We start from the raw sequence: 72,089 nt of genomic DNA on the forward strand, positions 1-72,089 counted from the left end.
AGTAGTAATTTGTTTGTTTCAGAACAACGTATTTGAGTCGGCTTCAGATCTCTGCTTTTGAGTCAGTTTGGTTGAAATGTGGTCCACATGCTGCTTTCAAGACATAGAGGAGGAAAGAACAAATTCGAGGCACGTAAATTGTTCAACCACGTGTATACATCATGAGTTTAGTTTAATGTCGAAAAAAGAAAGCACTGATTCATTTTTTTGGGCGCAATACAACAGTCTGCGTTTTGTTTTTAAATATACGCATGCACTTGGTTTCTGACAAGTAGTTCACTCATGGTACCATTGCAATCTCGAACAACAAGATCAAGGTAAACAATATACCGGTATCATCAGCAAATTTAGCAGTGGTGCTGATATTGCAATGTCGCTAGGATACAAGTTAAAAAGCAGAAGTCCTAATATACTGCCCTGTTGAACGCCAGAGGTTATAGACTTCAGTTCACACTGCACGTTGTCTATGCAAAGAGCCTGTTTTCTATACGTAAGGTACCATTTCAGTGGCAATTGCGCCTGTCCACACATACCATAACATTCTAAGTTTTGAAGAAGTACAGTGTGGTTGAGAGTAATTAACGCTTTAGCTAAATCTAGAAAGATACCGATTACAAAGGCTTTCTTTTCAAACAGTGGTAATATCTATTCTTTCGCTCTGGTAGTGCCAGTTCACCAGATTTATTTTTACAACACCCAAATCGATTTAGTGATAGTAGGCTAAGTTTAATTATAAAATTATATACCCAAGTATATAGCACATTCTGAAAAATGTTTTGAAATATTGGAAGTATAGACACTGGTTTAAAATTACTGAAATCATTACAATAATTTTCCTTATAGTGAACCGTTACTTTAGCAACTAGCACTTTTCTGGAAAGTATAGTGGCATCTAAAGATAAGCTAAAGATGTCTTCAAAAGTAGGTGCAAAGAAATCGGCAACAAGTTTGACAAGTTTCCTTAGAATGTCAACTAAGTCACAGCTATGACTGGTTTTAAAGTCGTCTAATACTTTATAATGAGGCGTTTTAGAGTGTCACTCTTTTATAAAACAGGAGATCGGTCCCGACACGTCAAGTGGTAATGGCAGAACTATCCTGAGTGCCCAGCCAACCAAACGTCGTTTTCTTCACCGACTGAGTCATACCCCCTGCCCTTCTGAGTAGCATTCATCTTCTTTCCTACATTTTCCTCCCCTCCGGAAAAGAGCCATCCTGGTGACTCATGGGCAGGAGACAATAGAGGGATCGTAATACGGTTTTAGGCGGTCTTTGTGGACGGTCTCACGTCCACGGCGTCGTTGATCATGGGGCTGCTCAAGCGGCTCCACGATGTAATTGACGGGTGAAGTTTGTTTAACCACACGGTAAGGTCCGTCATACTTGTACATCAGTTTCGTTGAGAGACCAGGGCTGGTTGAAGGGATGCGAAGCCAGACAAGGTCATCCGATGCATAAGAAGCCGGAGGCGTCGGACTATCGCGGTGGTGTTTCTGACGTTGCTGTTCAGCACTTGTGAAGGAGCGGGCAAGCTGACGACACTCTTCCGCGTATTTAGCAGCTTGTGACATCGTCGTCGACTCAGCAACATCCGGGTGGTAAGGAAGGATGGTGTCTAGCGTGCAAGAGGGCTCGCGACCATAAAGGAGGAAATATGGCGAGAAACCAGTGATTGTCTGGACAGCAGTATTATGCGCGTAGGTTACAAAAGGGAGAATACTGTCCCAATTGGTGTGATCTGTTGCGACGTACATCGACAGCATATATCCTAATGTACGGTTGAATCTTTCTGTAATGCCATTTGTTTGAGGATGATACGCGGTGGTGGTGCGATGAATGACTTGGCATTCCTTGAGAAGCGATTCGACAGCGTCCGACAAAAACACACGCCCTCGGTCACTCAGGAGTTCACGTGGTGCACCATGACGTAAAATGATCTGATGCAGTATGAAACGACCGACGTCGCTGGCTGACGCAGAAGAGAGTGGTGAAGTTTCTGCGTAGCGTGTAAGGTGATCGATAGCGACAATTACCCAGCGATTTCCAGCCGGTGTAATCGGAAGAGGTCCATACAGATCAATACCAACACGGTCAAACGGTCGGGCAGGACACGGTAAGGGTTGTAGTGGAGCTGGAGAACTTGGAGTGGGATTTTTCCGGCGTTGACAAGCGAGACACGAACGTGCGTAGCGACGGACGAAGCGATACATTCCACGCCAGTACTAGCGATGGGACAGGCGGGTGTAGGTTTTTAACACTCCAGCATAGGCGCATTGTGGGTCGGCGTGAAAGGAGGCGCATATGTCTGAGCGGAGACGTCTTGGAATGACTAGAAGCCATTGGCGTCCTTCGGAGAGATAATTACGTCTGTATAGCAGACCATCTCTGATAACGAAGTGCTGTATTTGACGGCGCATACCTCTAGGGATATTTTGAGAGGGAGTTCTATTCAACAAGTTGATAAGTGAAGCGATCCAAGGATCTTTTCGTTGCTCCTGTCGCATGTCACTGACACTAAGTGCAGATACGTCGAGGGCAGGCGAAGACGGCGGCTTGTCACTACATCGTAGAGGTGATCGGGACAAAGCGTCTGCGTCGGAATGTTTTCGGCCAGATCGGTAAACGACGTGGATGTCGTACTCTTGTAGCCGAAGCGCCCAACGGGCAAGCCGGCTGGTGGGATCTTTTAACGAGGAGAGCCAACATAATGCATGATGATCTGTAACCACGCTGAATGGGCGCCCGTAAAGATATGGTCGAAACTTGCCTATGGCCCATATGATGGCTAGACACTCTTTTTCGGTGACTGAATAGTTGGCTTCTGCTTTCGTGAGTGCACGGCTGGCGTAAGAGACGACGTACTCATCAAATCCAGGTTTACGCTGGGCGAGCACAGCACCGAGGCCAACTCCGCTAGCATCCGTGTGTATTTCCGTCGGCGCAAGAAGATCAAATTGTCGCAGTATAGGGGGTGACGTAAGAAGGTGGCGGAGTGTGGCAAATGCATCATCACAAGCTGACGACCAACTAGAAAGGTCGTTGTTGCCGGCAAGAAGGTCAGTCAAGGGCGATATGATGGAGGCGAAGTTGCGAATAAAACGACGAAAATATGAACATAAACCGAGGAAGCTGCGAAGTTCTTTTAAGGTCTTCGGAGTGGGAAATTTGGCAACGGCACGGAGTTTCGTCGGATCCGGAAGAATGCCATCTTTAGATACAAGATGGCCCAAAATTAGGAGTTGTCGAGCGCCGAAGCAGCACTTCTTCAAGTTGAGCTGTAGACCGGCGGCAGTGAGGCAAGTAAGCACTGTCTCGAGCCGCTGGAGATGCGTTGAAAAGTCGCTTGAAAATATTACGACATCGTCTAAATAGCACAGACATGTCTGCCATTTCAGGCCACGGAGGATGTTGTCGATCATGCGCTCGAAAGTGGCAGGCGCATTGAGAGCCCAAATGGCATGACGTTAAATTCATGTAAGCCATCAGGGGTAACAAAAGCCGTCTTGGGACGATCAGCCTCAGCCATGGGAACCTGCCAATAACCTGAACGCAGATCTAGTGACGAGAAGAACTCCGCGCCTTGTAAGCAGTCAAGGGCATCATCTATGTTAGGTAGCGGGTAAACATCTTTGCGCGTGATCTTATTCAACCGGCGGTAGTCGACGCAGAATCTTATTGACCATCCCTTTTCTTGACTAGAACAACTGGGGAGGCCCACGGGCTGTTAGAGGGCTCAATAACACCTCGCTTCAACATCTCGTCAACTTGTTCCGCGATTATGCGACGCTCAGATGCCGATACCCGATACGGACGCTGACGTAAAGGAGCGTGAAGGCCGGTTTCGATTTCGTGAGATACTGCGAAAGCACGGCCCAAAGTCAGTTGCTGGTGGTCGAAGCTGGCGCGGAAGCGCTCGAGGAGGGCGATGATGTCGGTGCGCTGCTGGGCCGTAAGGTTGGTGTCGATGCAGCGCGAAATTGCGTCGGTGAATGATGGGGAAGAGGATGACGCGCAGCAATCAACAGCATCAATAGGTAGCGTAGTCGAGTGGTCAGGAACTACACGTGCACTCGAGGGATCAATGCCATCGGCAAAGCCCAGGCACTCTCCGCACAGTAACTTGGAAGGCGAGGGAAACGAATTTGATACATAAATTGCACTTGATCCATCGTGAATATTCAGCACGGCGAAAGGAATCGGGAAGCACTTGCGGCGAACAGCGGTTTCAGAAGGCGTAAAAAGAACAGTTGAGCCACTATAGACGTCACAGGAAAGCGGAACTAGGGCGGACGAGAACGGGGGTATCGAAGTGTCGGCGGCAACGAAAACTTTTGCAGGTGAAAGGGAGGAGTCGAGTGAAGCAGCGTCCCATAACGGCGCGAACTCCACTTCCGCGCGAGCACAGTCGATGACGGCATGATGAGTGCAGAGAAAGTCCCAGCCTAATATAATGTCATGGGAACACTGCGGGAGCACTACAAACTCGACGACATAAATATTGTCAGCAATAACGACACGTGCTGTGCATGCAGCAAAATGGCGAATTCGTTGCTCGCTCGCAGTGCTTAAGACGAAATCGTGTAGACACATTGTGACTTTTTTTAGTCAACGGCAAAGTTTTTCAGTCATTACAGACACTGCGGCGCCAGTATCGACCAATGCAAAAACAGGTATACCTTCAACGGAGACAGCAACGACGTTGGACGGCGAAAAACAAGGTCTTGTGGAGTTCGAAAGATCCGCAGTTCTTGCCCCCGGAACTGCGGCTCCTAGTTTTCCTCAGGGACAAGGCGAGGTCGAAGTAGCATAGGGGAAAGGGAACGGCGTTGAGGTGAAGGCGACCGGTGTCTGTTGAAGTTCCGGCGAGGTGAAATTGTGTTCATGGTGGTAGTCTCGCCATATACAGCCGGCTCCGGTCGTGAAAGTAAATCATATTTGTTGGGCCTGACGTCGTCACGCAGAAAAAACTCACGCCGTCGACAAAATCGTGCCACGTGACCCTCAATTCCACAGGCGAAGCATATGGGGCGGTTGTCTTGAGTGCGCCAAGGGCTCTGAAAGTGTGGAGGTGGTGGTCGGGAGAACGGACGGGCAGCCTGGTACATAGGCTCAGTCTGTACGACAAAGGGACGCGTGGACGTAGGCGTTCACGACAAAGAAACGTGGCCGTTCGCGACAGGTGGACGTCGGGTTCCGTTCAGAGCTTCGGCATAGGTCAATGGAGCAGCCACAGGTGGTGCGTGAGCTGTTGGTAGCGCCTCAGACACTTGCTCCTGGACTACTCGCTGTATTGATGGCGCTAATGTAGATGGGGCACATTCGGAGGTATAAGGCACGAGGGACAACTGGCGTGCGACCTCCTCTCGTACAAACTGCTTGATCTCGAGAAGCAAAGTGGTGTGATCTATAGAGCCAGCCGACGTTAAAGCGGAGGTTGTAGCACATGGCGCGGTGGCACGACGAGTGGTGTCACGCTGTTTCCAGAGCTCATCATAGCTCTGACACAGTTGGATCACTTCCGCTACCGTTTGCGGGCTTTTGGCGACAAGCATCTGAAATGCGTCGTCAGTCACGCCTTTCAAGATGTGTTTGATCTTCTCGGCTTCTGTCGTGGCCGAGTTGACGCGCCGGCAAAGGTCGACCACATCTTCGATATAACTGGTGTAATTCTCACCATTCTGCTGAGCCCTGGTACGCAAGCGCTGTTCGGCCCGTAGTTTGCGAAGCGCTGGACGGCCAAACAAGTCCGCAAACGCCGTTCGGAAGGCCGACCAGGTGGGGAGGTCTCTCTCGTGATTACGGTACCACAGACTGGCGACGTCGGTCAAATAAAATTGGACGACAGTAAGCTTGTGCGCATCGTCCCACTTGTTGTGCTTGCTCACCCGGTCGTATTCGTCGAGCCAGTCTTCCACGTCTTTGTCATCGGTTCCACTGAATGTAGGTTGATCGCGTTGCCGAAAGGAGCCAAGACAGACAGGAGCTGCAGTAGTTGGAGCCGAGGCGGCCGCCTGCTGATCTTCGTCCGTGGACATCGTAGCAACTGGAGGCAACGTACGGTTTCGCAGTTCCAAGATTAGGCGTTACCCAGCACTCTCCACCAATTATAATGAGGCGTTTTAGAGTGGCACTCTTTTATAAAACAGGAGATCGGTCACGACACGTCAAGTGGTAATGGCGGAACTAGCCTGAGTCCCCAGCCAACCAAACATCGTCTTCTTCACCGACTGAGTCATACCCCCTGCCCTTCTGAGTAGCATTCATCTTGTTCACTACAACTTCTATAACTCTGTTATAACAACGCACAGTAATATTGTGTCACAATTAGAAAATTTTCGTATTTATTAGAATCATCGGACGGACTGTTATAGGCAATAGTTGTAAAAAAGCTATAAAAACTGCAGCTAGTTGAACTCCACTTGTATTGTTGCCAATTTGCATTAACATACGTGGGGAAGCCTGTGGTTGCTCACGTTTAAGTAAGAAATTTATTCTTGACCATTGCAAATCATAACGACTGTTTTCAACTTCAAGTGAAGTAGAGTAGTATTCCACTTGCGCCTGACGCAATTTTTTTGTAAGCCTACTCCTTTATTCCTCAAATAACCTGAGGTCATAAGCTAAACACGTATTTAGGAATATTTTGAACAGCTTACCTTTCGTTTTAATTTATTCGCGTTATTCAATGGTGACTCAATGTTAGCGTGTCTTCTGTTTTAATGCGCGCGCTTTTAGTGGAAAGCTTGAACAATAAATCTCCTTGGATGCACAGAGAAACTTTTCGTGGGCCTCATTTGCATCATTTGCATTGCTGGTACCATTCCACTGAACTCAGCGTTGGGCTGATATGCAACTTTTTGTTGCCAGTACTTCATCGTTTGATTTGTATTTATACCTGAGAACACTTGAAGGGGGTTACTGATTGCGCATGTTATTACACCTCTTGCTGCTGTTCATATATGGATTCGTCCAATACAAATAACAAAAGAGTAAGGTAAACCCTCATATCTTGTATAGAAATAATTCATGAACATCTCAATCTAATATTGTAAATATTGTACCTTGCATCTCAAAATCATGATTATGCGCCAATCAGTGTTGTATCTAAGAATATGTGTGTTCTTACTTTTCACACCCGTCGGAATGCGGCTGCCATGGCCTGAACTGTAATTCAGCATCGTGGTAGGCAGCGCAACACAGACATTTTCACCCCATTCACGTTGCCTAGGACTGAGCGCGCGATTGTGCAGAAGGAAAAGTACACAATTATTGTTTTACCAGGAAGATTACGAATTCAGTTTTCGTCACTTATGTGCAGCTTGAGATGAGCAGAAAGCGAGCGCTAACAACAGAACAGCGTACGAAGCGAGCGCACCATTATGGAGGTGCTTGGCGGCATCAAAGAACCGTGCCGTGATGTCCCGCAGGCCTCCCACCAGGAGGCGCCACTTCAACTTTTGGGGGCTAGTATAAGTGAAACGCATCTGAAAGTTAGGCATGTTTTTACAAGAAGCGATGAGGGGTTTTATGGTTTACACTGCGAGCAATGTGACAATAAGCCTACCTGAAAGCTGCTCGGCTATAAGAAATTAAGAAGGATAATAACGAGGTATCTATTGCGTATAATAGTGTTAGCATGTGTTTCGCTGCGTCATGAATAAGTAGCAAGAGTACAGAAAGTATTGTAGTGTAATAGAGTACCTGTTTGGGACACAGGTAATTTCAACCACTTTTCTCAAAGACCAAATACGTGCCGTTCTTTGATATTGCATTTGTACTAGGCAATCTAATATGTGGAAAAGTAAATATCTGCCGCAGACAAATCGCAGTCTTTTTGTTTTAAACCATGTGTTGAGAAGCTTCGCATGCACTCATAGAAGCCTAGAATGTGGTATTTGCAGTTTCCGCTTGCACTGTAGAGAATATATGCGATAAAGTAACATGAAATGATGTATTAGAGTTAAAAAACATTATCCCGTTAGCTTATTCGACGGCTCGTAGTGGTATTCGAACATAGGCGGGCGTTAGTGCAGGCCATGAACTTTCCATTCTGTCACCCTGTTCATAGGCTACGTAGAAAGGGCCGCGCACAAAGAAGCACGTAGTTCATATCTGCTCCTCTAGCTCACTCAATAATCCAAGATGCTCGCAATACCTAAATGAAGTAAGTGAAGGATTTTCCATCATTATTCTGAGAGTGGATTGAACGAAATGTGCGTTTAGAACCATTCAAGACCTTGTGCAGAAAGTGTTACTCAAAATATGTTCATTTACCTTGGTAGGGAAAATGCAATATATTTTTCCCAATGGAAAGTAATTTTCGCGGGTTTGTTTTTTGATCAACTGATCGTTTACACTATGACAAAGCTGTTACTGTAAAATTTTCTTTAGGCCATCGCGCTGATAAACATACAGAGAATTCAGTCGATAAAGCGAAGTTGCTGACAGAAGAAATATCCAGCCTGTTTCTCAGCAGACGGATCCGTGTTAAACAACATAGACGGCATTTTGCTCGTCGGATAGTTTTTTGGGACCTGAAGCAATTGATTAATTACCACACGTTGCGATAGCACTCGGGAGAAGTTCTCTCGGGGCAAATCAGGGGCCTAAGTCTTAAGCTGACGGACATCTCTGAATGGTATCGTTACCTGCTGATGTAAAGGGCTCACGTCTTCATGTATCCATTAGGTACCGTGAGCATTGAGATAAAACTGCAAGTGTAGCTAAACCACGAGGCCGTCTTCTATATTTGTTGTTTGTTTCTAGAAGAATGCCACGTTTAGTCTATTTGAAAGTAAGATACATAAAAAGGCATGGCTTTACGTAACTGTGCGCTCGAAGTTAGACACTCTCCTAAAAACGAGGTGCAGTAATCAATTGAGTGACGAATGATCTAGTGGCTTTAATAACGCACCGATAAACAGAATTTCAGTTAAAGGTTTTGCTCTATCCAGACATACTGTAACTAGCGGATAGGTTTCGCCTACCGAAAACTCGTAGGAAAAGCCACAAAGCATACTCAGTACTGTTTATTCTACACCTATGGTCGTGGTTGCCACTGGTGGCTACTTTTCACCAAATAGGGAAACTCTGAAGGCACACGACGACTCAAAATTACGAATGGTGACATGGCGAATTTTCAACAATTTTCCGTAGGTCTCGTCTGAGTTGAGCGTTCAATACTGCATGTCTTCAATACGAATAGAGCAGTTGTAGACCTCTCTGGTAGAAGGTGCACGTTACGTGCAATTCAGTACGTATGTACTGCTTTTTGTGTGCGTCTCCTCAATTCACCTAGATTCTAGAGGCCATGGCTGCAGTGCCTCACTGGTACTACCCCCAGGTACCTCTCAGCAAACTCTACATCAGCGGACTGCTTCACGAGCCGCGAGGAGGTGATGTTACCCTAGACTTTTGAGGTGCTTTAGGCTTCTTTAAAGTTTACCATCTGAAATGGCTAGGTGATGGTTAAGCCGTGTGTTCCGACCACAGCCCCAGCTGTCCTCAATATCCTCTCGACTACTTATCTGCTGTAGTATTTCTTCATTTGTTGTAAAGTTAAAATTTGGTATTACCATACTTTCCCTGCCTCAGATTCTATAGTCAGCGTTGAGAAACTGAACTGAGGCGAATTTGTAGCGTAGGAATGACCGCACAAAAAGCGGGGTGCAGAGATTGCGATAGTTACGCAGTATTTTCGTAATTATTTTCGTGCTTTGTATTTACGGTCTTCAACTATTATTACCCATGTTTCTACTAAAATGATATTCTCTAAATTTGCAGGAAGGCTTCACAAGCAGTCTCTGTTCTGTTTTAGCTAGTGCTTTGCCCTTCATTTGCTACCACTACAACAATCATGAACTTTGGGGCACTGGCATTCAGATACCCTGCTAGCGCATGCATGTCCTTTCTCAGTGATTTCCTGCTGAAGCGGGTGATATCACTAAAGCCCACTGAGGCGTACGACAAAGAAACAGTGGATGCGACTGGCATTGAAAAACCTCAATATATAGTTAGGAGCTGTGGATAAGACTGTAGTTCGTGGGGCTGTAAATAATGAAAAATGTTCGTTATTAAGCGAGCCACACACAAACCGAGTGACGTCACTTTCGGTGAAAATTCATGAAAAATGGTGCCCTTTGGCGACTTTGCGCTCGTCGTCTGGCGAATGATTTACAAAATTCAGTGGGAACCTTGCCAATGGTAATAGATTATATATGTTGTTGATGACCTGGCTACCGAGTGTTCTTACAGCTACAACAGAACAATTGCTAAAACTGAAGTATTCTTTCCCTGACGCCCATTTTATACGTAAAACTTCTTGGTGTGCAACGCTGTCAGAAATCAAGGTTATTAACTTGCATTTCAGCAATATTTCAAGAATTAAGATCACAAAGCTCCGCTCCGTGGGTATAACACTCTTCGTGGCACACGCAAGCTGCCAGCGGCCGTGTTCACAGCGCGTTCGCACCGCGCCTCCGCGGCCGTGCCGTGCCTGGTGAACCTATAACGCCCGGCGCGTTTCACTCCGATTCTCAAGACGCCTACAATGAAAACGACCATGGCATGCACGAGCGTTACAGTGAACTCAAGCGATTTCCCAACGCTATCTGACGAAAACGAGACAATGAATGCAACGCAGTGTACGTTGCTATTAGAATCGTCTACTGGACCTCGTGTCTACGACACGGCAGCGGTCGCCGTGTCGTAGATACGAAGTTCGGTACCGTGTGGGACACGCTGCCGACACACTGCCGTGTCTACGACACGGCAGCGGGCTTTTTTACTGGCACCACAGAACTTCTCGACAACGGGTACAAAAGACTAACGCCGTGTACTATCGACGCCAATTGTCACTGAACAGACTGTATGCCTAACAGGTGAGTCGGCCCCGCTATACTGTTTTGATCGGGCCCCTAAACAAAGTGCATGTGACAGACATTCCGAAACAAGCCCTTACAGACGCCATAGAGCAAAGCGCTCCGTCAACCTTTAATGCAGAAATGTCAATTCTCCACTTTGAAATAACGAGTAACTGCGTACGGATCACACTTTGTGACGAAGGTCATTTTCGCAAACTATGTACACTCTCGCGCTTAGTGACAACAATCAATAGTAGCATGCGAGTAATTGCGAGTAATTGAGTAACGTGCGAGTAATTGCGTGGCTTGCGGAGCGTCCACACACATTTTATACAGCCCTCATTGTCCTGAATGAAATATATCTGAATCAGCCTTTCCTCGCAACACTAATGATTCATCATCTGCGACATCTGCCACACAGCCTACCCCTCCGACACCTCAAAGTGTAACCTGGGCTCAAACAGCCGCTTTTTCTGATCTGACTCAGCTTATCAACTGCCTTCGCCAAAAAGTACAGGAATCACGGCAGGAAAGTTAGAGACTTCGCGACATCATGCTTGACCAAAAGAAACGGTATCGGTCCCAACGTCAAGCCGCAGTCGGTCTCGAAAGAGAAGAAAGAGCCGTTCTACGACATGTCGTTCAAAACCGGTCACAGACCTAGACTCCACCTAATGTCACATTATTGGGCTCCTGCGACAAGAACGGGCTCAAGAATCTACCAAGCTGGAGCATGCGATTTGGTCCGAGATGGTTAACACTCTAACACAAGCCCTTGATACCATGCAAACTCGGTTTAAAAATACGTTTGATGAACTGCAGCGCAATGTCCTCGCTGATTACAATAATCACCGCAAACCAGGGCCTTCCCCATGAGCTATTTCGCTCAGGGAGTGTAGTGGAATTGTCGTACTTTTAAACAAACGTGCTCCACTATCCGTAATGATGTTCAAAGGCATCGACCCTTGTTCCTTCTTCTCCAGAAGGCGCGCGGCACGTGCTCGCTTCCTGGTTACCATGCGTTTTAGACACCAACCATAAAACAGCAGCAGCTTCCCAAAGACCAGGCAGTGCTTCTGGTGCGTAATGACTGCCCGGCCACTCAATTAGACATTCTTTATTTCAGTTCTAGTGCTCGCGAAATAGTAGCTGTTAAAATTTGTCCTCCTGGCCAAAAGTCGTTCGTGGCTATTTCTGCGCATTTTTCTTGGAAATATTTCTTTGAAAACACCGCCATTCAGCGGACATTCCAAGGACTAAACGAGAGGTGGCACACGCACGTTTTCTAACAGCTTGCGCTTCGGGTCTACTTCCTACCTTCAACCACCTTGAGTTCATGGTATATACTAGTTCACTGTATTCATGGCCCTGCGGCTCAACGCTCGCTAAACCTTTCTAAAACTAAGGAGGTTACACCCAGCGAGTATAAAGTAGCAACCCTTTCTTGTCCGATAGTGCTCAACGTACATGCCAATGGCTGCTAATGGGAATCGCTGCGTGCGCGTTGACTAAAAGCCGAATGCTCATGTCTCTCATTCCCCATTAGCAGCCATTGGAATGTACATTGAGCACTATTTTTTATTGTTAAACAACGCACAGAAGAAATCTCTCACCGGCACCACCTTGGAGGTCAAAATTTTATACTTGGCACCACCTTGCAGGTCAAAGCGTAAGACTGGTTGCATACCACGATGGGACGCGGGACGAACGGGTGCCGCTATAAGGAGCTTCGCCCTAAAAGACAACAGGCCAATAGAAAATATCTGGACGCCGGTGCATACGGGTGTGCCCGGGGGAAATACGGCAGCACACGCCGCTGCTGCTTCCGCAGGTGGGTCAACCAATCTTTCTCTGCCCCCACCCCTCAGGGTGAACCCGTATGAGATCTTAAGTCAAATGGCTCCCTCGGTAGCCACAAGGCACTACGTATGCACGTCCCTGCGTCATGCTAGTAAAAAACGCACTGCGCAGGTCAACGCAGCAGTCCTCTTTTCCAGCAATTGTATGATTTCACGCTCCCAAGAAGTCCTAATTAATAAGGTCTACGGAAAGCCTGCATACACGTTATACTCTATAGCGAAATGGTGACAACCGAACATGGCGACAGTGACGTGCAAGCACTGCGGGCTGCGCTGCCACGCACATCTTCACCACTTCCTGTGGCAGTGTTCCGCATTTGAAGAAAATTGAACGGCCATACAAGCTTTCCAAAACCAAAAATTATCATGAAGCGCTCCTTACAGACCTAGACACGTAATTATTATTTGCCCAATATGGTAGTCAGAGCAGCCTCATCGGAGTGGTTAATGGGGTCCGACAAACTATAGTACCGACCCTATACCACCTCAATACCAGTGATCGTGAATACAATAAGTGTAAAACCAGTGACATTGTGAACTAGCAGTGTAGTTAGAAAGTCCTGCTTATCCTTACAGAGGTCCATCGCTGCCCTTTTTTCAATTAAAGACGTTCTATTCATCATTTATAGCTAGTCTGAGCATAATGAAAAAGCAAATAAGCGCATCAGGTAATAGCAGCTATGTATTTTACAGAATTTATAAAAAAAGATGCAGCTTTGCCGTGAAAGTGAAGCAATGAACGCGATAGCAACAAATTGGAAGGTCACGCGCAGAATGGCAGGTAGATGAAAACGTGCCCCGGGTTAATCACGTGCAAATGACGAACGAAACGTACTCAAGGTAAAAATGAACGAGAATAAGCATCTCATTTGTTACTTCATTGTGTCTGAAAAGCGCGCCGTTTTCGCAAACGTAGGCTGTGCAAGGATTGCAGGGACCATTCTGTTCCCCGTAACTACAGGAGAATCAGACTAGCTCTCTGGATTTCGTGCCGACCGGTTGTGCCCCCGCGATCTCCGACGACAGCGCAGTAGCTGCCATCGGTGATCGTGTTCTGGCGGCACTGGCTCACTGATGCATGCACCAGCAACCTCCGAGTGAATTCTTCGTCAGCGGATAGCCTAGGGCGAGCCGACTGGGCTCGCCCTACGCCATTTCCTGACGACGACAAGAGCTCTCGCGTCAGACTCCTTGAACGTGTCCATCTTTCCTATCTCCTCCTTCCCCGCAGGAGCGCCTGCGCAAATAGGCGTTTGGTGTGTAGCGACACCACGGACCCGAGCTAACGAGGGAGTTTCTACTCCCTCCCACGCCTCGCCGTGCGTGGCTTTGCCGTGACCGGGAAAAAGGGGATCCTGGGGGTTGAGCCGACGCCAGGTGATTGGACCTTAAAGGCCCCCCGGCAGAGGCAACACACCCCTTTGACCCTGGCTTCACGTAGACGGCACCCCCGGATTCACCCGCCCGAGGGGAATCGGCAGTTGCCTTTTCCTGTCTCCACCTCACATCTTTCTCTTTCCTCTCACTTTAAATCTTTCCTGTCCTCTACTCACTTCTATTGACTTCCGTGTTTCCTGGCGGGAAGGGTTAACCCTGTGTGGCTATCCTACCTCGGATACACCATATTCGGTTATAGTAATGGCGTACAGCTGGCGTCTGCGGGGCCTGTACTTACAGACCCTGCAGCGTCCCCTTGTAGGACTCCATGTTGGGTGGCTGGCGCCGCTGCCGAAAATAAGCATTTACATATGGCTTGTTCCTTCCCCCCACTCCCTGATCGCCCTCAGAAAAGAGGGCGCACCGATGAAGTTTTCCAGTTTTTTGGTAACCAGAAAGTATTTTTTCCCCGATTCCATGTTATCCACGCTGATACACCTGGCAAATCAGTGCGAACACTTTCACCTTTTCTAGTATCAAGGTCCTTGACGGAAATCTTTGGCCCAGGATATAAAGCTTCGAGACTGGCAAGTGGTGACCTCCTGTTGGAGCTCCGCGACCAGAAACAATATGTAAAATTGCCTAACCTAGTGAAATTTGGAGATACCAAATTAATAGTAACCCCACACCGAACCATGAACACCACCCGTGGCGTTGTCTCAGATGATGACCTGTTAGGGCTGACGGAGGTTGAACTCCTGGAGGGTTTCAGCGAACAGAATGTCGTAAACGTAAAACGAATTAGCATGAGGCGTGATGGCAAAGAAGTCCAGACTAAACACCTGATACTTACCTTCAATTCAAGTGTACTGCCCGACTCTGTTGAAGCTGGGTATATAAAGCTTCGAGTGAGGTCATATATACCAAACCCCCTCCGATGTTTCAAATGCCAGCGGTTCGGCCACAGTTCACAGAACTGCCGAAGCCGCATAACTTGAGCCAAATGCAGTGCTGAAGAGCACACATCAGATGCCTGTGAAAACTCTCTTCACTGTGCGAACTGTAATGGGGAACATGCCGCATACTCGCGGTCATGCCCGTGCTGGAAAAAGGAAAAGGAAATTGTCACAATTAAGGTAAAACAAACCATTTCATTTAAGGAGGCACGAAGGCAGGTGTCCTGCCTACCAGAAACTAGCTTTGCCGAAGTGGCGCGTCAGGGGGCAGCGCCACGACGGCCCCTGGCGCCTGTCTGGCACAGGCGTAGTGAGCCAGCGGTGACGTCATTCGCCCCCTCGGCGGTTGCAGCCAGTGCTGCTCCGCCATCCAAGAAAGACCCACCAACCTCCGGGCTGAGGCCGCGAAGGTCTCGTCTGTTGAGGCGAGGCCCTTAAAACAAATGCAGCGCTCGCAAGAGCGCCTGTCCAGCGCCTCGCAAGAGGCAATGGACACAACACCGAGCGTGAGGGCGCAGCCAGCGCCTAAGGATCGGCGCGACTCCGTCGACCGATCCAAAAAAGAAAAATCTCGTGTCATGGCCCCTGGAAAGGGTCCGTGAGCTAACTTTCCATCCTTGAGCACACAGCACAAAACACATCTAAAATGAATACACAGATCTTACAGTGGAATGTGAGAGGACTTCTCCATAACCTCGATGATATTAGAGAACTTCTTAATAAACATACTCCAAAGGTGCTGTGTGTTCAGGAGACACATCTCAAGTCCACACAAACAAACTTTCTAAAGCATTAGGCCATCTTCCGCAAAGACCATGACGACGCTGCCGCTTCGTCGGGCGGTGTCGCTATAATAGTTGATAAAGGTGTTGCCTGTAAGCAATTAAACGTCCGAACTTCTCTTGAGGCAGTTGCTGTTTGAGCAGTGCTGTTCGGGAAGCTACTAACAATTACCTCTATTTACATTCCCCTGTGCTATCAACTTTCAAAGACACAATTTCAAAGCTTCATTGATGAACTACCTCCGCCATATATAGTCGTTGGTGATCTAAATGCACATAATCCCCTATGGGGCGACTCCCGTTTAGATGCGCGAGGACGCCTAATAGAACACTTTCTGTTTTCGTCAGGTGCATGCCTACTAAACAAAAAAGAACCAACGTATTATAGCACTACACATAACACATACTCTTCTATAGACCTGAGTATTGTCTGGAGTGCTATAATTCCATATCTGGAGTGGTTCGTTCTCAAGAACCCTTTTGGCAGTGACCACTTCCCGATGATGTTAAAGTTAACAAAAGAAGATACATGCTCGCCTGACTTTCCTCGCTGGAACACCAAGTCAGCCAACTGGGAATTATTTCGAGAAATTACATTTTTAGACGGAGATGAGATTGCTGATTTTAATATAGATGTAACGAGGGTAGTGGGCATGGAGCTCGAGGATAGAAAAAGAAGAAGGCTTGCTTTGATCGCAGGCTTGCGTTCAGTTAGCCCTTGCGCTAAATAAAGCTCTCCTTCGCCGAGTTCGCCTGCTTGTTCAACAACCCGTTTCATAGAAGATGCTGTAGCATACCTAACAGGTTTTATTATTGACGCTGCAGTGAAATGTATCAAGCAGACCAACGGAATGACCAATAAACGTCGCATCTCATGGTGGAACGACGATTGTCGGAAAGCGCGCAATAGACAAAATAAAGCTTGGAGACTACTCCGAAATTGCCGAACGGCTGAAAACCTCAACAATTTCAAACAGGTTAAGTCCCAAGCCAAAAGAACGCGTCGCCTTGCAAAGAAAGAAAGTTGGGATAGGTACATCTCCGGTATAAATTCTTACACTGACGAAACGAAGGTTTGGAATAGGCTAAACAAGTTAATGGGTCGGGAGTCACACCCCCTACCTTTGGTAAGTAGCCGAGGGGAGAGCCTGGAGGAGCAGGCGGACTGCCTAGGCGAACTCTTTGAATACGTCTCGAGTGCATTGCACTACACAGAAACGTTCTTAAGATTCAAAGAACGCGAAGAGCGGCAACCCCTTAAATCTAAACGTCCCTCCAGGGAGGCTTACAACTGCCCGTTTTCATTAGCTGAACTTAAGGCATCTCTTGCGTACTGCAACAACTCGGCGCCAGGTGGCGATCGTATAACGTACGAAACGATCAAGTATCTTCAGCCAGAAGCACTAAAAACGCTCCTAACCCTCTTCAATACCATGTGGGAAGCTGAATATATTCCATTGTCATGGAAAGAAGCGATAGTCATCCCGGTACTTAAAGAAGGCAAAGACCCGCCCTTGGCCGCCAGCTACAGGCCAATAGCGTTAACAAGCTGTTTGTGCAAACTATATGAGAAAATGTTAAACCGCCGCTTAACCCACTTCCTAGAAAGTAACAGTATACTAGACCCCCTTCAGTGTGGTTTCAGAGAGGAGAGGTCGACAATAGACCACCTTGTTCGCATAGAGACATACATCAGAGATGCATTTATTCATAGGCAGTTTGTACTTTCGGTATTCTTAGACCTGCACAAAGCGTACGATACCACATGGCGATTCGGGATTCTACGCGATCTTGCCGCCATGAGCATCCATGGGAACATGCTAAACACAATTAAAAATTATCTGTCTAACCGAACCTTTCGCGTAAAAGTGGGAAATGCTCTTTCTAGATCATTTACCCAAGAAACTGGTGTTCCGCAAGGGGGCGTGCTTAGTCGCACACTCTTTCTTGTAAAAATGAACGCCCGGCAGTCAGTAATTTCAAGCGCGATGTTTTATTCTGTGTATGTTGAAGATGTGCAGATGAGTTTTAAATCATGCAATATGTCTATCTGCGAACGACAAGTTCAGCTTGGAATGAATAAATTCTCTAAATGGGCTGATGAGAATGGTTTTAAAATAAACACCCAGAAAAGTACTTGTGTACTCTTCTCCAACAAACGAGGGGTAATGCCACTTCCACATATTACGATCAAGGGAGACCAACTCTCTGTGAGCAGCGAGCATAAATTCCTAGAAACCACTTTAGATTCTAAGCTCACGTTTATTCCACATATTAAACATGTAAAAATGAAATGTCTGAAAGCGATGAACCTCCTAAAGCTCCTATCACGTACAACATGGGGTAGTGATCGGAAGTGTCTCTTAAACTTGTACAAAAGCCTTGTTTGGTCGCGCCTTGATTATGCCTCTATAATTTATCATTCCGCAATGCCAAGTGCTTTGAAAATCCTAGACCCCGTTCACCATCTAGGTATCCGACTGGCAACCGGTGCTTTCAAGACAAGTCCGATCCAGAGTCTCTATGTAGAGTCGAATCAGTGGTCACTTCACCTACAGTGATCCTATAGCAGTTTCAACAATTATTTTATAAAGGTACGCGCAAACATAAAGCATCCTTCTTATTCAACTATAAACGATATGACCGCTGCCACCCTCTACCATAATTGACCCGCAGCGAGAAAGCCGTTCTCTTTGCGTGTGAGAAGCTTAAGTGAGGAAAAGGGTGTTCCGCTGATAGAACTTTGTCCTATGCCCACAACAAAACATTTACCGCCGTGGCAGTGGCAGCTCATACATTGTGACACTTCCTTTGCCGAGATTACTAAACATGCACCAGAAGCACATATTAAAATGCATTTCCGACAACTTAAATCCAACTATTCATGCGTAGAGTTTTATACTGATGCTTCTAAGTCGCATGCAGGGGTGGCTTATGCAGCCGTCGGACCATCCTTCTCGGAATCCGATGTGCTGCACCCAGAAACAAGTATATTTACGGCTGAGGGATATGTACTATTGTCGGCTGTGAAGCATATACGGAAATCGAACATACAAAAATCTATTATATTCACAGACTCGTTAAGCGTCGTAAATGCATTAAAATCCCTTTTCAGATTCAGAAATCCAGTAATAATTGAGCTGTATTCCGTTCTGTGTACAGCGTATATGTCCAACCAGCATGTTACTATTTGCTGGGTTCCTGGCCATGGAAGCATCGAGGACAATGTGTTAGCTGACCAAATGGCCACCTCAATTATATTGAATTATATTGCGCGCTATTAACCCCACCGCTACTGTCCCTGCAACAGACCTAAAACCCTTCCTACGTAAGAAACTGCGAAACCACTGGCAACGCTTGTGGGACACAGAAATAAATAATAAGCTTCACTTGATTAAGCCGCGGTTGGGTTACTGGCCCTTCGCTACAAGAACTCGGCGAACTGATGTCCTATTTTGTCGCCTCAGAATAGGACACACTTATGGTACTTATAGCTTTCTGCTGACTGGCGATGAACCTCCTACTTGTGGTAGATGTGGTGAGAGGCTAACCGTCCTCCACGTCCTCCTGGAGTGTCCTGAAGCTGAAAATGAGAGAAAGAAATATTTTGCTTTAGCATACCGCTATAATCTTCCTCTACATCCGATTATGTTTCTCGGTGAAGAGCCGCTTTTTGATGCAAAATCAGTTTTAAGCTTTTTAAAGAATGTAGTATTGAATGTTTTAGCCCAACATTGAATGTTTTTAGCCCAACAGGTTCATAGCGCATCCTCTGTTCAGAGGATGCCGCTGTGATAGCAGCTTTTAATGAGCCCAGACCTCCATGCTCTTGTTTTAAGGGTTCTGTCTAGGCACTGGTGCTCCATGCCAAGTTTTTATTCCACATACATATCACTTTTAAACCATTTTATGTTTCCATAGCACACATCATTTGTCATTGCCATAATTTTACTATGTATATATATTTTTACGCACCTACAGCGACTGTTTTTAGGCCCATTTACAGCCACGTCACATCTGTTTTATCTACACTGCACATCGCACAGTTCATTATCATCGCTCTGGCGCTCTTTGGCCACATCTGGCCCTTGCGCCAATAAACTCCACTAATCATCATCATCATCAATCATATCTCCTCCTTACTTCCATCGTTTTCTGTCTCACGCTGTCCCTGTGCCTCGCTCTTCTCTTCCTCTCTCTATCTCTTTACCTTTTATTCATATCCTTTTAATTGCTCCTTTACCCCCTCCCCTCGTGAGCTACTGTTGAGGTGTCCTCCCCCTGAGAGACAGTTATGAGGCTCAGATTTTTCTTTTTTTTCATTTAAAATCCCTCACATACAATAGAATGGTTCCATGCACGCCCAACGCCAGCTAAGGCACGCAAAAGATCGTCCACTCCCCTAATTTGCGCGGGTCAAAGTACGCGTGAGACATAAGAGCCGCCGTGTGCACATTGCACCATCTTGCTGATAATGGTGAAAACACGATTGTTTTCTTTCGAGATGCCCGCCAACAGCGGTATGTAGAGGACACAAATAGCTTGCCGTTTACACTTTGAAAAAAGGATCCCTCGGCGGCTCATTTGTTAACGCCTCGCATTCACGACGTGGAGGTCCCACGTTCGATTCCGCGTGTCGGAGTCTTTAATTTCTAGCGTTTTCATATATGAAAAAACGTATACATATACGGTGCATGACATCGACGCTTACGTTGACGCCGACGCCCACGCCTATGGCGGCGGCAAAATCCAGCCGACAGCGTCCGTATATTTGCTATCACAATAAATCTAAGACAACATAAGGTCCTCTCATACTGTACTGTGATAGGGGCGAAATTTTTTTTATCAACCTAAATATTTCTTCATAAGTCATGGTTTAACACTGTGCGTATGGTTTGCACAATGCAGTAACCCTCATCATTGCCATCACGACTGTCAGCAGCAGCCGAAACATCAGGCCCACTATCAAGCAAGCGCCGCTTCTATGCTTTGCCAACCATCGCGGTCCAGTGGTTACAGAAGCGAAGGTATCTCAGTATGCTTATTTACCGCATCTGCCCATATAAGTACCTCTCTTCCCCTCGCACGCTTGTATTCTTCGAATTGTAGTATGCAACTATCAGTGACCTGCGCTTATCTTCTGTATTTCGATTCAGATTCTCTTAGCAATCATTCGTTTCTTGAACCACTCTGCTGTGTTCTCGCTTTGTAGGGTATGATTATAAATCATCTCTCTCAGGCTGGCTGTGTTATCTTCATTTTGAGCTAAAGCCTCTTCTAAGGCCGCTAACACAATAGGCGCGAGAGAAAAAATGAAACCTAAGTCAGTTCGCAAATATTTTATCTTGAAAAATAAAATATACGTTTTTTCCACAATCACACCGAGAACGGGCGCCAAAACTTTATTCCGAAGACTTCTGGACTTTAGACAGCACCGAAGCCTACCGCTGTAGGTCGGTGCACGAAAGCCGGTAAACCGCTGGCGCTGCTTACCGATCTGAATTGCTAATGCGTGCCGGCTTGCAGCTTCCTCACCGCTGCTCGGCAATGACGCCCCGGTATGTTGACGAGCCCCACGCATATTATACCGCCCTCGTTCTGAGGATTCACCTCTATTGTTCGGAATAAATGTGAGTTACAGACGGTGAACGAGCATGAAAGGGCCCATATCGTTCTGTTACCTTGATCTTGCCAAATGCCGAGGCAGATGTTACACCCCGAATTTCCCAGCCGGTGCAAGTGGGCAGTGATGTCGTGGGATTATCGGTTGTATATGTATTTCTTTTACGGCAGTTCCTGTCTTAACGCGCTTGTTTTTCACTTGTACGCTCATACATTGTGCCGCACTTTTCAAGCCATCTTCGATTTCCTATTGTCCGGTTGGTTTGATGTCTGTATCTTAGTGAGCTATAGGCCGATGTTCTTCAAAAAAACGTGTTAAGTGGGTCAATCAGACAAGGAATTTCAAAGCGATACGCTGAAATCTACTTGCGGAAGACGGGAGCAATAGAAGATCATTCAAAGAGTCCATCATACTGCAGTGAACATAACCGTAAGCTGAGTATGACCTTACTGATTATAAGAAAACATATCAGAAGTGAAGACAAACAACCGGAAACATGGAACATCTCTGCAGTATACCTCATAAAAACCCCCTTAACGTGTGATATTTTCTTTCGTGAACATTTTAAAAAAATGCAATATGCGTTCGCACACACGAATTGTTATTACTACTGTGTCTAGGAAGTTGCGAAACTTATTACATCATGTCCAAAAAATACAGACATCTTATCAAACAATAAAAATCCAAGGTCATAATTAAGGTGTCTAACAATTCCGAGTGTATAGCGTAAGGCGCTTGTATGTGCAGTAGAACTAAAATGACATTGTCCTCCTGGCACTGGCGACGTACACAAACATGGTAGCGAATCGAGGTGTTAAGCGTCATCTTTGATTAGTTGATGGTTCAGTGACCGTCTAAGGGCTGCTAACAAAATATCTGCCTTAAGAAGCTGTTTCAGCGTGGTGAGACATTCAACACCGCCAATTTGGTTAACTCTGTTCAATTCTGAAGCGTAAATGCAATAAGCCGACCTCATGACTGATACAATAATTATTTATGTTTTTCATAAGTACTGCCATCCTCACACATTAGTTCATTGGCAAGAGTGAATGATACACAGAACGCAATGTTTAAAAATAAAAAAATAAAGCGTATTGCGTGCTGCTACGCCGTCGAGAACGAGTGTATTAAAGTTTAACTCCAATACTTAAACAAACATAAGGATTTTCGCGTAGACGCACGGGAAAAAGAAGTAAAAAAGAAGAAAGTACCATAAAAAGAGTAATGGCAAGCCTCTGATTATGCAAACCCAAAATGAGAACCATCATATAACGGCGAAACATCACTAACGTTTATTTTGGCCCATTTTATGCCCGTTACACAAACTTTATTTGCCCGTTACACAATCATACCATCATAATCTTTAGAAATGTGATAAAAAGTCATCATCATCAGCATCATCATCATCATCAACCTGACTACTTCCACTGCAGGACAAAGGCCTCTCCTATGTTCCGCCAGTTAACCCGGTCCTGTGCTTGCTGCTGCCAATTTATACTCGCAAACTTCTCAACCTCATCTGCCCACCTAACCTTCTGTCTCCCCTTAAACCGCTTGCCGTCTCTGGGAATCCAGTTAGTTACCCTTAGCGACCAGCGGTTATCCTGTTTACGGGCTACATGACATGCGCGGCCCATGTCTATTTCTTCTTCTTGATTTCAGCTATGATATCCTTAACTCCCGTTTGTTCCCTAATCCACTCTGCTCGCTTTTTGTCTCTTAAGGTTACACCTACTAATTTTCTTTCCATTGCTCGCTGCGTCGTCCTCAAGTTAAGCTTAACCCTCTTTGCAAGTCTCCAGGTTTGTGCTCCGTAGCTAAATACCGGCAAGATACAGCTGTTATATTCCTTCCTCTTGAGCGATAGTGGCAATCTACCTGTCATAATTTGAGAGTGCTTGCCAATTGTGCTCCACCCCATTCTTATTCTTGTAGTTACTTCAATCTCGCGGTTAGACTCCGTGGTTATTGCCTGCCCTAGGTAGGCCTAGTCTTTTACAACTTGAAGCACACTATTACCTGTCTCGAAGCACTGCTCTTTTCCGAGGTTGTTGTACATTGCTTTCATTTTCTGCAGATTCATTCTAAGACCCACCTTTCTGCTCTCCTTGTCTAACGCTGCAATCATGAGTTGCAATTTGTCCCCTGAGTTACTCAGCAATGCAATGTCATCGGCGAAGCGCAGGTTACTAAGGTACTCTCCATTAACTCTTATCCCTGACTGTTTTCATTCTAGGCTTCTGAAAACCTCCTGTTCTCACGCGGTAAATAGCATTGGGGAGATTGTGTCCCCCTGCCTTACACCTTTCTTGATTGGTATTCTGTTGCTTTCTTTATGAAGCACTATGGTAGCAGTTGATTCCCTGTAGATTTCTTCAATGATGTTTATATATACTTCGTCGATGCCATGATTTCGCAGTGTCTGCATGACGGCTTATATTTCTACTGAATCAAACGCCTTCTCGTAATCTATGAAGGCTATGTATAGTGGTTGGTTATGTTTTGAGCATTTCTCTATTACCTTATTGATAGTATGAATATGGTCGATTGTTGAGTAGCCTGTTCGAAATCCTGCTTGTTCTTTTGGTTGATTGAATTCTAATGTTTTCTTTACTCTGTTAGCAATTACCTTTGTCAATAGCTTGTATACTACAGAGAGCAAGCTAATCGGCTTGTAATTCTTCAAGTCCTTGTCATCTCCTTTCTTATGTAATAAGATGATGTTAGCGTTCTTCCAAGACTCTGGTACTTTTCCCGTCAGGAGACACCTCGTAAACAAGGTGGCTAGTTTTTGTAACACAATCTGTCCTCCATCTTTCAGTAGATCTGATGTTACCTGATCCTCACCAGCAGCTTTGCCTCTTTGTATGCTCTGCAAAGCTTTTCTGACTTCTATCATAACTGGTGGGGTGTCATCTGGGTTTTGGTTGTTCTTATAATATTAAAGTCGTGGTTGTCCCGGCTACTGTACAGATCTCTGTAAAACCCCTTCACTATTTTAATTATCCTATCCATATTGGTAGTTATTTGCCTTCTTTGTCCCTTAGTGCATACATTAGATTTTTGCCTATCTCAAGATTCCTCTTCACTGCTCTGACGCTTCCTCCAATTTTCAGAGCGTGTTCAATTCTCTCCATGTTATACCTTCTTACATCGGATACCTTACACCTATTAATCAACTTCGAAAGCTCTGCCAGTTTTATTTTGTTTGTTGTACTTGAGACTCTCATGGTTTGACGCTTCCTAATGAGATTCTTCGTTTCCTGGGAAAGCTTGCAAGTATCCTGTCTAACTACCCTGCCTCCAACTTCCACTGCACACTCCGTAATGATACTCGTCAAATTATCATTCATTGTATCTATGCTAAAAAGCCATCGAGAAATAACAAAAGAAGAGCACGTGACGTGACGCAGCCAGCCTTGAGAAGCTAGCCCGAATCGAAGCCGGCTGTTTCGACCTTACGCCTGACCTTTTGCGGTGATATCACGCAAGAAACGAGACTTGCCGAAACATTTACTGTGATTTTTATTTGAGATTGGGGAACCCGAGCTGCTGCATGAGTTCGACTGGTAGTACACAGCTGATTCAGATGATGCTCGATTGCCCAACCTGGACGTCTGGTCGTGGTGTCGTACATGATGCCGTTGTGTTTTGCAAATGTTGGTTACGCGTTGTTCGTTATACGCAAGGTTAGAACATTATGTGGAGTTGCCATTCAACGAGGGACTTGCACTTCAACTGAAGTGCACGCCCCACGTTATTGATAACAAAGGCAGTAAGCTTTCAATACTGGAAGTCACGCTAGAAATTGTAGATAAATACAAATATTAGGCGTATGTGTAAATAACGGGGCATAGTTCCTAAGGGAGCGAAAACGATACGCAATGACTAGGGGTAACGGGAATGCAGTTGTAATGAAAAATAGGGCACTGTGGAACTACATTAGGTGTGATGTTGTGAGAGGGATTTGAAAAGGGTTCATGGTTCCGGGTTAGACGCTGGGCAATACTGTCTTGCGCATGAAATAAGAGGTTCAAGCAAGATCGGAAATAAACAACGTGGCTTAGGTAGACTTGCTTTTGGACCGCACGGGAATACCCCAGATTAGGGGGTACTGGGTGACATGGAGTGGGCATCGTTCGAGTGCAGGGAAGCTAGCAGCAAGATAGCATTTCAGGAGTTACTGGGAAAAATAAGACAACAGCTTTGGGATAGGAAAGTTCTCTGGCACTTGTACATGAACAATGCTGATACTGAATGAGGAAAGCAAACTCGAAAATTATCAGGCAAGTATTCTTGACAACACCAGATTACCAAGCCGAAATGAAATATTTGTTAAGAAGAACCTGACGAAAACTGAGAGGGACATGTGGAAAATTGGAATGGTTACGAAATGATCACTGGAGACCTACCGAACTTTTAAGCATGAAATTGCAAAAGAAATGATCTAGAATAATTCTCGCGGTTGTTCTCTGCTGTTAGTGGCCAGAACGGCAATATTGCGGACCGAGACGTCCCAAACCAAAAATGAAGGCACAGAAACAATATGCAGTGCGTGCGGAGAAGAGAAAGAAATGGTTGAACATTTCATATTGTATTGTAAAGAGCTCCACCCTATAGTTCAAAATAATGGCTTGGAATGTTTCAAAGAATTGGGGTTTAGGGACAGTAAAGGCAAAATAGACTTTAAACGGATAGACATAACTGGAAGAAGGCTAACTGAACGGTGGTTGAAATAAAGACGTGAGTGAAATTCAATCCTTCAACACTTAGTGACAATACCAACTTTATGGCTAGGTGGCGTGAGCCACTGCCCGATGTGAAGGGTACAACTGGGACATCCATCCATCAATCAGTATGTCTGTACTGCTTTTTGCGTGTGTCTCCTCAATTCACCTAGATCCTAGAGGCACTGGCCGCACTGGCTCACTGGTGCGGCCACGAGAACCTCCCAGCAAAGTCTATGTCAGCGATCTGCTTTTCGAGCCGCAAGGCGGTGATTGTACGCCAGAAATTTGAGGTGCTTTAAGCTTCTTTAATGTTTACCTTCCAAAGTGGCTAGGTGATGGTTAGGCCGTGTGTTCTGACCAGAGCCCCAGCTGCCCTAAATAGCTTCTCGACTTCTTATCTGCCGCCCCGCCGCGGTGGTCTAGTGGCTAAGGTACTCGGCTGATGACCCGCAGGTCGCGGGTTCGATTCCCGGCTGCGGCGGCTGCATTTCCGATGGAGGCGGAAATGTTGTAGGCCCGTGTGCTCAGATTTGGACGCACGTTAAAGAACCCCAGGCGGTCGAAATTTCCGGAGCCCTCCACTACGGCGTCTCTCATAATCATATGGTGGTCTTGGGACGTTAAACCCCACAAATCAATCGACTTCTTATCTGCTGTAGTATTTCTTCAATTGATATTTAAAGTTTATATTGGCTATTAACGTACTTCTCGGGCCTCGGATTCTTTTCTGAGCGCTGGAAACTGCACTCAGGCAAATTTGTAGCGCAGGAATTACCGCACAAAAAGTGGGGTGTGGAAATTGCGATGGTTACGCAATATTTTTGCATTTATTTTGTTACTTTGTAGTCAAGTTATTCACCTGTTATTACCCATATTTCCACTGATACGATATTTTTTAAATCTACTAGAAGGCGTCGTACGCCGTCCCTCTCCTGTTGTAGCTAGTGCTCCACCCTGTGTGTGCTTCAACTCGAACAATCATAAACTTTGGGGCGCTAGCATTCGGATACCCTACTAGCTCATGCATGCCCTTTCTTAGTGCTTTCCTGCTGAAGCGGGTGATATCACTATAAGCCCACTGCACCCTGCGATAATGAAACAGTGGATGCGACTGGCATTGAAAAACGTCAATAATAATTAGGAGCTATGGATAGTACTGTAGTCCACGGGCCTATAAATACTTAGCATTTTTTGTTACTAAGCACACCACACGTATATCGAGGGGCGACACTTTTTTGGTGAAATTTCAAGAAAAATGCTGACCTTTGGCAACTTTTGGTTGTCGTTTGGCGAATTTTTCTTGAAAATCAGTAGCGACTCTGCTTATGGTACTAGGTTATTCTTGTTGTTGATGACCTTTCGACTAATTGTTCTTACAACTAAAGCAGAACATTTGATAAAACTAGAATACTCATTACTTTTTGCCAACTTTTTGTACGTAAGACCTTATGGTGTGCAACGCTATCAGAAATCAAGCTTATTAACTTGCAATTCAGCGATATTTTAAAGAATCAGGATCACAAAGGCTCCATGGATGTTTATAGCAATTAGATTTTGAATACCCTTCGTAGCACACTTGGGTTGACCCGTCTACCTACGCGCTGAATCATAACTGGCCAGTTCTCCTCGCTTCAACTGAGATGACACTGAACGGCATTGCGTACTAACGTAGGGCGCCAGAATAGAAGCTGCAGACGCAACAAAGCTTTGCACGCAGTTCAACTGCCTTACGACCTGTCAGCTTTGAGTGACATATTACGGTCTTACATTTTCCGCAATCTATTTTAGGGTGTGGGTAATCAGCAGCCCTAGCACATTTATTACTGACCTTTGTTTGTTGAGCAGCAGTATTCTCAAATGGATCGTCCACCGATTACAAAAGCCAAGTGGAACAAAACTGAAGTTGGTGACATTACGCCATTTCCGCGGTGGTGACTCTCATTGTGTACGCAACATGTTTAGGCCAGTTCTATCAGAGTGTGGCGAAAAGTGAGATAGATTCATTATTTGATAACTTTATTCATCTGCATTGTCAGTATGTTTACGGTAAATTGAGCTGCGTAAATCAAAATATAACTTTGCTTGCGGCTCTGCGGTGTTCGCACAAAGATTACAGCTAAAAGTACTGCTGTTCTTGAACTGAAATGAAGGCAAGAAAAAAAAGTACTTGCGCACACATTTGTAGCTGATGATTTCATTCTTCTCATGTCAAAGTATAACGCCACTGATTGCAGTATTATTCACGGATTTGTTTATGTATTATACACAATTATTTACTCAAAGTCACACAAAAAACAGTCCTTCATTTGATTTCTTGTAATGTAGTATTGAGTGTCTTGGTGTATTGATATGTGAATTTAACACTTTCGTAGAGAGTGCGTCATATCTCGCGTGTTAAGGCAATGTGTTCAAAAGAAAGGGTTCCTCAATGGAAGGTGCCAAAGTATGTATAAAATTATATTGTTTCACAGAGTGCTTTTGTCGGATACTCATTTGCCTATTCATCAAAGTCATTGATACTTAAAGGTACTTCTACACGAGTATCTGTATATTTCTGAGCCAGAACAAACGAAGTCGTTTACGAAACAGGCCCATCGTCATCCATCGCTGCAAAACCATACTCTGTGAGAACCTATGATTCGCCTATATTGGCATTATGATTGACCTTTATGTGCTTGTTTATAACCTCATCTAATCAAGCAAAGTGTGAAGCAACAAGTTTTCCCTGGACTTGTTTGCCGACTAACGAAATCAGTGCATTTTGCTTGTTCTAGCTTTAAAGCACACTATTGTACTTGTTATAGCTCTAACGCAATCCTAAATCCTCATATAGACGAAAAAAGCTGTACATACAAAACGTCAAGCTCTTACTCACAGCATTGACTAGGAAAATCAACCTCCTGTGCGAATCGAAATGTTAGCTGAAACGTGACACGCTTGTCAGAAAATAGAAACAAACGGCAACAGACACATAAATGAACACAAACCCTTCTTGACGCAGCCACTTTCCGGTAAACAGAAACAAGTAGTCGGATTTATCAAATATACTGCGTCAAACGCCTAATATCCAATCTAAATGGCAGAACTGACCCTCTCTTTTCCTCCTGAAATTCTATGTTGAAAAATCGCAGTGTTTTACGTCGACTTCTCTAATAGAAACGTACAACTCTTGACAGCTTGATTTGTTAGTGCACGCAGATAAATCATACATATTCAAATAACGCCGGACGAGAAGAAGCTGCGTTGAAGCACATTCTTTTTATACACTCACGCTGGGTGTTATCATCATTGTAGACCTCTCCAACCATTCATTAGTACTGAACATGTTTTGGGCAAAGCAACTCGTGTTGTGTACTGAATAAAGCAATTTGTATACTGCTACAAATGTTTCATAGATTTAGCTTTATCTTCCGAACAATGCGAAGTCTCATTTCCCGTGCGAGAATTTTTCGTCCTTAATATTTCAAAGCTGGTAAAGCAGTTTCCACAGCAACACTTAGTTGCCGTAATGTTAATTGAGTATGACAGGACATTAGTTGTTTCTTGAGCTTTGCAGATTCACCAGAAGTCAGCAAAGTTCGCAATGCGTGTATGTTCCTCTCTGTTGTTGAAATGGAGAATAAAGAAGATTTTAATGTGTCGGAACACACCATTCCAGTGCGACAAAAATTGCTGAGAAAGCTTCTGAATGTTCGGAAGCAGACACTGCTGCCTAATGAGGGAAGGGGTCGAAGGGGCTTTTGTTGACGGGCATTGCAAGTTGATTGCGCATTTGTCATCGATAAGATGACTCGGCTACTGTCCCCGTTAGCATGTTTGCGGCTTAGGGAGAAATCCTTCTTCATCGGAAAGGATGTGACGTGCGATGTTTCCTGGAATCGTGGCAGAACAACACAGTTAGCCGAAAACGACGTGGTAGCCACACACAAAATGCCTACAACTGGACAGTTGTTCCGACGGCCAGCTCCCCACGATTCTCCAATTATTCCCCCAATTTCTACGAGATAGACACTAATATTGTCTGCATTAGCTCAACTCAGTGGTTTGAGTTTTTCCGTACTACAGCGTACTCGGGGCTTAACATCAGGACTAGGAGTTGTATGGCCATGATTATGAATCGCGCGTGTGGCATACAAGTGAGACATCTTTACAAAGCACCGGGTCAACCGGATACAAATAGATGTGTGTAACATATTCTGTTAGGAACCCATTTATCATCCACGTATAGCACCATTGATATTCAGTTCAGAAGAAAACCCCGACGCAGTCAAATCGTTGGAACGTTTACTCGGTTACATCTGTGTACCCTCAGTCACACGACTTATTTCTCCACAGAACTCTGCTGGTGTCGTTTTTCAGTGCCACTTGGTATTGGCTTGCTGTGTCCTGTAGTGTAAAGAAAGACACTGGAGCTGTTCTAAGAAAGTTGCGAAGTAGCAGGGTGGCTTTATGACGCCATTTATTTTAGCATCGGAGTCAGTAATCACTCTGTGCTGTTATTTCTGGGGGTGATAAATATGAGGTCGTGTTTTTTCTCACTGACGCGAAACGGGGTATGATTGGCATTTACCTAATTGTGTGCACGAAGATGGTACACTGCCCCTTAACCATGTAAAGGAAAGATTGTCTGACGCACATTGGCAATTTTGATGGCGGCGCGATCTTGAAAAGGACCTAATTAACTGGAGCAGACGTGACGCTTGAGTTGCTTCACCGGTATCCTTGAGTGAAACGTTTTTATATATATATATATATATATATATATATATATATGAGATATAACAGACAGTAATGCCAAGGAATGTACAGGGGAAGTTATTAGAACCAATGGAACGTAAATAAGAAGAAAGAAGAAAGAAAAGTGGATGAAAAAATTACCAGCTGTGAGCAGGAATCGAACCCACCATCTTCGAATAACGCGTTCGATGCTCTAACCACTGAGCTATCACAGCGGCCGTCCCTCCATCCACTTTTTGGGGTTTATATGTGAATTTAGAAGTAGGAGTGACAGTCAGCGCCATCTATAAGCCAAACAACGAGTGTAAAAACACTCTTATTCGCATGTTGGCGTCACGTAGCACGTGAACTTATTATGAGCGACCAGCTGATTAATTGTCCCTCTTATACAACCTAAACACACCAAGTCTGCAAGTACGAGATCCTCGTTCAATGAAAAATTAATATTGTGTTAAAACACGGAAATACGAGCCCTTAGGTATACACTTCTCTCCCTTATTTCATTGAACGAGGGTCTCGTACTGGCAGACTTGGTGTGTTTAGGTTGTATAAGAGGAACAATTAATCAGCTGCCCGCTCATAATAAGTTCACGTGCTACGTGACGCCAACATGCGAATAAGAGTGTTTTCACACTCGTTGTTTGGCTTATAGATGGCGCTGACTGTCACTCCTACTTCTAAATTCACATATAAACCCCAAAAAGTGGATGGAGGGACGGCCGCTGTGATAGCTCAGTGGTTAGAGCATCGAACGCGTTATTCGAAGGTCGTGGGTTCGATTCCTGCTCACAGCTGGTAATTTTTTCATCCACTTTTCTTTCTTCTTTCTTCTTATTTACGTTCCATTGGTTCTAATAACTTCCCTTGTACATTCCTTGGCATTACTGTCTGTTATATCTCATTAATATTGTGTTAAAACACGGAAATACGAGCCCTTAGGTATACACTTCTCTCCCTTATATATACATATATATATATATATATATATATATATATATATATATATATATATATATATATATATATATATTGCTCTAGGTTGTATACGGGGGACTATTGGTCAGCTGCCAGTTAGTAATAAGTTCACGTGCTACGTGGCGCCAAACAGGCTCTTAAAGGGTGTCCCACACTCGCCGCCATGGCTACTAGTGGCGCTGACTGACATTCCCACGTTTAAAGTGACATAGATACCCAATGAAGTGGCTGGAGGGTAGCTGTCATGGTAGCTCAGTGGTAAAGCATCTAACGCGTTATTCGAAGGTCGCAGGTTCACATCCTGCCCAGGGCAAGTTATCCTTTCACCCACTTTTATTTCTTCTCATTTACATTACAATTGGCCTAATAACTTCTCCTATACCTTCCTTGGCATTATTGTCTGTTAGATCTCATTATTATTGTGTAAAACACGAAAAACGAGACCTTAAGAATACACTTGTTTCCCTTGTTCATTAACGAGGGTCTCGTACTGGCAGACTTGGTGCCTCTAGGTTGTATGCGGGGGACTATTATTGGTCAGCTGCCAGTTAGTAATAGGTTCACGTGCTACGTGACGCCAAATAGGCTCATAAAGAGTGTACCACACTCGCCGCCATGGCTACTACTGGCGCTGACTGACATTCCCACGTTTAAGTTGACATAGATACCCAATAAAGTGGCTGGGGAGATAGCTCTCGTGGTAGCTCAGTGGTAGAGCATCGGACGCGTTATTCGAAGGTCGCAGGTTTGGATCCTGCCCACGGCAAGTTATCTTCAAAGGAAACAAGTATACACTTGTTTCCCTTATATATATATATATATATATATATATATATATATATGTGTGTATGTATATGAAGGAAAGAAGTGTATACGTAAGGGCTCGTTTTTCCGTGCTTTAACAGAATAATAATGAGATCTAACAGACAGTAATGCCGAGGAATGTACAAAGTAAGTTATTAGAACCAATGGAATGTAAATAGGAAGAAAGAAAAGTCGATGAAACAATAATCAGTCGTGATCAGGAATCGAACCTGCGACCTTCGAATAACGCATCGAACGCGTTTTTCGAAGGTCGTAGGTTCGATTCCTGCTCATGGCTGGTTATTGTTTCATCGACATTTCTTTGTTCTTATTTACATTCCATTGGTTCTAATAACTTCCTTTGTACATTCCTTGGCATTACTGTCTGTTAGATCTCATTAATATATATATATATATATAAATATATTTCTGTGTGTGTGTGTACGCGTCTGGAACGGGAAAACTTGGGATAGCCTAATTTCTTGACCGATTCGTTGTACGACGTTTGTTGGCTGTGCACGCATGCGCGGATTCTTCGTTTTTTTCTGTACGTTTGTTTGTCTGTCATTAAGCAGTTGGTTGTGTGCGCTATTTTTTGTTTTTTTTTTGTTTTTTTTGTTTGGCAGAATGCTTTTTGCGCCTCAGGAATCTCCAGAAGAAAGTTTGAAAAGCCTTTTCTTGTTTTTAAATTCAGTTCACTCTTGCCTAATTTTCCCAAGTTTTTGTTTTCTTTCTGACAGTTTCTGCTGTATATTTTTTTTCATTTCAAAATATAATGATATTTCAGATTACATAATTTCTTGTTTGTCTCTTTGCTTCTGTTTTTTCTATCTTTCGATTCTTTTACATTTTGGTATGTGGTTTTGCTTGCGTTACACGTTACGCCAAGCAATGACAGCACACGACGACCCCGGCCCCTAAAGCGCTCGGCACTTGAAAGAGAATTCTGTAACCGTGCGTAAACTTTCTAACAGTCTTCGCCTTAATATATTGCCAAATAGAAGCACAGGTAAAGCTGCGTTGACATATTTGAGGTGGAAGTACTTCAACTATGGGAATGTTTTATACTGATAGCACACATATGAAAACTCCAGGGGACAATTTGTCGCTGTCGTGACGTTCTACTGAATCTTCAGTCCACTGCACGACATGTTATTCAACTCAACCGTAAGCCTATGCATCCTCCTGCATTGAAGGACAAACTATTCATATACGTCTCATAGGCTAGGTCATATTCTACAGCAGATAAAAACTATTCACTGCGGCATAATATTTTGAACTTTGCCCTAACGAAAAGTCAGTGCTAATTTATGTTTTAAAGTTTTCGGCTTAGCATTAGCAGCTACAAACTGTCTCCGGAATTTAATCATGCAGGATATCATAATAAAGGTTTTCAACTAGCATATAGGCTAGTTGAATATAGGCAAGACATGTATACACGTCTTCAGGGATTGTAATGATGGCAACAAACACGTATTGAAAATTCAGTTGCCTAATTGTGGCGCATTCTACGAACACTTTCTAACTAGTCTGTGCATAATGAAAGGCACATAATCTTATCAGATATTCAGATATGTGTATTTTAAAGAATCTAGCAAAAACTAAGACAACATACGCTCCTCTAATCCTGTACTTTATTAGCGGCCACATTTCTCTGTTTTAACTTGATTATTTCTCTATAAGTCACGATGAAACATTGCACAATACAATGAGTGGCACAATACAATAACCATCATAATCACTATCGCAATCGTCATCATCAGCAGCAGAAGCAGCATGAGGCCCAGTATCGCGCAAACGCCTCTTCCATGCCTTGCCAACCAACGCAGTCCTGTGGTTACAGAGGCGACGTTGTCTCAGTATGCCGATTGACCGCATCTGGCCATATAAGTACCTGTCTTCATCTCGCACGCTTGTATTCTTTCAAAATCTACTCTGCTACTCTCAGTGACCAGCCATTATTTTCTATGTTTCGATTCGGATTCTCTTAGCCATCATTCGTTTCTTGAACCACTCTGCTGTGTGCTCGTTTTGTAGGGTATGATTATCAATTATCTCTTATAGGCTGGCTGTGTTGCCTTCATTTTAAGGTAAAGCCTCTTCTAAGGCCTCTAACACAATAAGCGCAAGAGAAAAAGGAAACAGAAGTCAGTTTGCTAATAGTACATCTTAAATAATGGCAGATCCCACGTAGAGTGGGAATCGATGATATGCGAAGCACGAATGAGAAAGTTTGATGTGTCACTTTGAAATCAGCACAATCTCACGAGGTTCATGCAAATGATTCCGTACATGACTTACGGCTCATGATTATGATGCTTGGATGTGTCGTTTACCTTCGTCATCTATTCACATCACGTTATAACAAAATTAATATATGTGGAGCTAGCGAACCAGCCGCGAGCACGCTATGAGCGTGGTATGTTGTCATTTTCTTGCATCACACGCTTGTCAGGATTATCATGTTTGCACAAGTCATATACTTTCGTCATCCATTGACGTCACGTAACACCAAACTTGGTATATGTGGAGCTAGCAAAACAGCCTCGAGCGCATCAAGAATGGCCCAGTTTATTCAAATTTAGCGTGCACGCGCGCGCACTCTGGGCACAGCGACGCTACGTTAGCAAAACGCGAGCACTCTATAGCGTGACACCAGGCGCGACCGTCACGACTAGTGTCCATTAGCGCAGCCCGACGGCAACCGGCGAGAAATGTAACAAGCTGCATTTAGCGCCGATGCGTTACCCAGACAACACTGCGTCTTCCTATTTTCGTGACGGAGGCACGCAGGACGTGCTTAAACGCGCATGCGTCAAAGCAACGCAGCCCGGGGCGTGCCTACTGTATATGCAGCACCACTGCGCGTGGCAACGCCGGCGTGACGTGATGAAATGAACGCTAGCGAGCCCGCACCCCGTCACGTCCCAATAGATTTGCGCCTTGTTCTCACATGACACGCAACTCATGATTATCACGTTTGCACCAGTCACGTACCTTTGTCATCTAATACCGTCACGTAATACCAAATGTGACATATGCGAAGCTAGCAAAACGGCCGCGAGTGCATCATGAGTGTGGCATGCACTCATGTTGTTACATGATTTGCATGTCGTGATTATCATGTTTAGATGTGTAATTTACCTGTGTCGTTCATTCGCGTCGCGCAATACCGTGTTTGGTACATGTGAAGCTAGCGAAATGGCAGTGAGCGCATCATGAGCGTCACATGTAGTCTTGTTGTTACATGACACGCATCTCATGATTATCAAGTTTGCAATGTTTGCACCAGTCACATACCATCGTTATCCATTCACGTACCATAATCCCAAATTTGGGTAATGTGATGCTAGCGAAACTGCCGTGAGCGCATGATGAGGGTGGCATGTAGTCATGTTGTTACATGACAAGCATGTATGACTTTCATGTTAGAGTCGGTCGCTTGTGTTCGCCATGCAATGATGCCATACCATACCAGTTTTCAACATTTCATGTGAACGAATTCACCGCAAGTGCAGCAGGATCTTGAAATGTAAATAATGACATTCATGGCTAACATATGATTTTCATGAATAGTCGAACATGTTCCTAATACTGTCATGCTATCCCCATACCAAATTTAGTATCAAGATCATTATCGAAACGGCCAGTAGAAATGAAAGTCGTAGGCGGCTAAATAGATTGATACGCTCAAAGTAACCGAAATTTTCTAAGAAATGCTTCGCACTTAAAAACTAAAGATACGTTGTTTCCACAATCACACCAAGAACGGGTGCCAAAACTTTTTTGCGAAGACATCTGGACTTTAGACAGCACCGAAGCCTACTGCTGTATGTCGGTGCGCGAAAGACGGTAGAACGCTGACGCTGCTTCCCAATCTGAATTGCTAATGTGCACCGGGTTGCAGCTCCTCCGCAGCTCGACAAAGACGCCCCGGTATGTTGACGGTCCCCACGCATATTATACCACCCTCGTTGTGAGCGTCCACCTCCACTATTCGGAATAAACGTTACTGAGAGATGGCGAACGAGCACGGAAGGGCCCATGCCATTCTATGGCCCTGATCTTGCCAAATATTGAAGCAGATGTTACACCCCGTATTTCCCAGCCGGTGCAAGTGGGCAGTGACAACGTGGTATCATGGGTTGTATATGTATTTTTTCACGGCAGCTCCTGTCGTCACACGTTATTTTTTCAACCAGTATGCTCATACTGTGTGCCGCACTCTTCAAGCTATCTTCTACTTCTTATTGTTCGTTAGTTTGGAGTCTGTGCCTTGGTCAGCTGTAGGCTGATGTTATTCGAGAACCGACTTAAGAGATTAATGAGAAAATGGAGTTTGCAGCGATGCATTGAAATCTACTTGTGGAAGATAGGAACAATGGAAGATCATTCACAGAGTCCGCCATACTGCAGTAAACATAACGATACACTATGATAATACTGATTATAAGTTAACATATCAGAAGTGATGACATGCCAGAACAAAAAACATGTCTGCAGTATACCTCACGGAAAACCCCTTACTGAGCCCTATTTTCTTCCGTTAACATTTTGAAAACTTGAAAGACTCGTTTGCACACATGAATAGTTGTCACGAGTGTGTCTAAGAGTTTTCTTAAGTTATTACATCATGTCCAAACAATACGGACATCATGTCGAACAATCAAAATTTATTATCATCATTAGAGTGTCTAACGATTTGGAGTATATAGCGTAAGACACGTGTATGTGCAATGAAACTGAAATGACAATCTCCTTAAACATGGTTGTTAATGGAGGTGTTCAGCGTAGCCTTTGTTTTGTTAACGGCTCACTGACTGTGTAGAAGCTGCTAACAAGATAGCCGCCTCAACAAGCTATTTTAGCGTGGTGGGATAATCAACACCGCTTATTTGGATAAATTTATTCAAATCTGAGGCCTAAGTGTAATTAGCCATGCTCATGACTGAGACAATGATTATTTATTCATTTCAGAAGTACTGCATGCCTCACACATGAGGCCTTAGGCAAGAGTCAGTGATACATAGTAGGCAACACATAAAAATACAACAATAAAGAAAAGCATACTACGTGCTCCTACACCATCGAGAACTAGTGCATCAAAGTTAAACGCCTGTACCTAAGCAAATAAAAAAGTTTCACGCAGATGAACGGGACAATGAAGTAAAAAAAGCAACGGAAAAACAATAATGGCAAGCATCTGCTCATGCAAAACTGAAAAAAAAACCGCTATATAACGGCGAAACATCAATAACATTGATTTTTCTCCGTTATATGCCTGTTACACAACCATACCAACATAATATTTAGGTATAAATAAAAAAATCATAGAGGAATAGCGAAATAAGGAGGGATAATGACGTCACGCAACCAGCCTTGACAAGCCACCCAGATTTGAAGCTAGCTGTTTCGATCCAACGCACGACCTTTTGTGGTGAGGTGTCGCCATAAACGAGACATGCTGAAACGTCCCCTGTGATTTTTATTTGGCATTTGAGAACGCGGTTTGCTGCGTGAACTCGGCCGCAATACATTACGCAGCTGATTCAGATTATGTTCGGTTGCACAGCCAGGGCGTCCAGCCGTGGTGTCGTACATGGTTCCATTACGTTTTTGACAATGTTGTTTTCGCTTTGTTTGTTTCATGTAAGGTTAGAACTTTGGGTGGAGTTGCAATACAACGTGAGGTGCCCACATCAGTTGAAGTGCAATGTAAGCGTAGGATACATGTATTCCGCCCACTTTTGTGGAGGAATACTAGTATTGCACATGTTTCTTTGTTCTACGATCACTATGGCTGAATGCATTTGGTCGTGGTGCTTCGATTCTTCAATTAAAATGTGTAGTTGAACCGTATTTCTTGCGTACGTACTGCGTATTCGCTGTTAAAAATTTTCCGCTACGTCTTTCAACCCGGGGATCATGCCTCCCAGGTTAAAATATTAATAAAGTGCTTGAAGAGTTTGACTGAGCTGTTATTTGCCCCGGATGAATGGAAGAGATTCTGGAAGAATAGCAAAATGGCTTCATTATCAGCTACCCCGTCTGCAGCAAAGTTCAGCGCTATTTGCGTCGAGCTCACACTGCAGACTGTAATAAACAGTTTCTATTTCTTCACATCAGTCATGTAAGTCTCTTATAAATTGAGTCATATATCGTTATCAGAAAAATCATTTTAGGTCTGTTCGTCCCTGTGGAAGCATGAAAATGCTTTGTGATAAAATAGCGCAGAGGAGGATGGGCTTTTTTGCCCTGTAAGCACTGATGAAAGGCAAGAAATGGGAAAATGTGGTGCCTGTGGCAATCTACCCTGCCATTCGTCACGTCATCACCAGGTTCAAGTGATTGGACTTATAGCGTTTGCTCTACGGTACTGTTCATCACTCTAAACATTTATTGCTAGGCTCTATCAGTGTTGGGCAGTCATGTAGTCAGCAAGTGGGGCATTGCAGTATTGCGTTAACATGAACGACAAAATTTATATGCAAGTCAAATCTGCAAATGTATACAACTCTAAAGATAAAAAAAAGTCACACTAGACAGCATGAACTACAGATTTTTATTTTTGCACTGGAGCTGAAGTATTGTGTCAAACTTATAAAGTTACCACACATTTGGTAAAACAGTAATGCAAGAGTCCAATAAAGCGTTCAGGAGCAGAAAATACATACGTGGCTACACAAACCTTTCTTAAAACTACCCAAATAACAATTTGGAGTCCAAGTAACTCACTGAGCACAAAATGATGGAAGCATGCCTTATGATTTCTTGCTAACTTGTCAACCAACTTCTTGACTAGAGCGAGCTCAGTTGTATGTTTTATTTCTCTTTTCAAATTTTTTCTACGTCAAAGCAACACTAACAAGTGGAATAGGCCTAGTTTTATTCAGTCAAACCACAGAAACAAGAGTTGGATCAAAAAGTAATTTTTAAAGAGGATGATGAGTGCACAGTTTCGTTGAAAGTAATTGACTAAATATTCAATTGTTAACAGTGAAAAATGAAAGAAAAGATGCTTGTGAGATAGTGTGTAATGTAGGGCATACACAATACAGAAACAAATTATACACGTAACACACACGTACTCGTAGAATCAAATCAAATAGTAAGATTTGTGTAGTGAGAAAATGAATTACAATAAATATGTATAGAAGTGTGTATTAGTGTGATTCTTATGCGCATAGGAGTATTTGAAACAAACTAAAGAAAAACGAAAACGCGAAACAATACTGAAATCACTCTTTTGTGAAATGTGGCAAGAAATACAGAAAAAAAATGCACCAGAGTCTCACTGAAGCGCTTCACAACTGCATGCCACAGGTAACATTTCTCACAAATAATACACAAAGAATACCTCAGTAGCAGGCTATATAGCTGTTGTGAACATATATAAGCAGAATTACACATACACTTGAATGCATTCACTGGCCTTTTTGAATGCATTCACTGGACGTTTTGATATTGGTATCGATACGAAAATTGGGATGGCATAACATGGCTGCATGAAGAGGATAAGTGCCTAGTCATAACATGAATATCATGACATGGACGTCATGAATGTAATGATTTACATTTTGTGGCCTTGCTTCTCTTGTGGTGGTTTTGTTCACATGACATTTAGCAAACCTGGTATGGTATGACATGACTGTATGGCCAACACAAGCGACAGACCCCAACATAAAAATCATGACATGCGTGTCATGTAACAATATGACTACATTCCACACTCATAATTCACTCGCAGCCGTTTCGCTAGCTTCACACATGACAAACTTGGTATTACGTCACGTAAATAGATGACAAATGTATGTGACTCGTAAAAAATGATAAATATAACATACGTGTCATGTAAGAACGTGAGTGCATGCAACTCCATGCGCCAATCCACTTGACGTGACCCGGCTCGCGTGCGCGCTGGCGTTCGTTTTGTCGCGTAACGCCGGCGATGCCCGGTCAGGTGCCGATATGCCTGCCATATACTCGCAGGCGTGCGCTGTCTTGCGTTGCTTCGACGCATATTCGATTGAGGGCGTCCTGCGTCCCTCCGTCACGAAGAGAGCTCCACAAATACCGAATTTGGTCCTACGTGACGTCAACTAATCACGAAGATATATGACTGGTGCAAACATGGTAATCCTGATACGCGTGTGATGCAAGAACATGACAACATACTGCACTCAAGATGTGCTCGCAGCCGTTTCTCTAGCTCCCCACGTACTAAATTTGGTGTCACGTGACGTGAATAGACGACGAAGATATATTACACGTCCAAACATGATATTGATATGCGTGTCATGTAAATCTTGACTATATGCTACGCTCATAGCACGCTCGCGGTCGTTCCACTCACTCCGCATATACCAATTTTCGTATCAGGTGACGTGAATAGATGACGAAAGTAAATGACACATCCAAACATGGTAATCATGACATCGAATTCATGTACGGCCTAAAAGACCTCCACCTCGTAGTGTTGTGCTGATTGTAAAGTGACATATTAATCTTCCTTATTCATTCTTCGCATGTCATCGATTCCCACTGAACGTGGGATCTACCAACTTTTTATCTCCACTTGCATCTGGTGAATGCAGTGCATGGTTCTCCAGCGCAGAGTTATCAAGGTTCATGTTAATTAATGTATGTGAAAAAAGCCGTCCTTACAAGGGCGATTATTTTCGCGACTGCATGAAACCTTTGCTGCAAACATGTGTGACTGCAGTTTGGAGTAAACAAGAGCTCGTCGAAGTTCTTTCTCTGATTGTCGGCATACAATGCCAACATCTTTTGAAGAATAAACCAATCCTCTATGTGTATTTCTTGTAATAAAAGAGTATGCATTGCATTGGTGTGCATGTGACGTTAATGCAGAACTGCACTCGTTACACAACAGCTATTTCTGAAGACGTGTACCTACAAAGGCGGCGTTGTATGCTATGATGATATCTGAAATTTCTGATACATTGCCTGTATCTGAGCACTGTGCATGCTCCTCACTGCTACACAGTAGGCTGTATTGTGTTCGCTGCTAATTCACTAAAATTCTTTGGGCTGCTGTAGAATTTGTTACATTTGTTATGCTTTCAGATGATGCACTCCCTTCTGAGCTGGCATAGAAAAACATTATTTGGTCCAGCATAAAGCAATTTCCACCCCCATCCTGCACCTCAATCTTAACAGTGAGACGATTTAACACCGCAGACAACTGTCTTGCTGTTGGCTGATTTTTTGCAGCGGTCGAATGATCTAATTTCGGCAAGGAACAACTCAATGTGGTCCTGGCTTGATTTTGATTTAGAAAGGTATGCCCGCATCTGCTTCTCACAAGTAAGATGGTTGTAGAGGAAATTGACACGCTGCATGTAAATTAAGAAGCCCATGAAGCTAGTTTTGCGGGTTTTTTTTTTTTTTGTGAACACCGTGTTTTGAGAAGAACTTCTTATTGTGGAAATAAATTACTTAACTTCTTGCAAAAGTCACTGCGTGTACACTTGACGGACACACGGCCTTTTCCCCACCTCTCTATAGAAATTTGCGAAAATTTAGAATGTCGGACATGTTTTTCATTCAAATTAGGTTCAAATTCCTCTGTGGCAGGTGAATCAAGAAATTCTGGAACTTTGTGGGTTCTGCACTCTTCTAGAGCAACTGCAACAGGTATTCTGAATACCTGGTCTGCTAGAAACAGTTTCATTGGGTGGTTTTTTAGTTGATGAGTAGCTGCCTTCGCTTATTACAGACATGCAAGCCCACTCTCTGCTGAATTCCGTGTACCTATTCTATGTCTTGCCTTCTTTTTCTTTTTTACGCATCAATCGAAACAGCTTCGTGTCGAATGAGCTATTTCGAACAAGTTTCACCGTGTGACATGCATCAAGTAGTACGAAGCCAGGTTGCTTGCTTTGTGCCAGGATGTGCAAAAAGTGATGTAATTGCAGGTGGCTCCAGTTTGCAGCCCAGGTCGCGCAGCATGAAACGTTTATGCTGCAGCGCCATCACAGGCGGTGCTTACAATGTGTGCTGTAATTTTGTCAGTCATATCAGCTGTTTGAATTACAATATTTGCACGTTGATTCTCGCTAATGCCATCAAGCATAAATAATGCTACACGTAGCTTCCGCCGTCTAATAACTGCTAACAGCGTGACCACGAAGGCATCTTTTGCGATATGAATACTGTCGTCATCGGTGTCTGTTTTATAACAACAAATCAATAAAACTTTAGTCCATCTCATTCAACATTCATTCGGATGGCCATCTGAATATACCAACGAGAAAAGCGTGGGATAACCAGCTAGGGAATTTTCACGCCATTTAGGGCGTTATGCTTACAGTGACTCCTCGCCAAACCCTGGTGCTCAATCAACAGGCTGGTGCCAATTTGTCAAAGTCGCAGGGTGTGGCGAGAAAGTTTATAATGCTCTTCGAACATAGTTGATGCCCGAGGAGAATAAAAATATAAAGTTAGAGCAAAAGCTCTGAGCTCCCGAAAATAAACGTTTTTTTTTTTTCAATTATTGTCTCTGATACTTGAGCTACTGGCGTTTCAGCGAGTCCTCTCTACAGCCACCAACATTTTTCAGTGTTTGTATATTTTCATTGCGACGAGTGTGGTTCTTCAAAAGATCTCTAACTACACTTTTATGTCTAGCCACTTTCCGCTGTAGGCGCTTAGATTGCTGCACATGATTTATTCTCTTCTTGCTTGCACTTGTGATGTTCGCTTGCCTGCGCACCTCTTGGCGCCGAAATGTTTTCTCCGTGGTGTCCTTTGGTAAATGCTGCAAACGTAAGCGGCAACAGATGAGTGTGTTTTGAAGTCACACAATTTATCACAGTGTGTACGTGGTGTTACAAAACACTGTAAACTGCAATACCATTTCTTGTGAGTATTTTGAGTCTAAAAAGTTACTTTGCAGCGAACCAGTGGGATTAAAAATTTATTATTCACTTAAAGCAATGAGGTGATTACATACAAAAGCAATTGGTGAAAGTTTTTACCACTACTATATTGGCTGCGTAAAGCTGAAATGATATGTCATTGTACTGTAGGTACATAATGTTTTGTAGAGCTTGTGATACTTCTCTGGCATACAGAAGTGTTGCGTCCCATTGGCATACACTTTTGAACAACCAAGAAATGTATTGCGAATGCTATTTTTGCCTATATGTTGTATATATTTTATTTCATTTATTTTACACTCATGGCCACACAAGGTATTGAATTTGGGGAGAGAGTTCGAAGAAAAAGAGGCACAACATAAATAGAATGTATAGTTATGTCGAGAAATACACCAAGCAGGAGGCAAAAATTTTTAACGTATTAGTTACCTCAAAAACATTATATAAGAAAGGTAAATACGAAAATGCAAAAAATCAAGAAAAACAAGGAGCGGAAAATAAAATCAACTCTTACGCAATGTTCTGTGAAGATACAGTATAGAAGAAATGCAAAATGTAGAAATGCAGGATAAATGCAGTACATATGAGTAAAATAAAATGTCATTGTAGTTAGCGATAATGCCTAAACTATAACAAAACAAACATCTATCAATATAGATACACGTTTTCAAGAAGGTGGTTGCACTCTAGTGATGTACGAGCAATGAATAATTTGAGTTTGAGCTTGAATTTGAGCTTGAATTTGAATTTGAGCTTGAGAGCATACAAAGAAAAGCCGCGCGATTTGTTTACAATTCATACAGCTGGAAAACGTCTCCTACTAGTCTTCTCCGCAGGGCCGGTTTGAAAAACCTTGCGGTAAGACGTTATCATGATCGGCTAAAATTTTTTTATTTGATGTATAACGATAGACTTCAAATTGACAAGGAAGCATACATCCAGCCGAGCATTTGCCGCCCAACACGATCCAATTGCCCAATGAAAGTCGCTGAATTTTCGTGTAAAACAAACGTCTTCAAAAATTCCTTTTTTTCCCGTACGTGCCATGAGTGGAATCTGTTACCTGCTAATGCTGCGCAACGTTCTGATGTCTCATCCTTTTTTCGTGCCCTGTTGAATTCGGCATGATTTAGTCTTCAATAGTAGTTGTTATCCTACTGATTGCACTTGTACAGTATATTCCGGTTCCGGTTTTTTTTTCTGGTTCAAAGTGTACCCTTAGAAGTGTATTGTTATGCTTGTATGTTATCCTGTTTTCTTCTTTTGTATCGCCCACACCTGCTCAAAGCCTGGCACCCAGGCTAGCAGTAACCTGTAAATAAATAAATAAATAAAAGTTGCGTTGGTGCGGCTTAGATGGACCGTCAACCTTATAAGAGAAATTGATGCAATGCGATACAGATAGAGAGTATGAATGACAGGGACATGCAACGCTGAGTGTTGAAATATTTGATGAAACAATAATACACAGGAAGTTTGATCACAGGCTGCAACTTGTGAGAGTTTCAGGGTACTTTTCGTGGCAGTTACGCTGGCAGATCTGTTGTAACTAGAAATAATAAAGCGAGAGTTGTTATTCCGAATAAAATTAATGCGTTAATTAGGCAGAAACTATGATAGTTTCAAACTGATGATGCAGATTCAACTTTTGAACGTTACAAATTTTTACATAATATTTCAAAGCTGCTACAACTATGGTAAAGTAATTGTTACACTGCATCTACTGAACTCTTGGTCACACATGCTTACATTGCCGCTACGGTTTGTGAGTGGAGTTTTGTGAACGGTTGAGGACATTTCATCAGCATATTCAGTGAAAAGGCAGCAAGCACTTGGAACCTGTGAATATAAAATAGGAACTGCGTGTCAGTAAGAAGCAGCTTCTATTTTCCCCCTCAAATAGGGGATAGAATAAACAGGTGGAGGTAAGCGTCACAAATCATCTGCCCTGATGCACCTTATATCATAATGGGCCATACACTTAGTGAAATGTTTAACTACCAAAGTTTTGTTTTGTGAATAATGAATTGCGAAGCCTACATAAACTGAAGTATTTTGCTGACTTTTAATTGAACATTGAGACCTTAACGATAATTTATCCGCATATAAATAACACTCACAATCGTGGAAGAAGTGTTTTTTTCTTCTCTGTTCAATCCCCGAAAAGGGCCTTAAGCAGCCTCCAGTTCATGCGGTGCAGGCTCTGCAATTCCTGCATGTAGCGGTTTCGTTAACTGTTTTGGCGACGTCAATTCACTTGCAGCAGGAGTCGCGCCTGTGAAAGTGACATCAGAAATGTCAGCTGCGTCACTGGATTCCTCCAGATTATGTCGTGTAACTGAATGACGTGGCGTACCTGAGCGCCCAAATAACCTACAACAAGAGTTTCTTGAGTCCTTTCACCAACTAACAACATACGTATAGGCACCCGTGTAGGTTTGTGGGTAACCACGTTATACACTTATTCTTTGAAGAAACAGCAGTTGGGACTGCCACCTTGTGCATGAATATGTCGTCTAGCTTGGCCATGACTGTAATGGACATTTTTTTGCATAGTAGCCGGCTGAGTAAGAGTCGAAATCGCAAACTTGGGTGTGCAGTAACTATTATTAAGCGCTTTGAAATCCACGGATTTCATCAGCTCAGGCTACCTTTCTAAAGATGTAATATGGGTGAAGAAAAAGTCCCAAACATGGTCCAATAGCCAGTGTTTCTACGATTCGATAGTTTACTGTGGTAGGCAAGGCAAACTGAGGATAGGAAATTAAGAAAGCTTCGAACGATTAGTGCCCGAGAGAAGAGCAGAGCTAGGCGGCCTTATTTCTTTCTCTTCATTTTTTTCTTTCCTCCTCTCTTTCTTTTTCTCCTTGTCCGTCTTTGTCTCTTTCTCAATTTTTCTCTCATCATGCGCTTCTTAATCTTTCTTGCTCATTCTATTTATATTCATAATGTTTCTCTTTCTCCACATATCTTTCTATTTCGTGTTGCCTCATTCGTAGATAATATCAGAGGCTTTTTGATTGTACAAGTTGTAACACTTTGATGAGCCAGCTGCAGTTGCCCTATACGTCTAAATTCGCAAAGCGTTTCTAACAGGTTAATTTGAATTTTATTTATTTTTGTGTCCTTTTATAACTACATTATCTATTTTTAAAAACGTTTCATGCTGTACTGCGTAACAAAACAATGCTTCGTGTTCTTCTAACAATAAAAAAAGATTCTTTGATACACTGACTTTTGTACAGCCCAGACTATTGATGCGATCTCACTATGTAGCTTGAAGGTGTTTTTAGCCTTGCTTTGTGGTGTGACAGGAAGCAATTTTGAGCAGATGATTCGGTGGTGCGCGTGCGAGACGAAGGACGCGCGCGCAACGCTGCTTACCTGCTGTCGTTAGCGGATACGCAAAACCTTGGCAAAACATGGCAAAATACCTCGTTCATTTAGGCAACCTCTTCAATTGTCGTAATTGTTTCCCTATTAGGGAATGAGTTACACATGTCCTATTTCTCGTTAAAAAATAAATGCTCAATAAGTAAACGGTTTGCGTTTCGTTTTCTCTTTAGTGCACTGCATATTGAAAAGGATGTAACATTGACTGTAAGGTATCTGCACCTAGTTATTTTCGGCGAGCAATCTTATTTTTCACAACATAACGGTAACATTAGTACCACTCCTTCGCATCGAAAGCCTACGCCTAATGCAAATTTCATTGCATTAGTACCACTCCTTCGCATCGAAAGCCTACGCCTAATGCAAATTTCATTGCGATTGAGAGTGACGAGCAAGGCTGCATGCATGTCCACTCTCATCTGGGTTCCCTGGCGTGCCACTTGCATTTGTCAGAAGTTAGTTGATGTTTGGGAAAGCAATTTAGATTACCATAGAACAACAAAGTATACAAGGTTTCATCGAACGTTTTTGTTTGCTCATATACATAATAGTTGCGCGTTCATTCCTTACGTTGGTGTACACCTTTAAGACGGAAAGAAAGATGTACAGAAGCATACTTATGCACATAAGAGACAGTACTTTACAAAGTAGTTTTTCTGGCAACAGAACAAGAAGAGACATACGCACAGTGTACTTACCTCGCTGTCAGACAGTCTTCAGAACAAAAACTTGCTGAGCTTCTGTATTGATGTTTTTTTTTCACCTAACATCTTCACGACTGATGATGAGACTTCAGAAAATATTTCACTTGGACGGACACCAGCTTCTTGGATGAGCTAATGCCTTAATCCAAAGTTTCCTCAGACAAGCACTTTCCATAAATCTAAAAGTACATATATGTGGAAAGGGAAAAATGCGATGCTTCAGAAACTTACCTCCCATCGAGCACCAGGCATGGAGGAGAAATATTCATGATTACGAAGGTAATCAAAGCAGAAGTATGGCAATCCAGATACCAAGAACACATCTCTTTTCATTTACGTTGCTTAGATGCTTTACTGTTTTTATTCGATTTAAGAATGTCGCGTATCAACCAGCACTGCCCAAAAAAAAAATTCCTGCTTACCGCCCACGCAACACGTGAATTCAAGGAAGCTTGTCACCCACGCATCATACGTGCTTGAAAAACCGACAAGTTACTTACTGGTGAAACAAAACTGGGGCCGAATTCACAAAGCTTTCTCTTTGGCTACGCATTTTCTTAGCCGAAAATTCTCTTATCTGGAGGGATTACTATAGCGCGGGTATGAATTTAACTTATTCGGCACTTGAGAGGGCAAGGAGGAAACACGATAGCCGATCAAACGACAAGCAAAGAAAGAAGTGTGTGCCGATAATATCAAGGTAGCACGCAAAGCGTCTAGCATCGAGAGTGTACTATGATAGCCAATGATTTGCTGCATCTAAGTTTTAGTTCCGCGAGCGTCTGCTGCAGCGCTTACGGGATGCCGTGTAGGTTGTAATAGACGTTTTGGTAGGCTGTGCGAAGCCAAGCACTCGCCTTTAATCAATGACTGTAGCTAAAAAAATAATTGTTCAATAGCCTTAAGCCACCGAGCAATCCATGCACTATCTCGCCAAGTACAAGTAAACAACACTCCAGGTGCACCAAATAATTGAAACCACACATAAATCGATGCATGCAATGTTTGAAATTGTGCCTCGAATGTCTTCCCCTTATTCGCGCGACCAGTTACCTTACATTTCATTGAAGATGCGCTGCTACTTAACTAATTCGGTGCAATCTAGCGCGGTATAGTGGTGAACGTAAGGGTGTTTTGTACCTATAGTCAAAGGTAACCTCTGTTACAATATTCTTATTACAAGACACATGAGTGACTTTGGTGCCTGCAGACGAATTGAGCGGAAATAGATAACAGCAGCAATCAAATGAAATTGTGAGCGCAATTTCGCTGGTTCCATGCACCGCAGCATTTTTATAAAGCCGGAATGCGAGAACGTGCATACGCTTACGCTTAGGTATATGTCTACGTAAAATGAGGGATACTTGTCGGGAGGTGTCTCAGTGCTAATGCTTTTCACAAAACACGGTGCAAATATTTTGTCCAGCGTTGTTTGTGTGCGCAAACAAAGCAAGGGACGTGTATACGAGTCTTGAGGTTGAGAGACGTTATCATACGTGCGAAAAGGATGAAAAGAGAGAGAGAGAGACTCTCGTACCGGCTTCGCGAAAGCTTGAAATTGATAGATAACAAAGACAATTTTCTGGCCCAGCAGACGTCAGGGAATGTCTCCGCAAAGCAGCGTCAGATGCTCGGAGAGCATAAAAAAGTGGAGTACGCGTTATATGGGAGTGACAGCCACTCAGAAAGCGAGATGAAGTGTGACTGTCCTTAGATATGAGAATCAATGCTAATTAGGAGAGTTGAGTTAATGAGCCAAAACTTTCGTAAATAACGATAATGGAAGCAAACTGAGCATTCATCTAGTGAAAGTGACACTAGTGACAGTGAACTCATAATAGTTGATAAGCGTTGTCACAGGCCGATATGTATTTTTATTTTCTTATTTATATTTAGCAAACTATGAGAAGGTAGCCTACGTTAGAGCCGGCTATCCCAACGTCATGACAGTAATGTACAAGAATAAATAGCGCACGGTTATACAGTCACACGTGGCGGTTTCTATCTTCTAGTAACCTTGGGCAAACGCATTCTAACTATTTTTTCTATTTTTGACATAGTTTCACCGGACGTTTTTGCATTTGGCTTCGTTCGAAGGAATGACGATATATCAGCAATAAGGCGAACACAAGCACTGCTGCAGTGGACGAGCGGTTACAGCGCTCAACTACAATCTAGGAGGTACTTGGTTCGATTCGCAGAATCACTAAGCACTTTTATTTTTCAAGAGGTTGCCCAGCCTGCCATTATGCGTGGTGGCGGGTACTAAGTTTTTGAGAAGTAGGCTTTCGCACTTGCTTCTTTCACTCCCCTTTTGATCCAAAAGCGCTGTACTGTGCTCCTTCAAAAATTAAACAATTCAGGGTTCATAATTTTCTCCTCCATCCTCTCTTATCGCAAAAGTGTCCAGTGCTGAAATACCAATATCATACCGGGTATATTACTTTTCACGTGTTTGGATATTCGACCAGCAATAAGTCTTCACGGTGTTTTGAAGAAAATCTGCACATGCAGTGAGCTAACTGCTTGCAGCCAAGTTGACTGCCTTTGTCGGGACACGCTTTCGTGCTAATTTGGTGGGCATCATCACATGCAGCAACACCAAAGAGCACGGACAGTCAGAGCTGACGGAAACAGAGTGATTAGTTTGTGTTTTCTCTACCGCTATTTGTCACGCTGCACGCTTCAGTGTAATGTCGCTGTCAATGGTTAAAATGAACTATAGCAGTTAATCGAGTTCTGCTGAGAGGGTCCCCTATTGTCCAGAATGGAACAGAACAATGGCGATTTGATTCGTGTGATAAAGAGATACCCTGCTTTTGGTTACTAAAATAAATTTCTAAACTGAAGTTTATTCTTTATTAACAACAGTTCCAGTGCAGATGAAAGGTGCATGGACAAAATTCGTATATTCAGCTTGACTAGGTTTGTGACCTTAATTGCAATTGCGAACCAGTATCAGAGTATGCATAATTATCACACACATATACAACCACGGGTGATAGCTTGCTTATTCTGATTAAAATTGAAAGGTGGAAATCGACATATTCAACCAACGCAATGTGTACGAGATATGCCATGTAGAGTAGCTATGCTCAAAACTAATCTTCGCAGGTTCATTCCATTTTATCCATTTTCTTGCCCATGACTGTAGGTTGGCAAATAAAACAACTTCTTCGAACACACATATTCTGTGTAAGGTTACATTTCTTTTTATGCAGTACAAAACAAATTGAAATGTATAATAACCCAAAAGAAAAATAACTAGAAACAAATTCAGCCAAATCATTACTAAACTTACTCACCAATGATAAACGGATTCTCATTTAAAAGATACATACATACATACATACATACATACATACATACATACATACATACATACATACATACATACATACATACATACATACATACATACATACATACATACATACATACATATACGCACACACACATATACATATACACACCCATGCATACATACAGACACTCAGGTGTAAATATTAAAATGAATGGCTGTAAAACAACAATTCTAATACACTCATTCTGAATATACTACAGAAAGTAACTTACGAGAGAAATCCACCGGCACTGTTATGTCTGAACACGGTGTTTCTCGAACCATCTCGCAAAAGCTTGATGGATAGTTTTCCGCTGCTGCCCAGTGACAAGCAGTTTTTATAAAAAAAACACAAGAATAAAGCCCTTGACAATGTCATGCTAAAGAAAAAGGCTGTGCATCAATATGTTGTACATGTCTGCAATATCACTCTGTTTATTAACATAGCTTGGCTCATTCACAACCCACTAACAAATCATGTTAGGACACTTGGGTGGCCCAGCGCGAGTAAATTCTAGACAATACATGAATAATACAATTATAAGCTACTAAGCTCCTTGGTGCAAACAGTGTTTATATTGACAGCTATAGGTGCCATTTCGTTTCCCCAAAACACTTCCCAAAGTAGAATCAACTTTATTTAGCTAAATATTTCTATTCTGGCGCGTCGTGGTGGCTAAACGGTGGAAGTGACTCTTTCGGCCAAGAAAACAAAGACCAATTATTTTTTCAGTTTGTGAATTCACCCCATGCTAACATTGAGGCAGCTGGTAGAAGTGCTTTTGGAGAGAGGAAACCACCACATTCCCACCAGTTGTGGCCTTGGGTAGCTACTTCACTTAGACAAAAATGATGAAAAACACTCCTCAAGAAGACTTCAAAGTTTGCACATCAACACAATTCCCATACAGCTGTCTATTAGTCTGCTTGAAAAATATTGAGTTTACTGGTGGGCAAAGACTGTACACTATGTGAGGTGATGCTCCAGTGCACTGCATGTATGTCTTGCTGCGGGCCTCAACTGCGATGTTGCTCAGCACATATGTGTAAAATAGCAACTAATACTATGCCACTGCAAAGTAATTATGTGTCATTTCCATGAAACAGGGACCACAATAAAAGAACATAACAACATTTGCCTTCACAAAGTTCAAAAAATGTAAATATATTCGCACAGAGTTTTCACAGTTCATCTGAGGATAGTAATATTGGTTGTAAACACATTCTTACTTTCACTAACAAACTATTTTAAGATGCCAGATTCAATATTAGAGTATACCAGCACTTTTGTAAGGCTAAACAATTGTACAGGCACCTAGAAAAACACAAGTGAATGCATGCTATAGCTACATATAAAAATAAATACTTTTATTTCTAGTCTGAGTAGAGCTGCATAGATGATAAGTCACTTGCATTACATTATGAACAAACCTATCCGAGCAAAGTATACATTTAAAAAGTTACCCTTACACAGTAAATAAGTAGACTGTTGAAGGACGGACAGGCAGTGGGATAATACCCAAGCACTAAAATCTACTGTTAGGATATACTAGGAGTAGTGATGATCATCTTCCTTCCAAATAAAATAATCCACATAGATTCACTTCCCAGAGCTTATACACTCATGGCATCATTGGTGCTATACAAATGAGTGTACACTGAGGGATTACATCGACTAAGTACATAATTACTGCATCCATGGCTTTAATTCTTGTACTACAAAGAATGCAAACACAGTTACCATTGGCGACCATGGATGCTGTGATTTCTGGCATGTAAATGTAGAGGCACGCAGGCACTTAACACACATGTTAAAAACTTCAACTCAAAAATATTTGCCCACTAACACTACAGCAACCTTTAAATTAGTGTCATAGTTTGGTATCTTCCATGCAAAATTTAAATAATTTCGAATGCAAGCAATGGAACTGCTGAATATTGCACTGCTAAGAAGTTAAGCAGCAGCTGCTCCTGACATCACAATGTGCTCTTTCTGCTGTTGTAAACTTTGAGCAGGAGAACAGTCACTGGCAGCCCCTTTATACTTGTTTGTCTTCTGCGCTCTGTTTTTGATACACTGTACATGACCGTGGAGCACCGACCCCTTGTTACTGTGGAACTTAGAAAAATACAGATCATTGTTACAACCATGCTACATGCAAGAGTGTATAGTTGTAAATTATGTGCTCATATTTACAGATATTGTATTTTCAGAAGCCAATGACAAGCCTCAAAACACACACACAAACAGGGAAGACTGAAAATATATTTAATATGATACAAAAGCAAAACTACAATGTTATAGATAAAAGCATGAAACTTCTGACAGGCATAAAAAGTCATTAGAGTTCCTTCTATTTCGACTTTACACTAGGTGCGAGAAGTAGACCGTAAATAAGTTCACTAAGAAACACAAGTTAGACTGCATTACAACGGAACAGCCAATGTTCATAACTTTAAGGCTGTCTAACATAGCCAGCTCACCATACCGCATATAGGAGCAAATGGGCAGTCTAGAAGACACAAAGAACTTGTGGATTATGAGTGTGCTTGTTGCTGACATCTATTATTCTAAATGAAGAAAACCTTTCAAAAATGCACTTCATCAGGGGAAATAATCATACGACACAAACACAATGGGCTCCTACAGGTGCCACCAACACTCACCATTATTGTTGATACCAGTGTCTTGCCGGATGGATATGCTGCGTCCTGCACAGAACACCAAAGGAGCGCTCCATGGCTTGGATTGCATGTGTGCTAGCTGCATCGCTCTGCTGCTGAAATAGGCTAGCCACAGACAGAGAAATGAGAAGCCATGGCTTTGAAACACACTGAACGTCACCTTTAGAGATCAACAATACATACTTGGGTCAGGTACAACTTGTAGAAAAATATATATCACTATGCAATCGTGGTGAACATGTTCGGCTGAAACACAAGCAACACACTGAGAGAGAAAAAGCTACATTAGGTAAAAGATGCAGTTACTGGCCCGATGTCATCTGAGGCTTCTTCAATAGGTCTTTCTCCTTGCAAGTTGTGAATAGCCAGGCAATTTTAACCCACTTGCTATTTCCTTCCAGAGCACTTGATCCACAGAGGGAGTCACAAGCTCGAGAGCTCAATAAGGAATCAAAGTATTTGTGCTCGTTTCAAAGCACAAGCTTTTGAGTATCAGATTATTGGAGTTTCATTCATAAGCTGCAGGCTTTCAGCTTTCAACATTCTCAATTATCTTGCAATTTAGTTCTATAAATGTTGAATAAGAATTATGTGTAAGAATATTACAGGTATCCACTGAAATCAACCATGCTTGGGTTTTCAATTTGTGCACAGTAAGTGGTGTTCACGTAATCGTATGCATTGAAGAAAAACTAACCTTGCAGCCAGCCGTTAGGCAGTTTTGTGGCCTCGAAGCTCCCAAGCAGATCGCAGTCCTTCCAGATGAGGCTGCCATGCATGCTTCCACGCCACATCCGCGGAATGATAACAGTCCCAGCAGTGACATAGGCTTGCACAGTTAGGGAGAACGTGTCCTTCCTATTTTTGTACAGGTGCTCCAAGTAATGATGAGGACCGATGTGCCAGAATGTGCAACCGATGCATCACAAGACCTTAACAAACCAATCTCTGCGATCTGTGAAGAGCCAAAAACGAGATATTTAAAAACGATCATTAAAAGCACTCACTTCTAATACTTATTTGAGGAAGCTATCACTTCGTTAGAGTGACCAATATCTGCTATAATCACTTTGAAATAAACTGAAGCCTCATGTAAAGTTTACGTACCGCAATATATATGTCCTACTGAAGTATAGTACTACCACAGTGGTAATCGTCTATAGAACTAATTTTCCAAAATAACATAAAATTTTAAGTGCAACCTGGCTCCTGAAAAATAAATTCACATTAACTTTCCAACCATCAAACGTGGTTAATCGACAGGCCCAACCTCATAATCAAACAAGAGCTCACTTGTATCAAATCACAAAAAACGTTTCATGTATTTGCTCCATAATATATGTATGTATATAACAGTAGTAGTAATTTTTTCATGCTTCAACTTACCATAGAGGAACATTACATCTGATGGGCTTAAAAACTTGCACACGTTATAGAACTGCGTGAATTATAGTACCGGTGAAATTTAGTTCTGCAAGGTTAACTCACCGATGCCAGCATTTAGCAGCCGTCGGTGTCATAAGGAACCAAGTACAGCCAACAGGCAAAGGGCATCTGCAGACTGGAAGCTGCAAATGACAGCAATGAAAGGCTGGCCAGGCGTGCACGTCCATTGATAAAGTCTAAAAACTCGCCATGACCGGCTGTTGTCAAGGCTCTAGTGCCGTGCAAAACGATGGCGAGACGAACTCGGAAACCTGTAGTTAGGTGATATTGGCCTACAACTTCATCCAAAGCAAGGCACCGGTGAAATCTTTGCTTTTTCTGGGGGCCGGAGGGAAGCTTGACGTTCACGGGCTCTCGCTGCCACATAGAACTCTCAAGTTGTTACCGAAGAACAGTCTAGGCGCGCTTCCAAAGTAGCACGATCCACAACAGATTGTAGCATCTCGCAGCTTTGGTTGATCACATCACAGCGCTAGGTCTGGTGGCCGGAGGGAAGCTTAACGTTCACGGGCTCTCGCTGTCACATAGAACTCTCAAGTTGTTACGGAAGAACAGTCTAGGCGCGCATCCAAAGTAACACGATCCACAACAGAATGTAGCATCTCGCAGTTTTGGTTGATCACATCACAGCGCTAGGACTATGGTTATCACAAAAAGGAGAAGTGACGACTTAACAAACAAAAGCGCCAAGCTGCCCCACCACCACTTCGCGTGGCAAAATAGTTATCAACGCTGTCTTTCAATTTTCGGTCACACGAGCACAGCTTGTTCACAAGTCTTGGAACGTCAACACAGCACCACTGTTCACAACGAACATCGTTTCACTGCCGAACAGTACATTGCTCTCAAGTAAATAGAAGCGTACGGGCTAACTAGTGGCGAAGCAAGAACCGAGCGCGTATAGTTCATACGTTTCCGTACGTACTTGGGGTCACTCAAGTAACGTGTCCAAACGCTGTCAATCCGAATGTCGCACAGCACCTAACTGAGAGACTGGAAAGTCAAGCGAACGAACTGTTACCGGCACACAAACACACAATGCAGGCATCTCGAGTGCTAGTTGCCGTCGATACATCGACGCCGATCCCCGCTTGATAACCACACCGACGCACAGGCTTTGCTGCGCTTCACCGTACACCATTGCACTGCCACAGTTTTCCGCACTGCTTACACGCACCTAAAGAGCTGCTGTAATCACAACACATCCGGTCAAACGCTGAAATAACTCGTGCGAGAAGCGTTTGCTGAAAGTCGCACCGACCGATATGCTGTTTACGACGCCATGTTGTTTTCGACAACTGCGCAGCACATAAGAGAGGTCTTAGAAAGTACTTGCACTATTTTCAAGGCGTGAAAAAATTTTCTCTTATGTGCGAGGGGGGTGATATGACGAACAGGACAGGCGTGCCAGATGGAAGAAGTGTTTTGGCAACGTCACGGAGTGAGCTGATGTAGAGGGTATTGCTTCACAACCAATCACAAGCTGTGTTCGTAGGCCAAGTCGTCGTCTGCTCGCGTTTGTCGTCTAGCTGCTTCGATCAGAACATGCGACAGGGGATTCGCCTTTGCAACGCTATTATTCTCAGGTCAAGTGGTCGCTGCGTCGCACAAAATACATGTCAGTAGCTCGCTCTACCTTTGAATGATGTTCGTGCGCCAAGTTAAATGACTGGTATTTGACGCAGGGATGAATTCAGCCAAGGTTTGCTCCAGAATCGTGAGGGTTTTTCATATTTTTGGTGTCATACAAAGTTACTAGGGTCATTTCATTTCGATGGCTTGCCATATTATCACGGTCCAAATCGGTGTCTGAACAGTGAAGGTGAAGATGCATGATTTGTTCGTATTTCCATGCATAATCACGCGCACCCCTAATACGCTTTGGTTTGCAAAGTACGCTTTGTTCCAGATCGTCCCAAAGTGTATCGACAGCTGTATTTCAGAGATCGCAACCATTGGACAGTTAGAGCCAGTGAAAGTACAGTAGAGCACAAACTTTATGAACCACTCACTGAAAACTTCCTCTCATTTTTATTTCCAATAGCGTGCAAAGAATGTGCTCCCATTAACCTCTTCTGTGGTAATTTCCACCAATGAGGCAAGGATCTCGAGTCTCACTTTTAATTGGATGAGATGGGGCGCAACACAACAACATAACAAATAAGGTTGATCCTAAGCCATGCCGCGTTCGAATGCAACGACCATTCACGTATAACATTGGTTTTCATCCAATCACAAATCTTTACATGCGTAGTTTTATGCCATTGACGCCCAATGTTGTCAACAGCATTCACTGCGTACAAGGGTAACAACACGTCAAGCTCAAAGCGCCGAAAGAAATAAAAACACACCAGCAGTCATCAGGCAGCCCTTAGTGGGCGTGAACTAACTCAAAACCAGCCAGGGCACCAAAGTATACTGCCGCGGTAGTAGGTTCTAAGTAGCCACATTGTTCCTAAGAGTGGTCCGCACCACTCTTAGGATTTTCTATCAGCCATGCTGTCTTTATGCACAATTTCGCTTCGTGAATCCACTTACGAGCACTTTTCGGTGACGTAAGCAAATATAGCAACTGCATCACCATCGCTGACATGTTCCCGGGCAGTCACAGTGCGCTTCATTTGCAGTGGCCGATGTGACAACGATGGCCTCTTACGACGTTTTTTCGTTTCGTGAATCGACTTACGCAACAAACTTTCTCTTGCGCAAAAATGTTTTCGTAAGTGAGTTTTGTGAATCCGGCCCCAGATGAAACAACCGAATCGTTGCGGCTGCTGCACCCTAATAAGATGCACTTCTTTTTTGGGGCAAAGTGTACACACTTCTCTCAGGCATTGCTTAGGCCTGCACGTCTCAGATGTGCCCATCTGTATGTCGAAAATGTCTACTAGATTTCTCGCCCCTGCATTTGCCGCCGAGCGGGCACACCCGTGGCGGCGTGCCCATGTTCTGGCCCTAAACAAGCGTGCGATTACTGTATTATTTTTATGCCTCCACATACGAGCACGGGAAATAAAAGAGAGTAGAAAAGAATGAAGCTGGCACACACCTTTGCTGTGTATTGCAATGCGCGTCTGCGCGGTTTAAAGAGAGTAGCGCTTTGTTTCTCGATTGAAACAAAGGGCACGCAACTGGGCGCGACATGGATTGCACAGGTGTGAAATAGAACTTGCACACAAATTTTCTTGACATGAAAACACAGTTTCACTTATAATGGTTGGCTGACTTTTATAATCAATCCTCAGCTACAAGTGGTAAAATTACTGTGCCTAATAATATTGCAATATATTTTGAATATTGGCTTTGTACCTCCGAACGTCGCTCGAAGCACATTTATTTATCCTTTATATTTGCGCTATGACGGCTCTCGCGTTCTGTTTTTGTGCTTTTATGGAAGCAAGTAATGCCACATAAAGATTAAATGCTCATCTAATGTTTTAATTCACTTAACTGTAACTGAAAACTATTTTACATCCAAATTCATTACGTGTTTCAAGTGTGAAGCTTTCGAGGATTATAAGTACCAAATCAACAATTTGATCCTCAGACATGCCTTAGTGACCCTAGAATACTTAGATTGCACTAACGTGCCGCTAAATACATGTACAATGATGATATTCCTTCTCCTCCTCCACCCCCCCCCCCCCGTTGAATACGGCTGTCTGGCAGGGAATTGAAGTAACAATCTTGATTTTGCAATGATTTTAAGTGAGATATGTTGCATTGCATGTCCTGCTTTAAAAGCAGTGAAATCAACAATCGAGTATTTTAGGAGGTGCCATTACTCTCCCTCAATATGTCAACGTTTCTTTTATGGGTGTGTGAAATGGAGTTCATTCTGCAAGCATGCTGTAAGCACTCCGAGTTGGTCACAGTCATCTGTATATGCCAGTGCAAAAAGTGTGAAGTGTCCATATTACATATAGCTCATACGTACAGTAGGGAGGTTCTATCGTCTACTGATTCGCCAGTACGGGCTGTAGTTGGTCTTGCATCAACCTTCTTGCACTGTTTCATACTTTCGTAGCGTAGTACAGTAGACAAAAAGGTTTAAAGGCTAGCACAAGTTACTGTGAAGCCCCTGAAATACTGTAGCATGAATTAATAAATGCAGCAAACAAGCCACTTCGGCTAGCTAGAAACAGTTAATTATGAATGCGAAAAGCTGTAGCAGTACGGAGTAGGGTCTGGAGAAAAGAGCAACACAGAAGGACCCTTGCAGCTCGAACTTTATAAACTTGAAGTTGCGAGAGTCCACCTGTATTGTTCCTTTTCCATACTGCACACCGTTTATTGAATTAACCCTAAATGCAGCAAATGCGTTACTTTGTTTTGTTCATATAAAACTTCTGAGCAAGCGAAATCAGATAGAGTGGAGAGAAAATTTTGCTCAAGACTATGGCACACAAACTCGTTTTCGAATATGCAAAACGATGAAAAGATCCTCAAGGTGTCGCATGCATTCGCCTAAAACGACTACAAGGTGGAACCAATTTACTTCTCGAAAGCACCTAACATGGCTTTGCACGGTCTCTGGTATCATGAAACTACCTTACGTGGTTCTGACTTTCGCAAACCTTTGAACGAGCAAAGATGTGCGATAAAAGCATAATTAAGAAGGCAGGGAAGGTGCATATGACGTTATGCCACGACATCACGCGATAACTTATGCATCACTTGTATTGTAAGTGGGTTGCCTTACTTGCCAAGACGACAGAGCATAGAGCGAAACCAGTTTAGGCAAGGAATTCTCGTGACAGCATGCTATTTCTGGCACCTTGTGCATTGCGTTTCAAATGTCTGCAACGTAACACATTTTTAAGCTTCAATATTGACCACTGAGATGCCTTCTAGTACTGTATTTTCATGCCATGCGCTAGCCATCTGAAGGCCAGCAACACTAAATAGATGGGATCGGGGCATCATTAACAGTAGAAGACCAAGCTTATTAGGCAGAAACAATGTCAAAAGTAGTAATTGTGCGTGTTTTCTTTGACATATTTTGAAGAGGAAACGACATGAGGATTGCAGATCTTGTTGATGTACACAGTTGTCAATTAAATTAAACCAACAGTACAAAAGGAGTTGGCTTCACACTATTAGCAATAAGTAGGCATCCAGTAATTTCCGATTAGCCACATGGGTCTCTTGATAGATTCCCTGTGTTCTCCGCAAAGGCACCTCACTATGTCGGAAGGGTAGCGCAGAGCTTGTCGCCGAGTTAGGGCAGCTGTGCACCTCCTTTTGTTACAAATTACAATGAATGACCGCAAATTTGGCTCTTTGTCAAATTCCATAACACTCTGTTGATCTCTGCAAAGACAAAGAGAAAGAGACATCAAATTTTGGCTACCACTCTTGAGAGCACGCATTTTGTATGGTGACTGGAGTTTCTTTTATTTGGGGTACCTGAGCTGACCACAACGGGACAATGCTGGGATAAATTCCTCATGTACAGGTGCTGCTACGCCACTGGGTTATGCTTGCAAAATGGGCGAATAAACACAGTTGTAACCCATAGTTGCTCAGGTGTAGTGATACAAAACACTGTGTGCAGTTGCCCTGTCTACAGGGCCGAACTCATAGCCATGAAGATCAAACACGTGATGATGCAGAAGAATAAGACATTATTTAGTGTCAATATTCTAATAGCTTCTACTAACAATGCTTTTTTCAAACACATACTGGAGTATTGAAAGAAAAATGGGTGCCCACAATTGATGACAGCAACATAAGCTTTATAAAGGAGATTTATTGAGCATAGAGGTTGATGCTTAGAAGGCGATGCACCAGCCGCAATCCACGAGCTAGAGGCGCTGCTGCACTCTAGATGCTGCTGCCTCTGCGCCGGAGTACTTCCTCTTCTCTACAGTGGCCCCGCGGAAAAAAAGGAGCCATCCTGGCGACCTAGTCCTGTGTAGGCGTCGTTGAACCGCGGTACTGCTTTAGTCTCTGGACGTGTACAACCTCGCGGTTGCGACGTCGCAAGTCTTACGGTGGCGTAAGAGGCTCAATGAGGTAGTTTACTGGCGAAGTTTGTTTGAGAATATGATATGGCCTATCGTACTTTGGCAGAAGTTTGGAAGAGAGCCCAGGTGTGCGATGCGGCACTGACAGCCACACAAGAGCACCCAGAAGAAAGACGGGAGTTGAGGTCTGGGCATCATGAATTGCTTTTTGCCTGTTTTGGTCATCGCAGGTAAAGCGACGAGCTAACTGGCGGCATTCTTCTGCGTGTCTGGCGCCGTCCAAGATCGGTAGGCACTCGGACGCGTCCGGTCGATAGGGCAAAATGGTGTCAATGGTGTGGGAGGGGTGACGGCCATAGAAGAGGTAAAAAGGGGAGAAACCTTTTGTCGCTTGCGTTGCCGTATTATAGGCGTATGTGATGAATGGAAGAACTAAGTCCCAGTTAGAGTGATCAGGCTTCACATGCCTAGATAGCATGTCACCGGGAGTACGATTAAAGCGCTCGGTAGCCCGATTGGTTTGAGGGGCGTAAGCGGTACATGTGCGATGTACAATAGCACACTCAGCGAGCAAATTTTCAATGACCTCGGACAAAAAGGCGCGGCCATGGTCACTGAGGAGTTCTCGAGGGCCTTAATGACGCAACACAAAATGATGCAGTAGCAAAGTGGCAACCTCCTGTGCTATAGCCGTTTGAAGAGCAGCGGTCTCAGCATATCGCGTTAGCCGGTCGATAGCAACTATTATCTTCTTGTTAATAGCCAGTCGGAGTCAATGAAAGTGGCCCATAAATATCTATTCCAACCCGTTCGAAGGGTCAGGAAGGGCATGGTAAATGTTGCAGTTCACCGGCGGAGGCGTGTGGTGGAGAGTTTCGGCGCTGACACTCGGCACAAGGGCGGACGAAGCTGCGGACGAAGGTATACATACTACGCCAGTAGTAACGATGTCGAAGCTTTTCGTAGGTCTTGAAGATTCCTGCGTGGCCACGATGTGGGTCTGCGTGGAAAGAAGAACAAATCTGCGACCTCAGGGTTCGTTGGACGACGAGCAGCCACTTGCGTTCCTCTGGTGCATAGTTGCGTCGATAGAGAAGCGTGTCACGTGTCGAGAAGTGTCGAACTTGGCGCCGGAGCGTTTGCGTCTTTGGGAGTTCAGAAGTGTCGGAGAGAATATTGAGAAGAGACGCAGTCCACGGGTCGTTGCGTTGTTCGATAGCAATGGTGTCAAATTCAAGAGATGACATTGTGGAACCACAAGCGTAGCCAGCTGTGGCATTTGGGACAAGGGGGAACGGGAAAGGGCGTCGGCGTCAGCATGCTTCCGTCCTGACCGATAAACTACGCGTATGTCATAATCTTGAATTTTCAACTTCCAGCGAGCGAGGTGGCCAGATGGGTCTTTCAACATCGAAAGCCAGCACAGCGCATGACGGTCGGTCACGACGTCAAAAAAAAAATGACCATATAGATATGGGCGAAACTGTCCAAGGGCACGCACAATGGCCAAGCACTCCTTTTATGTGACACTGTAGTTGCTCTCAGCCTTGGTAAGTGTGCGACTAGTGTATGCCACGACGTATTTCTGATGCTCCGGTTTGCGCTTTGCGAGCACTGCACCCAGGCCTACACCACTGGCGTCGGTGTGGATTTCAGTTGGAGCTTCAGGATCAAAATGGCGTAGAATGGATGGCGTCGTGAGAAGCCGTTGCAAGGTAGTGAAAGCCTCGTCGCAGGAAGATGACCATGATAAGAGGTCTTCACAGTTGCCGAAGAGTTGCGTGAGAGGTGATATAATAGACGCGAAGTTTCGGACAAATAGCCGGAAATACGAACACAAGCCGATGAAACTTCGAAGTTCTTTGATGGTGGCAGGTTTAGGAAACGCCGTAATAGTTTGCGATTTCTCGAGATCCGGGAGGATGCCTTCCTTGGAAGCAACGTGGCCCAAAATGTTCAGTTGATGCATGGCGAATCGACATTTTAAAATGTTTATTTGCAAACCGGCGTTAGTCAAGCAAGTAAGGACGTGCTGAAAGCGACGTAAGTGGGTGTCGAAGTTAGGAGCGAAGACCACGATATCGTCCATGTAACACAAGCATATCTTCCATTTTACTCCACGCAGGATGTTGTCCATCATTCGTTCGAACGTTGCAGGTGCATTGCAAAGTCCGAAGGGCATTACGGTGAATTCCTATAAGCCGTCTGCCGTGACAAAAGCGGTGTAGGGGCGATCGGCCTCCGCCATCGGCACCTGCCAGTAGCCTGACCGTAAGTCTAACGAGGAAAAGAACTCGGCACCCTGTAAACTGTTCAAAGCATCGTCAATGCGCGGTAGTGAATAGACATCCTTCAGCGTGACCTTGTTCAATCGCCGCAAAGTGACACAGAAACGAATAGAACCGTTTTTCTTTTTGACGAGGATCACAGGAGACGCCTGTGGGCTCTGTGAAGGTCGAATTATGCCTCTGCAAAACATGTCGTCTGCTTGGTCAGCAATGACGCGGCGTTCTGTACCAGACGCGCGATATGGTCGTCGTCGCAGCGGTGAATGCGACCCACTGTCGATGTGGTGTTCTACTGCTAAGGCACGGCCGAGAGATGTTTGTGCAACGTCGAAAGAATGGAGGTAGCACTCAAGAATGGTGAGGAGTTGTGAACGCTGCGAAGATATCAAATCTTCAGCGATGAATGGTTGAAATATGTTTGCCGACGTTGAGTCAGCCGCTGAGACGATAGCCAGTTCACAGAGGGAGGTAGAAGACACCTCATCGGGGACGGACATAATTCTCGTAGAACTGATTGCCTCGGCGTGGCCAAGGCACTCGTGACAAAGTAGGGATAAGACGACGACTCATGATTATAAATTGGCTTTCAGCCATGCACTTACGGGCAAGATTCACGACGGGCAGTCGACCGTTCCTGCAGTAGCTGGCGCTTTCGATTGCACGTCCTGTGAGAAGGGATTGGCCCCACTCATCAGCATTGGTTGTTTATTAGCGGTAGAATTTTTTTCGCTGATTTTTCAGGAGCCATCAATGCCAGTCTCCGGTCCCGGCCAGGGCTCGCCCTGGTCGGCCAGTTGGCCTGCTGAATCGATACAACTGGAGTGTTTCCTCATGAACGTCGTAAGCAAATTGCCTGTCGCGCTTGTGCCCACTGATGGTGGAGTCATTCGGTTGAGTGAAACGGAGGTGTTTCAAGAGGATCTTCGCAACATAAGCGGTCATTTTCTAGACATCTCGGAGGCGAGGCGTTTCGGCAAGACTGGCATACTATGCAGGTCTTCAAATATTCAATGCTTAACAGACTTACTGGCCGCCACGAGATTTGCGTTCATTGTTGTTCGCGCTTTTATCCCCCCTCATCTTGCTTGCGTGAAGGGCATTGTTCGTGATGTTCTAACTAACATTAGTCCTGAAGCATTCTTAAAATCGTTACCTTTGCTGGTCTCACAAACCCCTCTGAGCTGAAGGCCTGGCCTTATCTATGCCGTGTAGAGGCATTGACACCTCGCCCACTGCAATGCCGTAACTGCTGGCGATTTGGACATAGCGCTAATGCTTGCAGGTCCTCATTGAGATGTGCGAATTGCGGTGGGGCATATGCCGCATCGAATTGTCAGGTAGACAACTGCAGGTATTGCCTACGTGATGGAGCACACACAGCCACGGACAATAGCGGCCCTGCTCAAGAACGTGAAACACAAATTCTAGATATAATGGAGAAACGCCGTTGTTCTCGGTCTGAGGCATTATACTTCATTAAAGAGCACGAAGTGGGGTACGCTGCTGCTACGTGACGCCAGTGGGTCAATTGAAGCGACGGTCGCTTCCGCAGTGTCGGCAGCGATAGATAAGGCCATGCCGATGATTATGGAACGGCTTTTCAACACCTTTGCTGAAGGTCTGACCGAGATGCTCGCCGCCAGGTTAAACAGCTTTATTCCCTCCTTTGCTGGACCCACTGTCACGGTCCAGGGTGAAGCTGAGCATCTTGAAAATGAACAAAATAATTGGCGTCAAGAAGATGTTACCCCTGAAACGCTCGTCAGCGCTCAGTCGCCGACCCCTGTGGGGCCCAGTGGGTCGTTTTGAAACATGAAGCTTCGTAATATCATTAATAAACGACGCAATGCTCCAGTGTCTCCAGCCAGTTTGCCACTGTCGAAACCAAAAAAAGTTATTACTAATACCAACAACGAGCAGGACGTTTTGCGTTCTGCAGTCGAGTCAACTATATTAAGCCCATCATAGCGCCTGTAAAAGTTCTCCAGTGGAATTGTCGTTCCGTATCTTCCGCTTACATAGATCTTATTTATCTCATACAGCAAGCAAATTCTAATATAATTTTACTTCAAGAGTCTGGGCTTTCAGTAAACCAAACATTTACTCTGAAATATTTTCGAACTTTTAGACTGGATCGGCCAGGTAGAGGAGGTGGATTATTGGCCCTAATATCTTCAAAAATGTGTCATCATGTTACTGTAACTTTTGAACATATTTGTCCAGATTGTGAATTGATAAGAATAGATTGTTTGTTACCTGACTCTAATAGGATTACAGTGATTAATGCGCACTTTCCGAATTGAGTAAGACGCACAGATTACCTAGATTGCGTTATCAAATATTCTTTGTCAAATTCAATTTCATTGGCTGAGGATTTTAACTCGCATCACACTTCTTGGGGGTTGAAAACAGATGGCTGTGGCAAAGGATTGTGGAATCGGTTGCAGGATAATTATTTTCGCTGTCATAACTCTAGACAAGTTACCTTACTACGCGGGATAAGCTCATCAACATTAGACCTAACATTTCTGTGTGACCAGTTTATGATTTCATCGTGGGAAACATTTGATAATGGGACGAGTAGTGATCATTTACCAATTACCTATGAAATAATGCTACCACAACTTACCTCTGCTATCCGGCAACAACGGTTCACCAACAATAAAATTTATAAAACTGATTTAAACTCCGCGCTCTCGTCATTGAGAGGACGCGTCGGACAAGAACGAGCTGCTTCAGTCGTAGAGTGTCTAAGTGACTCTGTCCAGCCGGCAGAGTTTACTGTTAGGTACGGCTGCAAACCGTCAAATTCAGCTTGGTGGAATGAAGATTGTACGCTTGCGTATAGGCGACGTAAGGCTGCTTGGAAACGTTTACGCCACAACCATACTACGAAAAATTGGGTTGACTATAAATTCCACGCAGCGCTGTTTAAATGTACAGTTGCTATGGCTAAAGATAAACACAATTCTGACTTACATTCGCGTTTATCAAAACCTGATAAAAGATCTGCCCAGTAGAGGTTTCTACGGAACAAAAAATCGACGCAGGTACCAGCATATTCGCATTCAGTAGTGCTGTCTCCTAAAGAGACAACAGATTTGTTAGAGGGCATCACGAAAGGACTTGAAGCGCGTTTCGCTTCTTCATGCTTGAGACCTGTGACATTCAAAAGCGCAACCTCGGACTTTCGGGAAGTCACTATGGCGGAACTGGCAGATGTCATACTAACTGCAAAGCAAGCGGCTCCCGGCCCAGATCAGATTACAAACTCTATAATTAAATTAATATTTAATTCCCATCCCGATGAGCTTTTGAATATTGTTAACTGCTCCTTACAACACACATAGATTCCAAGCGCATGGCAAATTGCTAAAGTTGTGTTGCTGCGAAAAAATTCAAGCTAGAAAGGCAAGCTCTGTGGCGGTGTCTTGGGCTACCTAGGTGTGTCGCGAATAGCGTGCTTTATTTGGAAGCTAGAATCATTTGACTTGATGCTAGATTTTGACAGCTTACTGTGCAAACATTTTTAAAACTTTACGATGCGCCCCTCTTCTGTTCAAAAACAGTTTTCATCAAACATCCAGTTTCTTTCTTTTAGCGCCCGTGGTTTCGTTATCAAAGACCCCAAGTCATTTTCGTCGAATCTCTATTATCAAATCTCCACATTTCCCTCCAGAATTTAACTCCCCAAACGCAATGCTCGGTGCCAGTTGACTTAGTTTTCAATAATATTTTTCCGAAAGATGCCAAGTTACTTCGAAAGCATGTTCTGGAGGGCCTCCTTCAAGACCATCTCAGTCATTTTCCTAAATACGTAGTAATTTCGACGGATGCAACGCAAAATCTTCAGAAGGCTGGAGTAGGTATTTTTTCTCATCAGCCTAATTGGTCTTTTGCGCTCCGATTGCCCGACTTCACACCAATTTATCTCGCAGAATTCCTGGCTATTAAATTGGCTCTTCTAAAACTAAATTATCAGCAATAAAAAGCTATTATTCTGTCGGATTCTTTGTCAGTATGTACACATTTAACGTCCGCAAAGCATCCTCCTCTTCTCAGGATATTTTGGTCTCTCGTGCCGCATAGCCTATGAGACGTTCGGTTTATTTGGGTCCCCGGGCATGCTGGAATCATACTAAATGAAATTGCTGATTCGCTCGCTTCGGCATCTTTAAATTTCCCGGTGGTGCTGGTAGCCCCACAGTTTCCTTTTACTACTGCCGAACGATTCAAACGCCTGTTAATCTTAAAAATCAACCTAACGTCTCCACTACAATCTGAAATATTTCGCCACTTGCAATTCACATGGAACACCGCAAAATGCCTTTCCCTTCAATGTGAGGTGACCCTCACAAGCTTTCGCTGTAGAGTTCCTCGGTTAACTTTTTATCTCAACAAATCAGGATTTTCATTAACTAACCTATGTGCAGTTTGCAATGAACCGGAAACAATAGATCCCTTTCTTCTCACATGGCGCCGCTTCGCCTCACTGTGACGAATAATTCTTGAAAGACCAATTGGTATGCTGGAATTGCCAGTCAATATATGCACCCTATTATTGTTTGGAGCCAGTCAGTTGGATGTGGGCCGCAGTGCAATTTTGTCAGCGCTACATAAATTCATTCAGGCAACCGGAAGGATACGCTGCTAGTGGTACTGCCAGATATATTCAATTCTTTGTCCCCCTTCCTCATTCTTGTTAATTTGTTTTATATATTCTTGTTTATCGTCTTATTCTGCACTTTTTGCACGTTTTTTAAAGGAACATTATTATTGTTCCGATCTAATTTCTCTCTCTTTTTTTTGCAAGCATTGTAAAAAAATTATCTATTATGAGGTACAGTGTGGCCAATGCTCCATGTGGGTATGAGCCAAGATATCCTCGGCGACAAGACAAGACAAATTGGCATTGTGGTTGAGTCTTCTACAAGGTCGAGAGCAGCAAAAAGCAGGGGGATGGCTCTTCGGGTGAGGAATATCGGTGATGGTGTGAAGACCGTGCCGTCCACGGAGGAAGGAAAAAGGTAAGGAGAGGGCATGCCCAGCCGGCGCAGGGCGTAAAAAATGTGGCGGAAATGACATCATGGCGGCCATGTTCAATAGGCACAAGCGGCGTTGTTATGGTTACGTGTTGCGCAGTGAAGCTGGTCTAGCAGTGAGCGGCCGCGGCTGGCGGCGGAGTGTGTGCCTCCCCAGGTCTCGTGCTGAGCCGTGGCGGACAATATCTGTGCTCTGCGCCGCGTTATTGGTTACGCAGTGTTCGTCTGGCTGTTACATTACTCTTAGCAACGTTTACAAATCTCTTTGTCCATCACGGGGTTTCAACAGTGCGTAGAACAAGTGCATATCCCTGTGTCGTGCGGCGGATGACGCGGATGAAGCAGTTAGTGTTCAGCGAAATGGCGTTAGGCACCATGACGAAGCTGAATGACGACGAACGCCTTGCAGGTCAGTGACGGTTGAGCAGTGCTCCTGCTTGTGACAACGGACGACGCTGTTGAGCCCAGCAAGACGCCGTGAGGACCATGTGCACATACGTAGTTTCGTGTTGCGTGTGTACAGTAACAACTTGCATGAGCGTATTAAAACACCTTTTCTGTTCCGCTTGGTACACTCTCCACCAGCATTGCATGTAATCTCAACGTAACAGCAACCACGTTCAACTGTCACTAGCACCGTGCTCAAAGTCACCATGGTCGCAGAATGCTGACGCAGGTGAGTTTCACGCGAACACGGACACAGTGGCAGGACGCTGCGTCAGTCGCATGGCGGAATGCAACCGTAGAAGGCGCACGACCGATCGTGTTGTCTGTACAGTTGCTGAATTAATGACGTGAAAGCACTCGCCGTTGTCAGTGCATCTAGCACGCGTTCTTTCGTAGTTGCTTCGTTGTCAGCGAGCTGTTACTCTTTGTTATTACTCGGACGAAGCGATTTCGCTGAAGGTGTCCCGCTGGCTCTGAGTGATGAGCCCAGTTTCATTAGTTTCGGATCGTCACGACACACGCGCTGCGCAGCCCACGTGCTTTCCAGGCCGGAGAGAGAGTCGCGCCTTCTGCTTCGCATTCATAAGTAAACAAGAGAGGAGAATTTGCCTACTCAATATGGCCGACTTCCGGCTTCATCGCGGCTTCACACTGAGTGAAGTCAGGGCCTCTCCTTACCTTTTCCTTCCTCCGTGGTGCCGTCGGATATTGCGCTGCATGAAACTGGTACGAACGCAAAAGAGCATGGAGAGATGTAGTGTCATCGTTAACGACGAGTTTAGCGGCAGACTGGGTGTCGACGGACGCTCGGTCATCCAGTGAGCAAAATTCAACCTCAGCCCTAGCGCAGTCAATTACGGCGTTATGACGCGACAAAAAGTTCCATCCCAAGATCATACGATGAAAGAACCATAAACTCTATTGTACTACAGAACGACCTGAATTGTCACGCGGGCAGTACATACTGAGGTTGGTTGAACAGGTTGAGCGGTGGCTGTGCGAAACAATAATCCGGAGAAAGGCGTCGTAACCTTACGAATTGAGCGGCAAAATCCAGCATCTATTACCGAAACAGCTGCACCGGTATTTACAAGAGCGACAGTAGGAATATTTTTGACGAACACATCAATAACATTGGTATGACAAATGAGGACTTGGGCAAACCGAAACTAGCGCAGATCTTGTCTCGGGATCTGCATCGTCTAGTTTTCCTCCTCGTTAGGTGCGAGCCGTCGACGCATAGGAGAAGGCGAGCGGCGGCGTGGAGAGGGCGAGCGAAGACGTCCCGACCGAGGGTGGTGGTCGTCCTGATAGCGGGCTAGCATTGGAGTGGAGGAAGCGTATTGCGTGTTGGAGTCAAGCGGGAAGAAAGGCTCACGGTGGTTTTCATCGGTGATATGCGTCCGGCGGTGGCAATAGGGAGTTTTAGTGCTGGGTACGCAGGCGGCTTGCGTGCGCAGGACGATGGGGCGGCGGTATTGCGCATGCGCGAAGCCCCAAACAGATGCGTCGCAAGATCGCTGGGGCGATGGGGCGATGCGTCTGTGCGCCCATAAACAACGCTGCCGCCACTGGCCTCCTAGCGGAGATAAGTGGAGATAAGCCAAGCCGAGGCTGGCCAGAGCCACCACTTCGACTTGCAAGCACAAAGGCGCCAAATCTCGCAGAGGATGGATCAGCCGTCTTCCCAGATTCCGCCTCCGGCGAAGAAGCGCAGCGCAAGGATTTACTTTACGCCGGAGGTGGACATTTTACTTTTACGGGAGGTGCTGGCCGTGGACCCATTTGAAGATAGATCGAAATGGGCCACCATCGCTTGCAACTTATCGGCGGTGTTGCGGAGGAATGTTCTTGCCCGGAGCCTTCGGGACCGCCTCGATTTGTTGCTCGCGCAGTTCACCACGCGCGACAGAGAAAATCTAAGAAGGTAAGTGTTCTGATCGCTTCCCCTCTCTAATAACCTATGTGTACTTACGTGCTACGTCATTTCCAATCTTATCTGCTGCCGCAGCACTTGCGCTGCTGAAGGCCTAACTGTGCTGAGCTGTGCTCGTGTGGATCTCTATGATATGCAATATGCAAAAGCAGAATCTGGTCAGGAAGAAAGCTAGTGCCTAGGAATAGCCCTAATAAATCTAAAACGTTTCATACATAGGCAGCGCAACAAGTGAAAAATAATATAGTCAATCGCGAAACGTGATTCTGAGGCCACCGGTCCAAATTTTGCCTGCTCTTGAACGCATTCAGTTAGGAATGACCTGTTCCTGGCAACTTTACGCGAAAAGTCGATCAGAACGAATGCCTAAGTGTTTGAGAGTTGCTCATATGCTTCACCCTACCGTTCCAACAATATGCATGTTCGAGGAGGCTATTTACTATTCGCATCATACAGTGGCTTAGAGAATGAACATGTGGTGTGCATGCATTCAAACAATTGACAACTTTAAATGGGCTGCCCAGAGATGTCAAACAGTTGAGAGAAATGTGGTTTGTTAAACTTCCAAAGTGCACAAACTTGCCGGCAGTCAGCGTTTTTTCTGTCCTTAACATTAGCGAGTACTGTTTGTAATTGTTATGGGATATTAATATTATTGCTAATTAATCTCTCTTAGATCTGGAACAGAAGAAGAATATAATGAAAAAGAGAGGCTGCTGGCAGAGGTATACCACTTAGCACAGAACAGTGGGTACTGCTTAAAAGGTAGTACCGTAAGGAAAGTTGCAGCTGCAGCAAAACAGCAGCTGAAGCAGGAGCAAGCAAAATTGGAGCGCTCACCTACAGAAAAGAAAATAGCTGCAGCAATCCGAGACCTAGGCGCCTCAGAATTCGAAGTAAGTGGAAGGGAGTGGATGTCTGTGGATGAGGACGTACTGTCTTCGCATGATGAAGACAACATGTGTAAGTATCTTGCTCCTTACTTAAAAATCAGTAGTTTGATTAAATGTTTTCTTAGTTTAGCAATTAAATGAATATCAAGACAACAAATAGAAATTGTTAAGTGTCATGACTTATACTGTGACATCATTAAGGTTAGTGAAGTATTGGAATGTAGCAGGCAGAACGAAAGAACATTTATTGCTCAGTATTACTGACTTTATAACGAAACAGAAAAGGTTTGCTTCCTGGTTCTTCCAAACATCAAACTGAAAAGTTGCTCACTGCCTA

This window comes from Rhipicephalus microplus, unplaced genomic scaffold (genome assembly GCF_043290135.1).
Source record: "Rhipicephalus microplus isolate Deutch F79 unplaced genomic scaffold, USDA_Rmic scaffold_19, whole genome shotgun sequence".
In the NCBI taxonomy this organism is placed as follows: Eukaryota; Metazoa; Arthropoda; class Arachnida; order Ixodida; family Ixodidae; genus Rhipicephalus; species Rhipicephalus microplus.